The sequence below is a fragment of the Amaranthus tricolor genome, chromosome 6 (genome assembly GCF_026212465.1).
Source record: "Amaranthus tricolor cultivar Red isolate AtriRed21 chromosome 6, ASM2621246v1, whole genome shotgun sequence".
In the NCBI taxonomy this organism is placed as follows: domain Eukaryota; kingdom Viridiplantae; phylum Streptophyta; class Magnoliopsida; order Caryophyllales; family Amaranthaceae; genus Amaranthus; species Amaranthus tricolor.
This window is the reverse complement of record NC_080052.1, coordinates 29,642,101-29,702,825: the sequence shown is the minus strand read 5'-3', so window position 1 is coordinate 29,702,825 and position 60,725 is coordinate 29,642,101. Positions and strand designations below refer to the sequence as shown.

Sequence of the window (60,725 nt, the reverse complement as noted above, 5' to 3'; positions counted from 1 at the left end):
GTGGGAAGGGGGGGTGGCGATAAAATGAAAAGGGTGGCGAAATTTAGTAACTCCCTTTCTTAATTAATGTGTGATGCTTTCTTCATAAACATATGTTACTAGATCTTCTGCTAAGACAACTTTTTTTAAACTGTTAGATCTTAACCAATCAACGGTAGCTACTTCTTCCTATCCTTCCTATTTTCACACCCCTTCTTATTGGATCTCTACCATATATATATGTGTGTGTGTGTATATGTGTGTGTGTGGATATATATATATATATATATATATATATATATATATATATATATATATATATATATATATATATATATATATATATATATATATATATATATATATATATATATATATATATATATATATATATATGTGTGTGTGTGTACTCCCTCCGAACCAATTTAGTTATCCCATTTCCTTATTTTGCAAAGTCTTTTTTGTTGTCTCATTTCTATTTTTGTCAATCTTTTTTTACCTAAATATCCTTAGTTCACACAAGTAATTACGAATATACCCCCATGTACCTTACTTACCCAACTACCCTTCACTACTTACCCTTCACTACTTACCATTTACTACTTACCCTTTTTAATGGACCTCACACCATCCTTAATAACCGTGCCCAAGCAAATGGGACATCTAAATTGGTTCGGAGAGAGTATTATTTATCATGAATATTATCCTAGTTAAAATTTATGAAATAAATATTTGGTGATTTTTTTTTTGACGGGAAAAAATAACTATAGATGCGACACGTTGTCAATGATAATAACGCGTTTACTATAATATAGTACAAATTCTAACAATTATAATTCAATTTTTATCGATAATATAAAAAACAGTTATTTAATTTGTTTGTATATAGACTAATCATAATCATAATATATGCTAACTAGTAAATTTGCATGTGCAATGCACAAATGTGCATGTAAGTGTGGAAATATATATAATTTTGATTTTTATAAATAAATTAGATTAATTTGATTATTATGATTAATATTCTTCGTAAACATATGATTCAATATTAACCTGAATATATATTTATGTTGAAGAATATTTTTATATACGTCATAAGATATTTTGTTTATTATCAATAATGAAAACGAATATTTGTCTGTTTTACAATTATGACTTTTGGTGAAAAAACTACTCTCTCTATTTCTTTTTATTTGTTTATTTTACGTTTTGCAATAGATTTTAAAACAAATTTTGAGTTTTAATGCATTTAACTACGCATCATAAAAAATTATAAAATCATGTATTAAAAAATTTTACATCAAGACAAATCAAACAAAAATTTATATAAATATATTTTATCTTTAATATATACTTTAAAAATTCAATTTAAATTTCTCTCGTAAAACCGGTCTAATGGTGCACGAATTGTTCATTGTTTGTTACAACTGCACCGATCACCAAAGGAATCTACCTTAAAACATATTGTATTTGGGCCTGTTTCTACTAATCTTCTAAGTCGGTCCAGCTCATCAATTCAAATGAAGCCTACTGACTCACTATCTCTTTGTTTTTAATTTTATTTATATATTATCTTTATAAGTTTTTTTAAGGGTAGGCTACGGGAAGAAAAAAGAAAGCAAGAATCGAACTTAGATTCTTCTTGGAGATAGTAATACATGTTTCAACAGTAATCGAGACAATACTCAATTTGTAATATTTTTATAAGTTAGGTTTTGTTAATTTTTTTTTGTTTCCTAACAATTTGATGTGAATTGAATTTCTTAGCCCAAAACTTGATGAATATATTAATTTCGAAGAAAACATAAAAAACTAAAGGAGCATATTGACAAAGTATATAATATATTATGAGGCTTCACAACAAATAGCCTTAATTACAATTAAGCAATCACGATGGTTCAGTATACATATAGAAATGACCCATCCTATACTAATATTCTGAATTCGCCATTAAACACGTAAAAATATCTACCCATAAAGTAATGGTAACCCTTATTTGGACACTAGCATGAAACATTATTGATGCATTGTTGAGCCAAAGGTGATTTGTATACTAAAAATCAACTATAAATGAACTAAAACTGAAAATAAGCAGAAGAGGAGAACAAATTTAACAAGTTTTTTATTTTAGTACATACAGAATAGGCTGAGGGGAGGGGAGAGCGAATAGGCTGAGGGGAGGGGAGAGCGAGGAGTGGGGCAATGAAAACCCATGGGCCATGGCCTAATCTAGAAAAGGTGGTAGATGCTCCAACCAAAGACATTAGACACTACTAATCCTCTATGATTCTCCATTATCATGTCTTTGACAACCATTTTTCTTCCAAGGCCACCACATAAGTGTTGCTAAGACAATGGATGCTACACCAGCTAATGAAACCCCCATAGACATAACTGCAAGTCCAGCAACCATTTGTATGCTAGAAATAACAAAGACTCCTAACACTAACACTATAATCAACCCTCTCATATTTATTTGCTGTCTAATTGGTTCAATTACTATAGCTTGTACTGCTGGTTCAATACTTTCCATCACCTCATTGGCCATCACTTGGACTGCTGCATCTACTGGCCATAAGGGCGATTGGGTTGCACCATTTTGAGTTCCACAACAAGCTTGGTGCCACTTCCACCACCACCACCACTCGATTCCTATGAACTCGTCTTGATTGTTGCATTCTTTACCTTCATCGCCTCCTCCACCTTCGAAACTTGCTTTGTTGCCTTTGTCATTTCCGTTTCCATTTCCATTTCCATTGCCATTTCCATGACTACATTCGACATTTGTGTCATTTGTCCTGTATATATAAACAACATCAGCATCAAACAATACTAATTTGCTTTGTTATCCTGACTCTCCATTTTACCTTAACTAAATGACACTTTACATGAGTTATTAAGGATAGGGTAATACCTAATTTGTTATTTGTACAAAGTTTTTAACTAGCATATAAATTGGACTATATTAAAATGGCCCATTAAATTATATGCAGTTATTATTTATGTGAAGTTGCAGATGATATTTGCGACTATGTGTCAATTAGAAAGATCCTCTATGTTATCAATAACGAGAGTTTGTTTGCATATATCCAACTCACAAAAATCTCCGTAGATGTGAGCTATTTAATGGCATTAGAGTATAATGTAAAGTAATGTATATAAGGCTAATACATCATTTCAAAATAATAAGGGTAATACATCATTTCATCACCCTACTGCTATTTAGTGGCTCAGAATACGGAGATCATATATACGCAACCATACCCTTATGATAACAAAAAAGTTGCTTTCAAATAGACTCAACTACGAGTTGAAGTAATACCATGAGTTTCGAGTTTTATGCTCTTCGTCACTGGCCTCATCAACATCATTTTCAGCAGATTGTTCACTAAAGTGAAAGTGAAACCCATTTCCCTGTTTAACTGAAAAGAACCTCCTTACCATTCCCTTACAGGGACTTGGCTTCCAATTTATGGCCTGCAACCTGAAAACTTGTTTACAAGAGACCTTCATGTTTGTTCTTAGTACATTCCCTAAAGAAATATGTAGTGATGGAAGATGCAAAAAAAACCGAGTGTGATGAAGTGAAGAAGACATTTCTAGCTAGTGTGACAAATACCAGTATAGAGAAACCAGAAAACGCGAGATTATATGCTACGATGAGTAATACTTCTCCATCACTTTAAATTTTCTATGTAACGATAATCAAAATGTGAGTTTTTTGGATGTTTTGTAGTGAATTCAATAGGACGGATAAGTATTATGCAGTGATACCATTCAGTAATGTATCAGAAGAGATTCTTTGATTGAGGTTTAAGTATTGATGTTAATCATGCCTATCCCTTTTTTATTCAGGCATTTTGGTTTAAAATTGGTCCCCTCTTCCCTCTCCCTTAGATCAGTTTGAATAAAATTTACCATATATATCACCAGATTTATCCCTTTTTCTCTTTTGCTTCACTCAGTTTACTTTCCCTTTTCATTTAGTAATTTGAGATTTAATATGTTTGCTTCTTTTCATGCATCCATTATTATTTTTCTAGCTTATTAGTTCCTTTGATGTACAAATTAAGAAATGGCATATTGATTATCAGATATTGTGCACAGAACACACCAGCACTAAAGCTAATTGTTATAAGATGGTTTTAATTAGGTATACTTATCAACATAGCAAGCTGAAAGTAAAAGGCAAGCTTTCTTGAAATCGGAAATAGTCGGGTACGTGTCTAAGTATCAGACTTGATGACCAATAATTTAACTCCGAGTTTTGAGGCTCCAATATGGTTACTTAAGGTAATATTAATTATTATATGTTACAGTTTAATATATCATCCTCAACTCCTATGACACTTGTCTAATGTAATGGGGCAACCATAGACTGGCTGGATCCTACTCTTACCATTTCAACAGCTACATGCTCACCATGATCATGACCTTTGTGTATGACATGATAATATAACAATTTGTATTAAATTTATTAATATAAAGAAGGGTTTATGTATTGGATTTAAGGAACATTCTTCTAAACTTCTTTAGTCCCTTTCAATGCTTGTTGGTAATAATTAGACTTCAAATTCATCTATAATTAAATATCAGTTACTCTTATGAGAGACCGTCTCTTAGTGAGACAACTTTAAAATAAGGATTTTATTTTCTCATAATTTATATTAGTTTATTTAAACCATATATAAAGCGTGTCTCACGATGAAACCACCTCATATGATAATTTGTGATTAAATTTTTTTTTTTTCATTTTAATTACTCTATTTTCTAACCATTAAATTAAAGTCCAATTTAGGCCCAAACTTTTGAGTTTTATTTTTAAAATTTTGTTTTTGACATAGATTTTTTAATTCACTTATTCTTAAATGAGACGGTCTCAAAGTGAGACCATTTCTATTGGGCTGGCCCAATATATATTTTTTATCTTAAAATGATCACTTATAACGTTAAAATAATCACTTATAATTTTAATATAATCACTATTTATAGAGTAGTTACTCATAACCTAAAAACGATTACTTATGATCTTAAAGTAATCAATTGAAGAAATGGGCTATAATATGAATCCGTCTTATGGTGAGACGGTCTCATACAAGATAAGCTGTTTTAATTTAAATAATTTTTGTTTCTATGTGATTTCTACATAATATTATGTCAATTCAAAGCCGCAATTTTCTCACTTTTATCTTCATATCATGTACCCTCCTTGGCTCTATTCATTTGAATTTTTAGGCAACATCAAAATATATTCTCATACAATTTGACGATTATTCTTGTTGCAACTTAAAAAATTTTTTTTTGAGAAGTTTCGTTTTCTTTAAAAAAATAATTAAAATTATAAATTATGGTTTAGCCTGATAATTAAAGATTTTTCTTTCACACTTATAACAGGAGGATTCGATTCTCAACACCTACGAATAATAAAAGGCTTTTTCCTCTACACCCGAATCAAAATGATTCATATCTTCAAATTATCAAATCCAATGAGATATGAACTATTTCACATAAATCTTGAAACATTTTAGTTTAAGAAATCATGCTGACTATGAAACACAAAAGTTTGGATTTTGGAAGAATCTAGAGATCACCACAACAAAATCATATTTGAAATTTGAATCCACGATATATGAAAAAATTCAAATAAAAACAATTCCTGTTGTAGCAATCATAATTAAAATTGACTGAGCACAATATCAACCATCTCATCCTAAACCATTGTATTAGATTGTGATGATTAAAGTTTTCAATTAACCTAAGAAAAAAAACAGTACATAAAAGAAAACAGTAAAAGCTAGAAGGTAGTAACCAAATTAGCTTTATTATTATGCATATTAATGATTACCTTGAAAGGAGGATATATAATTTATGTCTCTTTATTTTACTTTGAATATCCATGTCGGGTTTTGAATTTAAAAATATAAACTTTTTATAATTAGTCGAATTCGACACTTGTATACATACCCATCTCACATATATGTTCTCGAGTACGAGAAATTCAACTTATTTTTAAGCTTCCCTTATCATTGAGTTATGTACCAACACTTGGAGAAAATGGCAAATATGAAGACTTAACCTCAAAGGTTTAGACTAAAGTGCAAAATGATCACAGATTTTCACTATAGTTGATTAGCCTCAAAGCTTTGATGGATTGTGCAATTGAATATCCAAGTATAAATTTCTCATATAACTTCACTAAAAAATAGTTAATTGCCAAAAAATAAAAATTACCTTTATATTCATAATATCAATACAAACCCACAACATATTTGTAGAATTTCAACAAAGAATATTAAACTCCCCGAAATCAATGAAACAACTTTATACTCGCAACTTAAATACGTACAGTTAAATAATATTTAAGTTATCTGTATATAAGTAATTTAGTTCATGTTGACATAATATATTTTTCAAGAAAATATTATCCAAAAATTAAACTTTGTATATGATTAAACAAATCAGAAACTTTAGGGGTTAATATGCTATAATGATAACAATTGGAGTCGAGAATATGTGGTTAAAAAAAGCTTTCCGTTCACCATTGTGTAGGGATTTAATTCTCTCACCTACGCAAAAATATTTATAAGGCTAATTTGCCATCTTTACATTTCTAAAAATAACATTTTCTTGTGAAAATAAAATACTTAAAAGTTAAAACCCAATGAAAAAAAAAAAACACAAGCACTATATTTCACAGTGTTTGCCCAGTTAGCTGGCATAAATTATAAAAGAATTCATTCATAGAGACATTGCAATGGGAAAATACTTCAAAACTTACAATAATAAACAGAAAAGCACGAACTAAACTTGTAAATTTCCAGATAATTTTCAAACTGTCTTTGGTTAAAAGAAAACCTTTCCTTTAGGCTCTCTTTTGTGGAGAGCCACCCCCACCCCCTTTTTTTTCCTTGCAAATATCTTGATCAATTATTTTCCTATTTTTGAATTTTCAAATTTTTATCTGCTAATCTTTTTCTAGAAATTAATAAATAAAAAAACATAACTGGGTCATTTAACAGGTCTTACCAGGGAATGTGTCATATGATTTCCTCACCAAGATCAGCATCAGCATCAAAATATTACTTTAATGGAGAATTCAATATAAAAGATTAAGTCTGTCTGACTTTCTTCTTATATGGCTGGCGCCTCTTCTTGTATTCCTGCATTGTTTCGTCGAAGGGCGGTCAAATTGCAGGTATTTCAAGGCTTTTCTTCCTAGAACATCTCTTCATTCTTCTGCTATTTTGGTCAGAAATTTGGAGATAAGAAAATAATACAGTTTTTCAATCTGCACATTCAAAACAAGCACAGAATTATGTATATCAGATAGTTGTGTCAATCTTGTATTTGATTGCATCAGTATCTGTTCATGGTAATCTTTCTAAACTTTCCCATTTTTTGTCCAGGAAAACACATAATCTTTTAAACCCATAATGTTTATTGCTTGGTTTATTTTATACAACTTTTATTCAAGAGAACATATCATAAACCCAGAATCATACCAAAAGTAATAGGAAAAGGGTTCATTAAATCATGTTTGCTACCAAGGGTCATTCAAAAGCAACCTCTTTGCTAAAACAAACAATAGTAAGGTTGCATACATCTGATCCTCCGATCCCCACCTAGGTGGGAGCCATTAATTCTGTTGGGGTAATGAAATGTAATTGTATGCAAGAATATTGAAGCCAGATTGAAATGTTTGTATCATGCCTGAAAATTGATGTGTCTGATGAAATAAGAACTGTTTTTGTGTTTCAGGCTTCAAAACAAGCTGCGGCTACAAAACAATCTGAATATGCACAAGTCAAGGAACAAAAGGAAATGCAAAGCTTGACTGTTAGTAAGTCAGGCGGAGGAAGTCCGAGTAGAAACTTTCTCTTGCTCATGGAGCTGAGGAAGAAGGTTTTGATTTTTAGAGACATCTTTGATATTCCTCCCCTAAATGGCTCTGTTCCAATACAAGAGGTACACCTATAAATTTTCTTATATTCTCTTAAAAAGGGCTTATACCGCTAAAAAAAGGAAGTTATTGCAAACAATCTCTTTGTTATCACAAGGGTAAGGTTGCGCAAATGTTCCCATACTCCTCCTATGTGAGCCATTTAATGATATTGCGGTATTGAAATGCTATTATAGATGGTTGAAACTTGAAACCTACTTCATATAATTGTTGTTCCCTGCAGCTGCTGATATTAACAGGAGAGGACCTTCATAGAATGTACCCTGAATTTGTACACACTATTCCAACAGCAAAACTGAAGGAGAGAAGCACACATGAGGTTTGGAAATTCTTCCTTATAAACTTAAGGCCCTATTTACTTTACATTTTTTCAAGGGCCTATAAACAAGTAACTAAAATAAGCAAAAGCGATGTAACCTAATATTAACAAATATTTGAGGCATTAATTTCAGGGAGCTTTGTGCAGTCTGATACAATGCACATGCTCAAACAGACATGTAAAAGAAATTGTTTTTTAAACTTGACGCATACTATCTTATAATTTGGCATATTAGACTTCATAAAATTACAGACAATCAAATAAGACATAATGTGCATGAACTTGTTGCTAATTAAAGAGGAATCTTATTGTAATTAGGGATTGATATGCTTTTATGAAGTCCTAAAATGTGTGGGAGACTCAGCATGGATAGAGGATCCTAAGGTCAAGGATATGTTCCAGTATACCAATGTCAAAAAAATCCCATTGGATGATCTCGGTATGTTACGACTCTTTCAAGCATGTTGTAGAATTTTGGCTGGTTTGGTTATGATGTCAGAACTAACATAGAAACTTGACCATTCCTTCCAGCCAAGATGGTGGTGACAATATTGGATTGCATTAACAGGACAGCAAGAGAGAGGTTTGACTCAATGGAGGAGGATGAACCAAGGAAGAGTTACTCGAGGTCCATCTCAATTGACTGGAAATCAACGGAGCACAGCTCCGAATGGAAATACTCATCGTGTGCTTCACCTCACACTCCAACTTCCGTCTTACCTGAGTCCCCACCAAGATATGCAGATCAGTATTCTTCTCCACGTCACTCTCCCCCACGTCTTTGGGACCTCAGGCTTCAAGCTGTGGATAAGTTAACTCCTATGGACTGGAAGCGACTGTCTTTCCATATGGCACTTCAGAATCAAATGCAGAATCCCAAGACTAATCAGAATTCACGAGCAAAAATGAACCTTCCAGCTGTTTCGGAAGATCGAAAAGATGAGGTAAAGAGTGAAGATGATACAGGGCCAACTCCTATGATCATAGAAATAGATGATAAAGAAGCACTTCAAATAGCATCATCGATGACCAAGTTGGAGTCTAATGATCAAGACAAGCTAGGACAATCAGTAACACCACTTACACCTAAAACACCAACAACACCTACTGTTATGTCATCATTCCCACCAATCAAGCAACTCCACTCGCCTCCACCGCAACCACCACCACCACCACAATCCATTGTGTCTGTTCCACCACCTACTAATTCAACACCTCCTCCACCACCTCCACCGCCACCCTTTAAATTAAGCCCTCCAACATCAGTTCGTAATGATCCACCTCCTCCACCTCCACCATTCAACACAAAACCTTCAACTCTACCACCTACTATTTTAACACCTCCTCCACCACCTCCACCACAACTCCTAAAATCAAGCCCGCCAATTTCACTTCCCAATAACCCACCTCCACCTCCGCCAGTCAATCCAGGGCATCCATCACCACCACCACCTCCTTCTGCAATCCCACCTTCACCATTCAACACAGGGCCTCCATCTCCACCACCACTTCCTTGTCCAGCCCCACCGCAACCTCCACTAACTACTGGAGCAAGAGCTCCACCGCCACCTCCACTTCTTAGTGTTCAGGCTCCTCCTCCACCACCACCACCTCCTGGAGGAGCTCCACCACCGCCACCTCCACCTCCAGGCGCAAAGGCGCCTCCTCCTCCACCGTCTCCAGGAGGAGCTGCACTACCACCACCAATGCCTGGAAAAGGAGGGGGACCACCACCTCCTCCCCCAGGAAAGTCCCTACGTGCAAAAAACACCACAAAATTGAAGAGGTCATCTCACATGGGAAACTTATATCGCTTACTCAAGAAGAAGCTTGAAGGAGCTTCTTTAACAGTGAAATCCTCTCAGGGGAAAAAGGGTGGTGGAAATAATGGTAGTAGTGCTGGTGGAGGACAGAGCATGGCTGATGCACTTGCAGAGATGACTAAAAGGTATGCTAAAATAAGCTTACTGTTTGTATTTTCAACATTTAAATTGTGAAACAATGTGCAGAGTAATGTATAAGTATTGTTTGCAGGTCATCATACTTCCAGCAAATTGAAGAAGATGTGGAAAAGCATGGAAAAACAATTAAGGAAATGCAAGGTGCCTTAAGCTCTTTTCAGACAAAAGACATGAATGAACTGTTCAAATTCTACCAGGAAGTAGAATCCAAGCTTGAAGTCCTAACAGATGAGAGTCAGGTATTTGCAAGGTTTGAAGGCTTTCCAGTGAAAAAGTTGGAAGCCTTAAGGATGGCAGCAGCGCTGTATAAGAAACTTGATGCAATATTATCTGAATTACAGAACTGGAAAATTGAGTCTCCTGTGGTCCAGCTTCTAGATAAAGTAGAGAAATACTTCAACAAGGTAAATGATCCGAAACTTAGACTGAAAAATGAGGTTAAAATTACGAACTACCAAATAAAAACCATCAGCTAGATTTGGACATAACAGACTTCAAATTTATACAGATTAAAGGGGAACTGGAAAATTTAGAAAGAACGAAAGATGAAGAAACAAAGAAGTTTCAAAGCCACAACATCCACTTCGACTTTCAAGTTCTGGTCAAGATTAAGGAAGCATTGGTGGATGTCTCATCAGGCTGCATGGAATTGGCACTAAAGGTACTGATGATAAACTACCATCCTTTTGGGCCTTTTCAGTAAACGTAGTTGTTTAACCGTTGACTGTTGTACTCCACAACAACATTCCAATGTCCCAATTAAGGGCACCCATCTAGATGAATTTGAGGTCAAATGTGCACAACTTTACCTTTGTTAGTAATAACAAAGAGGTTATTTTCGATTAACCCTTGGTGTAAAACATCATTTGTGACTTTATATTGATAAAAAGTGAACATGATTTAATGCATCATTTTTATAGTCCAAACCAAATAACTATAATCTTTTGGTCCCATCAAAAAAGCAATGTACTAGATGTTCAGAATAACTTCTAAACATTTTTATTGTTGGATTCTAGGAGAGGAGAGAAGCTAAGGCAGAAACAAATGATTCAAACTGGTCCAAAGCAGGCGGGCAGAAAAATGTATGTGCAAAAACGCTCTGGAGGGCATTCCAATTTGCCTTCAAAGTCTATTCCTTTGCAGGTGGGCAAGATGAACGCGCGGAATTCCTAACAAGGCAACTCGCTCAAGAAATTGAGACAGATCCTATGCAAAATTAATCCACTATTGCATATATAAAATGCATTGAAGTTATATATATTCTATAGTACATACACTAGAATTCAAACTTAAGTCTATCATTATTTTCATTTATAACCTAGCATTCTTTGGCAATGCAAGGGTCATGATCTATTGCGGTGATGCCTAGTTTCTTTGAATGGCAAATTAGTAGCTGTTAGTAACCATTGAGAACACACATCACTTGTGAGACTTGAGGATTAGTTTTCTGCAGCACAGCTAATCTCTGGCAATTATATGCTGCATTATATGTATATATGTTTTCACGGCACCATTTCTTTATTGGTTTTGGGACTTCTACATAATAACAAAAACATTTTTGGCTTGGTGTGTAATTAAGTGAAGTATACCTTGGTGTTTCTCATTCTTTTCATACTAAGAAATGGCTCCTTAAAAAGAATCATGAGTGGCCTAGTGATTGAGGTTTTCTCATCCTCCGTTATGATAGATATTCAATCATCACTGCTTCCATGAACGATTAATTCTTCCAAACCTTTTTTTATTGCCCAAAATAAGATTTTTAATAAAAAAAATGGCTTGTAAAAATTTTTTACAATGCCAAGTTGGTTTAATGTTATATTATTTAGAATTAATTAAAAATAATTTTTTATAAAGATTAATTTGTTACATGTAGAATCGTTGTGTGTTAGGTACATCCTACCCTCCTAAGCCCTATTTAAGTAGGAGCCTAGCTAAGTATAATACTTATGCCTCAAAATATGTAATCTTATGAAATTTGATTAGATATATTAGTAAAGCAGTTGTATACTTCCGTAATTGAAATATGAATTGCACATCTTATTTTGGTTAATTCTGCAATGGTGAAATACAAATTGCACTTCTTTTATAATAGTAGCAATGCCGAACTCAATAAAGCCATTTGGAAAAGCATTAAATGGGTTGGGTCAGAACGGCCAAATGGGTTGTTCCCGTCTGACTTGATGATAATTTTATGTGACCCAATTGTTATAAAAATGGCTTGTCCGGGTGTTAGTTTTAAAAATTGTACTTCGCTCTGCACTTTGTGCTCCTTAAGCTCAGGCTCGGCTGAAAACGCCTCGGTTAGGTGAGGCAACACCCACTACAAGAGGTGTGTACGTTAGACACCTCAATGTGCCAAATGCCCTGTGTGTCCGGTGCGCCTCCTCGTTGGTTTGGGTAATGAACTTAAGTTTGTTTGTTAGAAAAATATACAAAACTCAAAACCCAAATTTACCAATATGATGTTCAAAAACTGTTGTTTCTTTTAAAAAAAATAAAAGCATGTGAAGAAAATAATTGTGAGAATTATTCATTTTCTCATTATAATAGTTTTTTGCCAAAATGGTATTTACGCAAGAATAATGAATGTTTCAAACTTGTTGATACTAAAATATAAATATCATGTTGTTTGAAGTATTATATGTTTTACAATTAATTTTTAAGCTTTAGAAAAAAGTATATCTCGCCTATAAAAAGCTCACACCCTTCACCCTGCACTTTGAGCATAGGCTCTAAATATTTTTTACGCCTCGATGCACCTTGCGCTTTTTAAAACTAAGGTCTCAATCTAATAAACACCTTTAGACTCTAGGTAAGACTTCCCTAACGCTCTAAAATCCTATTTAAGTGAGAGCCATAGATCAAGTTACATAGCGTCATATGGATAACGTCTTTATGTACAAAATTAAGTGTCACATATCAATAATTGTTTTCTTGACTATGTTTGCAATGAAATAGAAATTATGTGAAATTTATTATACACAAACAATTTTTCCCAAAGGAAAATTGGGGTTATCTGCTGGGTAGTTTATTAATTAACATAATAAAGAATTGTTAAGGAATAAGGACTCAAATTAGATGAAGCATTACATCGAACAGGTTCTGGGCAAGAAGTTGATCACAATTAAACAAAATCAAGTAAGCATTGATAGATCAAAATTCACAATTAAACAAAATTAAGCAAGTATTAAAACAGCTGCATTAAGAACTAAGTGATCAATTTGTCTGAAATAATTACGCAAAGTTGATGATCAAACTTACGACTTGTAATTGAGGGCAGGGCGCTGAATTTTATTTTTTTCCTGTGTACTTGATTATGTTCCGAACTTTTGATGAGTAGCTTCAATCTGGAGTTCTGGACTATTTTAGATGGAGCAATCGTAAAAGTAAATTCATATTCCAATATAAGTGAAATCTTAATTGTTGCAAAGGGAGGGAGTATCAATTATCATTTATTTACTCCTTAATAAGTAGGAGGTTACAAATTACAATTTCAATATTTTCAATACGCGGTTATAATAATCCTAATAAATAATAGAGAAAATTATAAAAAACTATCTAATCTATGCCTCTTTTTATAAAAAACTACCTTATGTAAAATTTTTTGCAAAAAACTACTTTATATAGTACATTTCTTTACAAAACACCACCTTATAACGATTTTTACCCTTTGACCGTTTAATTTAACCGTTGACTGTCACTTCACGTGATTGTATAAACCCATTCTTCTTCATTTCAGCGTTTCATTCCTTGGTTGCTGCTTGTTGAAAATTTGTAATTAAATCAAAAAAATGGCTGAAGAACATGAATTTCAAGCCCAAGATCAAGGTCACAGATCATGTGCAAATAATTGTGGATTTTTTGGAAGCCCAGCAACTTTAAATTTATGCTCAAAATGTTTCAGAGATTTACGTTTCAAAGAAGAACAAGGAGCTCTTGCGAAAGCCGCTTTAGATGACACCAAAATCCCCGTTTACCCGAACCCAAATTCGAACCCGAGCCCGGGTTCATCTACCCAGTTAAAGATACCCGTATCGGTGGAAGTGGGTTTGATCTCAACCGTTGAGATGAAGCAGCAACAAAGGAATGAAAAATGGTGAAATGAAGAAGAAGAATGGGTTTATACAATCACGAGACTGTCACGTGACAATCAACGGTTAAATTAAACGGTCAAAGGATAAAAACCGTTATAAGTTAGTGTTTTGCAAAGAAATGTATTATATAAGATAGTTTTTTACAAAAAATTTTAGGTAGTTTCTTATAATTTTCTCTTAAATAATAACTGTAATACACCCCATCAATTAAACAGTAGTGTTTTGCATCATAGTATGGATTGGTATCATACTTGACATTTTTAAATTAAAAGTGGTATTTGAAAATTTTATACATATTTTTTTTAATAAATTATATTACTTTATAACAGTTATGTTTGACGGTTACATCTTACATATTTATTTTACTTTGCTATATTTTGTAAACTTATATTTATTACTTTCTTTTATTTTCATTCACATATTTATATTTATTTTAATATAATGGATTAATTATCAATTACAGCCTTGAAGTTTAATCATTTTTAAATAAACAGCAGTAAATTTTTTTTTACAAACAATAACCTTCAAGTTACCAAATACAACAGCGATACAGCCACTTTCACCGGATGACCTGCTAAATAACTGTTGACCAAAGTAAATAACTTTTAACTTTCAATTAAATTCATTAATCTAACCTAATTACCCAATTAAACCCTTCTTCCCCAGCCTCTCCCTACCCCTCCTCAATCACCACCATTCTCCCACCTCAACACCACCTCCACCACCACCACCATTAAGACCTCTCTTTTCTTTCTCTTTATCATATGTTCTTAATGTTCCCTCTACTTTCCTCTCTTCTAGTAATTTACTACTATCATCATCATCTGACTTTGTTTCTCAAATTTCAGGAGCTGGGTCATTAGATAATCTAACCATAGTTAACTGTATTTAAATAGATCTCTTCAAAGAAAAAAAAAACTGTACTTAAATTGTTTCTTGAATTTGGGATTTTTATTTTTTTATGAGAGAGAAGGCATTAAAAATTTATTTTTTTTATTTGATTCTTTGGAATTTTAATTGTCTTCAAATTGTAATATTTTATTTGTTTTATTTTGATGTGCTTTTGAATTAGGGTTCCGATTTAAGAGTTAGTGTTCGAATTTCGACCTCGAATAAGTTTTGGTGGAGGATTTTTACAATTTAGGGTTTTTCAAGGGATGATTTAATTGAGGTTTTTTGTGTAAAAAAAACCGTACAAAACCCATGCTTGAAAATAGCAATGAAGAGAGAAAGACTAAAGTTGGAAGAAAATAACGTTATTGTTGAAACCCAAACAAAAAACCGACCTTCATTTTCGACTTGAATACCATAAAACAAAAAAAAAACAGAAATAAAAAACACAACTTTCTCCAAAATCAACCTTTTTCACTCAAAAACATAACATTTCTTTTTCGGGTTTTGTTCTATAGAGGAAGAATATCAAGACCCACAAAAAGAGCATTTCTTTGGAGGAAAACAATATTTCTAACAATCATTTTGTTAATGGTGTCACTACCTTTGCCAGGATACAACACTGACACAACAATATTTCATTAAAGGTGGAGTTTTAGAACAACCCATCGAAGAGAAAGAAAAGAGGGGTTTTAATGGTGGTGGTGATTGGGAAGGGGTAGAGAGAGGTTGGAGAAGAAGGGTTTAATTGGGGGTAATTGGGTAATTAAGTTAGATTAATAAATTTAATTGAAAGTCAAAGGTCATTTACGTTGATCAACGGTTATTTAGCAGATCATCTGATAAAGTGGTTGTATCGATGTTGTGTTTGGTAATTAAGGTTGTTGTTTGTAAAAAAAAATTCAAGGCTGTTTATTCTAAAATGACTAAACTTTAAGGCTATAGTTGGTAATTGATCTTATTATAATTAATATCATTTATGTATAATACTTTTCAAAAAAAAATATTATTATATAATAATAATAATATTTTCACCATATTCTCGGTTTCATATCAACTTCTCAGAATCGTAGGTCAACTAGTTTAGTAGTTAAGAACTTTTTTTCACCATTATGATTGGGGTTTAATTAGCATCAATTTATACATCTAGAGAAAGGATGAATTCCTTTTGGAAAAATTGTTGAGAATAATCTAAATTTTTGACGTTTTGCAGTGAATATTTTCATTATTTATAAATAATCCGAACTTTTCACCTATGCTGTTTACAGCACCCCCAACGAAAATATAACCGGGTACTGCAAGTGATATAATCGTTTATAACATGTTCTCTTCCTTCTTATTGCTGTCATCAATATCATCTTCTTCCTTCTTACTCCATATCCCCATTTTTAACCCCAACTTTAGGTTAAATAAAATTTTTTCCATCCTATAATTTTTTTATTTATTTATTTTTTTGTAAAAATGAATTCTCATTGTTCTTCAACATACAGTAGAGGTTCAAATTAGTTATTACAAACTAATTTGAACCTTTACTGAATGTTGAAGAACAATGAGAACTCATTTTTGCAAAAATAAATAAATAAATAAATTTAAGGATGAAATAAAACTCTCCTAAAGTTGGGATTAAAAATGGGGATATGAAGTAAAAAGGAAGAAGATGATGGCCACAATAAGAAGGAAGAGAACAGGTTGCAAACGGCTATATCACCTGTTGTAGCCGGTTGTATTTTCATTGGGAGTGCTATGAGCGGCATAGGTGAAAAGTTCGGATTATTTATGAATAACGTAAAGTAGGGGTTATTCACAGCAAAATGTCAAAAATTGAAATTATTCTCAATAATTTTTCCTTTTAAATTACCCAAATAAAAAGAAACAACAGTAGGCGAGATTGCTTCAATGACTTTGCATATAAAAAAACGATATAATATACTCTAATTTTGATAAAATTCGACTCAATTGTTGCAATTTTAAAGAAATACATATACTATACTAGTAGTATCTAGTAGTACTATTTTATCAAAGCTTTGTAGGTCGGGTCGTGAGTTCCGACTTCTGACACAAACACATAGGAACACGTAGCCACTTATTTTATAAGCTAATCTGTACTAGAAGCAATAATCAACATTAATCTATAATTAATTTAACGAACTCCGATAATCAAAAGACTAACAATTTATGAGTAAAAGATCATATTAATTCATTCCAAAATCTAAAACAATAAACTCCATCATGTCTAAATGCAATAAAATTAAATCCACTACAATTTGACCAAAAAAATGCAAGTTAATTATTGAAAATCAAACATTTAATTCTAAATTAAGAAGCAAATTCAATCTTAACACTCTTAATAATAACATTATCCTTCCCAGCTCTAGGAACCAAACTCACCATAACACCATCATCATCATCAGCTCCCAAATCGTCAATCAAATCAGTCAACCCAACTCTAAAACTTGTTTTATGACTACCATCTTCCCCATGTTTATGTTTATGAGGAACATTCACGAAACTTCCAGCATATTCTGCTTTCACTTGAACTTTCTTCGACGGAACATCATCTTCATCATTAATATAAACATCGAACTTTACATACTTATCATGTTCTTTAACATCTACGTCGATTACAAGAATCTCTTCCTTTTGTTTTTTCTCTTTTTTGGTTCTTGATTTCTTGGGTCTTGCTACATTTGTTCGTATAGTTTTCTTTAATGGCTTCGGGAAATTAATGGTGGATTGGGATTCCATGGCGGTTGCAGTTTGAGGTGTTGAAGTTACGGATCTTACTTTGGATCTGGATCTTGGATCGGGTCTGGCGTTGAGCCATGGTAAATCCGCGTTTTGGTATGTGAATCCAAGTCGGGCTGTGTCTAAGCAATCTTGGACTCTTACTCTTACTGCTTGAGAATTTTCGTCATAAAATATAAACGACGCGTTTAACCAATCTGGGTCGGTAAAATCTCGATTGTTTGTCGATAATGTTTTCCAAAGGAACCACATACGATCCACATTAGCATGGTGGGCGTAGAAAAGTGGGTCCCGACCCGCGGAGTAGAAGTTACCCATGTCTTCAAAGTTGGGTTGGTTTGGGTCACCGGTCCAGACATGAACCGTACCATGAGGTGAGTTCTCGATGGAGCCTCCTCCAGGGCTGAATCTTGCTCCAGCCCTGTAAGGTTGTCCCAAGAACAATCTAGGAGTCCGTGCATTGGTCACCATTTGGCGATACATAAGTGTGAGATTGTTCGAGATCATTCGTTGATCTGACACATCATTTGAATCGTCAAGATCATAGTTTAGATCCAATATTTTTGGAGAAAGGTGAGCCTGGTCTCGAACTTTATTGTATAAGGGAGAGTTTGGATCTGTATACATGGCGGGCATTTGCATGCCCCCTGCTGCATCCCAGTTCCAAAATGGGATAGCAAAAGTCGGATCCTCAATTAAACTTCCGAGTATTCTCTCAAAAAAGTAGAGATACCACCTATGGAAAGGGAAGAACAACCAAGATCCATGGACTTGGAGATCCAAATTAGGAAACCCGACTTGAGAATAGGATCCGTTACAATATGCACAATGCACATTGGCTTGTTGGGTAAAACTACGTGGATCATCATCAGGTAAAGCTTTCATTAAGGAGATTGCCCTAGCAAACTTTTGCAAATATTCGTCGTCAACCAAATGGGCTGGTAGGCGTACTCGTAAAGTACTAGGTGCAGGTGGAAGCACAAAATCAACTATATTGGTGGCAATAGGTGGGCAACAATTCAAATCTCCTGCATTAGAAGGTACATCAGCTTGCTCACAAGTACTTGGGATTGGGGTTTGGATTGGAGCCGCTAAGACGGAAGGTCCACCACTTAATGTGGCGGTGGCTCCATACATACCCCCAAGTCCAATAAGCATATTTCTTCTATCCAATTTACCCGTGGTTTTTTCATATTTAAGGTTTTGATAGTCATCATCATTTGTGGCTACATTGCATGAGATTTTTGACGTAGTGTGACGATCTACAGCTCTTGAGAGGTAGAGTTGGGATGTTTTAGGGAATATGCGATGGTGAGGTGCGATGGTAGATATGTTTGTGGTGGGCGAGATGGTAGGAAAATTTAAAGAAGCCATTGTTAATGTAATTGTATGATAAGAGCTTGTGAGTTGTGACTTAGCTTGCTATATTGCTAGGTATTTATAACACAATGGATGAGGTGTCCAATACTAGTGGCAAGGGTAAATTCAGAATTCAAACTTAGTAATAGCACAATTAATAAAAAAAATCCAAAAAAATTTAGTTTAAAAATTATAAATATATATAAACTTTTTATTTTAGTATTGAATATTAATATTAATTATTAATTACACTTATGTTTAAAGAAGTTTAATAACATAGTTAATTCAGTGAGAACACAAAATATTTTTGTTAGTTTTAGGTTCGATTCCTAGCACCTCTTTCTAAACTTATAATTATTCTTATCGTACTGCTCTTATTTGCAGGCATGGAAAGACACGTGATCTGCCGATTGAGTTTCTAATGGTTAGTTTACCGATTAAATTAATCATTATTAGACTATTTTAAAAAGCTTAGTTCAAAGCACAATGCCACAAGCACGTGATTAGAATTAGTTTAAATAAACTCAAATGGACAATTTATGGGTGAAACAATTCAATAGGATTCCTTTTTTTACGCAAGATCTTGTCAATGTAATGTGTCTAAATGTAATCTATGTTAGTCAGCATAGTAGTGAGGGAAAATAATCATACTTTAATCATTTTCTCATAATTATAATATCTTTTTGTAATTAAAAAAATACGAAGAAAATATGAGCTTATTTGGTAAATAATGATGAGTTGGAGTTGTTGACTGAAATTAATAGCTATTTGACCAGATAAAAATATTAACTGATTAATCAACTATTAAGCTAATTTTTTAAATTAATTATTAAGAATATTAATTATTTATCGGTTATTGGCTGCTTAAGAAGAAATATTATAACTAAAAAAACACAAAGAAGATATGAAGTTTGTATTACAAATTTAAAAATTGGAAAATCGTTTAATACAAAATGGTCCAAACAAGTTGGCAAAAACCACTCTAAGATAGTATATAATTAAATGATTACGAAAAGTTAAGATATAGTTAATCAAAATAAAGATAGGAAATAAAGTGGATTAAATAAGATCATAGTTAACAGTAGAAAATTATTTTAATGAAAGAAATAAAGAAGATAAAGCAAAGAATAAAAATCAATAGAGATAGTAGTTGTTACATGTTACCTGTTACATGTTGACATACACAACGTATCATACTATCTTGGTTTTAAAAGTTTTTTTTGACATACTACTTATTTAAAATTTAACACTGATACTTTCTAAGTCTTATTAAATTTAAAATATTTTTCATTTTAATTTGTTTTTCTTTATTTACATCATTTTTATTTTTGGATAATAATTTATCACTTTTTTTTTAATTTTATCCATACATTTTAACTCTTTTTAATTTTATCCATACAATTCATCATCTCTCTTTTTATTTAATATCACTTTCTTAAAAATCCTCCTCTTCCTCTTTAATTCAATTCTAACAGGACAGATGAATATAAATTATTCATTCAAATAATCAGGTCTAGTCAAACCACATATTATAATCAATATTGTCCATTGCTCTATTTACTACTTTCTCTGTTTTTTTTTTTCTTTTCATATACTTTTTGCACAGTTTTTAATGCAAATTTTAAGCTTCAATATCTCGAAATACATATAATAAAAAATTATAAAAAATATATAATAAAAAAATATACATTAAGATGAATCTAATGAGATCTAACATGAATATCTTTTATTTTCTAAATATGTGTCAAAAATATTAATTAGATTTTTCTTTCCTTAATATGAAATATTTCAATGAAAAGAATATTAGAGAACATATCAATTATCTTAATAGACAAATGAAACAACTCGTTAGTACTCAGTATTGCAATTTCCTAGAGTATATCTAGAACTAGAAGTATATGTTAAAAGATCAAAGTAGCAAGATCTATAATTGGTTTTAGAAATTAGAAATTAAATGCTTGATTACCGAATTTCTGTAGCACATGATAAACTAACTTGATTTACGGTAAATGGTCGGCGTCTTTTGCCCATTAGGACGGGCGAATAAACTAGATTTCTAATTCATTATAGACATTCGTGCAATACTTTATCTCTTTTATTCTAGTGAAAAAAATATTCTGTATAATCTAATTTTTTACTGATTTTAATTCTAATTGTTATTTAAATATGAATTATATCAATTATTAAGAATATTTGCTAACTATTAAGAATATATTAAGGAAATCTCTTACTTGTATATAATAAGTAATTTTGCATACAAAAATAAATAAGTAAATTCAAAGTTAAATTATAAAAAAATCAAAATAATATAAAAGAGAAATCAAGTGAGTGTATTTTTTTAATTTTAACTTTTAATTAAATTAACCTTCAAAAACTGGTCATCATTTTGGGCAACAATATTCCTTGATAAGTAACCTTAAAATTGAAATTATTCATGGTTAATCAAAAGTTATGATTATTATAGGAAAATCAATGCAATGTTGGATTATTCTAGGTAATTTTTTATTGTATTTAAATATTTTATTTATTTTTTTTAGTAAATATTAAATATATTTATTTGTGATGTTGTTAGATTCCTCTCACTATAGAATTTTGATATGTAATTTTTTTTAGTGTTTTTATAGATGTCAGTTTTGAACTTGTGTTAATGCATTGTATTGTTAATAACAAATCTAAACTAACTTCAAATATTTAACGTGTATAATACAATTATTTTAAAAATTCAAACAAATAATAATAATAATAATAATAATAATAATAATAATAATAGTAATTTTGGGAATGTTATTGTTGGCACCACCGTGTTATCCGTTACGACATCTTTTTTAATATGTAAATACATTCTTAAGTAGATGTATTTTGAAATGCAAGAGTTTTGTAGGTTTGATGAAGAAATAAGTGGTTAGAGAAATACAAAAAACAGATCACAATAACGATGGACAATAACATAGGGATTAAAGAGGTATCTAAGAACATCTCCCCTCAAAACAAGATTTTACTTTTATTAAATTAACATACATTAATGAGAAGCCTCACACAACATTTAAAAACACTCTCGAAGTAAAGATTGAAGCTTTGATATCAATTTCCCTCGAGTGCACTAATACAAGTAGAATGAATTCTCTTGGTTGAAACATTAGTTGAGTCTAAGTATTAGACTCTCTATTATGTTTTAGTGATGTTCTAAGACCCTTTTATATAATCCTACAACATATTAAAAGCCATAGGACAAAGTCTTGCTCCCCTATTATGTATATCTCACAACAAACAACAATTCTCCCATGAAACGGTCTCATGTGTGAGACTTCTTGTTATATTGGGCTTAGTAGCCCATTTAGCAAAACAAAAGAAAACAATTAATTACTTTTATAATTCTTCCTCACAGTCATCACACCAATCCTCATTTCTTCTCAATAGTCTACTTCGATCGTCTTCTTTGATCGTCTATGTGTATTTCCATTTGCTTGATTATACAAGATAAAATTATTTTTATAATATTAAAATTTTTAATTTGTGGATGTGCATGGGATAGTTATGGTTTGGTACCACACAAAAACTTGGGTGAGACCGTCTCACAAGTGAGACGCATCTTATTGGGCCGGCCTAATTGTATATTTTTTTTTACCAATTTCATAAATTAAAATGTCAATTTCAGGAGTTAAAAGACCAATTTTAAGGATTTAAAATTGACATTTGAAGTCATAAAATTTGACAGTTTTAAGACTTAAAAAGTCAATTTTAATACTTAAAAAACCAATTTTAAGATTTAAAAGACCAATAGCAAGACATTAAATTCTCATTTCAACTTTAAAATAGGATGACTCAAACATTAATTAAAGTTGATATTAAAAACTTTGAAATTGATCTTTTAAGTCTTAAAATTGGATTTTTAAGTCTTGGAATTATCCTTTTGTCTTGAAATTAGTATGTCAAAATATTTTTAAAAAATTATTGGGTATGAGCCAGTTGCATGGCTAAGGCCGTCTCACAGGAGAGTAACTGTTGGTACTAAAGACAATGAAGATAATGATGAAAACAAGTATGGTGATGGAGATGATGAAATGTCTCCAACTGAAGTATCTACTATCTATGTTTGCTTCCATCTCCATGTAGCACTACGACTTCTAACTTGTGACATCTGCAACTATATTATTTTAACTGGATATACATTTTAATTATCTAAATGTAGCAGTTATCAAGTATTAGATTAGGCAATTTAAGCTTTAAAATTGACATTTTAAGGCTTCGAATTGGCTATTTAAAGCTTGGAGTTGACATTTTACAGCTTGAAGTAGGATATTAAACTTAAGAATTGAATTAGGCAATTTAAGCTTTGTAATTTACATTTTAAGGATTAAATTGACAACTTAAGACTTGGTGTTGGCATTTTAAGCTTTAGAGTAGGCAATGTAATTTTTAGAATAGACATTTTAAGACTTAAAAAGACCTCTAAAACTTTATAGTAGAAGGTTATTCTTAATCCTTTTGGAAAATGAAGGATTAAGGCTTGAAATTGTCATTTGAAGCCTTGAAATTGACATTTTATTTCTTAAAATGGGCGTTAAAAACATTAAAGTAGAATGTTAAATTTCAATCTTTATAAAAAAGAAACGTTAAGGCTTTGAATAAAGGTTTTAATCATTAGAATAGACATTTTAAGCCTTATAATAGAGATTTTAATTTTGAAGTAGGATATTAAACTTAATCCTTTTGAAAAAACATTGTTAGGCTTTTTAATCCTTGGAATGAATATTTTAAGCTTTTGGATATACTCACTCTCTCCATAACAGAATGCACCTAATACTTTTCGAATGAAATTTAATGAAGTGGAAAATTTGGCTGGAAAATAAGACAAAAAAATAAGTGATGACAAAAATGAATGGTTAAGAAGGAGAGAAATAATAAATATGTGAATGAGATTTAAAAAAGAGTGTAGGATTATTGCCAAAAATGGGTGCACTATGAGTGAAATAAACTAATATGAAAAGTGGTGCAAATTAAATGGCGTATAGGGAGTACATTTTAAGACTTGAAATAGATATTTAAATCTTTATAGTAGGATGTTGAACTCAATCCTTGAATTGTTCATTTTAATACTTAGAATGGCTCATTTTAATTATTGAAATAGGCATCTTAAGCCTTGAAATAGGCATTGAAAACTTTAAATGTCGATATTAATAACATTGAAAATTGTTGGGTTGAAATTTTGGGTTGGCCGCTTACGTACAGCGGTCGCATTAGAGATTTACTCCGCAACAAATAGAAGTCGTTGATTTGGGCTACAATAGCTCACTCGGACGAGCCACGTAACTGCTCAGGTCGAGTGGTACCTTCACAATGCTACTGACTTGCATTCTTCGATTGCCTTGAACAAGCTACTCTATGCCTCGTTCAAGTGTCTTGCCTCGTTCAAGGCACATGCTAAGTCCCATTTTTAAGTCCCATGTTTAGTATTCTCTTGCTTTGATCAAGCTACTCTATGCCTTGCCCAAAGCTCTTCATATCATCATTATTGATCACTTCATCAAGTGATCCAAAAAATTAGTATCTCATTCCCCATGGCTCACTCACACTATTCTAAGTGCGCAAGACATTGCATGAGCTACAAGCTAAGATGCTCAAAGTCATCTTCAATATTAGAGAATTAACTCTTGCTTCAACAACTTTTAATAAATTTAGTACTTTTCAGCTATAAAAATATTTTGGAATAATTAACCGAATATGTATTTTATTCCGTTAGTTCATTGTCAAAATTAAAACATAATAATTAAGATAATCAATGATTATATTTCGTTTTTTAGAAAGAAAAAATTATGTCCATTCAACCTTATCAAACTTGGCTAATTAAGAACGTAGACAGAAGCTATAGGGAGATAGATATCTCTATTTTAATGTATTGTTGTTAACTAATCAACAATTTAATTAATTATTATATTATTATTTGGAGTAGGATGTATTGTTGTTAACTAATCAAGAAAGAGGAGTTTAGAGAGAAGCTCTTGCCTTATTATCTGCTAAAATGCGTGAAAATGAGTTAGATGGTTTGGACATGTGCAAAAAAAAACGTTCGACTCTCCCGTTAAAATGATAGAAAACATCATGGTGGAGGGTATGAGAAATTGAGGAAGACTTACGAAAACGTGGATTGAGCAATTAAAAAACGACATGAGTGAGTTTCACCTCTTCGCAGACCTGACTAATAGTTCTAGACGTCTTGCCTTGGTGTCTAGATGCTTTTTACCTGCCTCATCTTGTGTTCTTTGTGTACTCATTGTGATTTTTATTTATTTATTTTATTTTTTATTACCTGTTATTCCTATTTTACTTAGACCTTGTTTTTGCCTGTATTGTTTCTTTTCTGCAAGTAGATGTACTCTGTTACTCATAGCCTCTTTACGCAAAGCTCTTTTGGGGGTAAAATCGACTGTAATCTTCTAGTCCTTCATGTGAAGGAGTACAAGTATGAACTGTCCGTCATTATGGGTGGTTTTGGAGCCGTGCAAGGTGCCCAACCGCACAGGGCCCTCGAACCTAAAGCGCCTCATATTAAAAAATAATAGTAAAATAGAATACTATTGTAATAGAGTAGTTGGTAGGAGTCTTGCCTAATATATCAATGATCATATGTTCAATACCTATTGATTACATTTTTTTTTCTTTTTTATCTCTTTCCAAAACAACTCTTTACCTTCCAAATATTTCTCTTACCCCATTTAATGTTTACACATTCATCTAACATCAATTATCACTAACTTAATTTATAAAAATAATCAATAATTTATTTTTAAAATTTTCAACCCTTCAAACTTTTACTCTTTTTATTATTAGTCATTAATGTATTACTATTTTCTTTCTCTTTCATTTTAACATTAGCGAAGAAAGTTTAATTTTTAACTATACTTAATTTAAAGTTTAAGAAATTAAAATTGTATGGAATTTTTATTTTATTTAACAAATTTATTTTTTTTAGTTATAAAGGACCCCAAATTTAAAAACTTATGAAAAATAAACGGAGCCTCAAAATTGTTTGTTCCACTCCTGTTCGTCACCTTTCCTCACTCAGATCCTACTTTCAAGCGGAATAATGAGTATAACGATCATGATGTACTGTGACTATCAATATTTTGTTAACTAATAGCCGTTGAATGTAGCCAAAACTGTCCTAGTTGGGTATGGTGTGCATATTTGTCCTCCTCACCATTAAATAATACTAGTTATAATATAATATGAATAATAATAATAATAATAATAATAATAATAATAATAATAATAATAATAATGTACAAATTTTACATAATTAAAAAAAATAATGAGTAGTTGTGATTACTTTTTTTTCCTTGAATGATCTGTGATTACTTTTTTTTCATTAAATGATATGTGATTACTTCTAAACATCAAATTAATTTAAATTTGTTATCCTATTCACTTTCCCCGCTTTTATTATTACTTCATCCAGGTCCCTCCATAACCTAAACTATTACTTTGATATCACGCGCGCGTGGATATCTTAATCACAATTTGGTAATTGGTACCTAGCAAAATTGGCCTTTGAAGTTTGTACATGAGCATGACACGAGTCCACGACAACATATAATAATTCCACCTATTGATTATAGTAGCAATTTCAATGAATAATTTAATTATTTTTATTATGAATTTGATTATAAGACACAGTTATTAAGATTTTTCTATAATAATTCCACCTATTGATTAATCATGAATAAGCCCAATTTTATGGGGTATTGGCCTAGAGCAAACTCTGATAATCGGATGACCTGCTATAGCAAGTTTTATTATTTAAAATAAAGATAAATTAAAATAAATGTCGAAAAAAAGTTAAAAAATGTTAAAATTCTTTTAGAATTTTTTATGTAAATTTTCAAAATTTTTCTCTAACTTTATAATAATTTCAGTTTATTTTTTCGTAAATTACCTACTATAGCAGGTCATTCGGGTACTTAAGTTTACTATAGACAAATTACCCCATAAATTTGGGATTATTAATGGTTAATCAAATGTTGAGATTAATGTAGGAAAATCATGAAAATACTAGATTATTCTAGGTAATTTTTTCATAAATTTAAATTAGTTTGTATATTATAATACACTACTTTAATGCCAAATCGATTTAATTAATGTCATGTTAAAGAGCAGGTCAAGTCAAAATAATTCGAGTTTATGTCAATATCTCTACCTTTATTCTTTGATTAATTGAAAAGATGACAACAATGGCTTGCCTTGTATTGATGATGAGAAGGCATATATATTGTTTACATAATCTTGCTAAATAAGGAAATCACCCAAATTACTCCTAATTGCCTATTTAGTGAATATACACCAAATATTATATTCTAAACAAAGATATTTCCTAAATATATGTTCCCAATCAACCAATATTCCCGTAATACCCCCCCTCAAGTTGGAGCATGAGGATCACAAATGCCCAACTTGGAGAGTAAGTTGTGAAACTGCATTTTTCCAAGCGCCTTAGTAAAAATATCTGCCAATTGAGAGGAGGTAGAAACATAAGATGGAGATATTAGACCCTCATTGATTGCATCGCGAACAAAATGACAGTCAACTTCTATGTGTTTCGTCCGTTCATGAAAAACTAGATTCTTTGCAATGTGTAAGGCGGATTGACTATCACAAAACAATTTAATTGCTTTAGGATGATGCACTCCTAAACTTAACAACAAACCCTTCAACCATTTTAACTCACAAGTGAGGGCAGCCATAGATCGGTATTCGGCCTCAGCCGATGACCTTGAAACGGTATGCTGCTTCTTTGTCTTCCAAGACACAGGAGATTGACCGAGAAACACGAGTCAACCTGTAAGAGAACATCGAGTAAGTGGGCATGCAGCCCAATCGGAATCACACCATCCTTGGAGAGTCAAGTCACAATCCGCACTCAAAAGAATACCTTGTCCCGGTGTCCCTTTCAAATATCGAACGACCCTCAAGGCCGCCTCCCAATGCTCAGTTCTGGGTTCCTGCATGAACTGAGACAAGATGTGAACAGAATATGCCAGATCCGGACGAGAAACAGAAAGATAAATCAATCGACCAACAAGTCTCCGATACGACTCTGGATCATTAAGTAATTCGCCAGTGGCCAATCCAAGCTTATGGTGCTGTTCGATGGGAAAGCCAACTGGCTTAGTGCCTAACATCCCTGCTTCAGAAATAATGTCTAGAGTATATTTTCTTTGACATAAAAACAAACCAGCAGAACTCCCGGCTTCCGTTTCTGATCATCCTTCAGGTACTCCGTATCCTCTTGCACATTATATACATTGTGATAATTTTTCTGTAAATTACCATGAAAAGATTATATTGTTTACATATTGTTGATGACAACAATGGCTTGCCTTGTATTGATGATGAGAAGGCATATATATTGTTTACATAATCTTGCTAAATAAGGAAATCACCCCAATTACTCCTAATTGCCTATTTAGTGAATATACACCAAAAATTATATTCTAAACAAAGATATTTCCTAAATATATGTTCCCAATCAACCAATATTCCCGTAATATTAATTGAAAGATCGACTATTTTGAGGCAAGTTAATTACAATAGGGTTGATGTTAGGTCGAGTTGATTGCAAGTTGATGCATGAATTCGTTAATTAAGGTTAATGTCGTTACAATGCTGGCCACATTACATATCAATTTACTTTAAGTCGAACTTAGTCTTATAAGAAGATTTATAAAGTCAGATTTTGATCTATCATAAGAAGGAATGCATGTACATACACTTTCAGGTTGATAAAAATTGCATTTCATTTTTCTTGCATTTATTTATAATTGGTGATTAGCATGTTGTCACGAGGCAATTAATTTTCATGCTAGAAAACACAATAAGCAAAAATTATTTATAATCTCCCATAAAAAAAAAATAATTCTCAACTCAATTAAAAAGATTGCATTTTCTCCATGCATCCAATGTAAATTAACATTATGCATAAGAAGTTTAGTTATGAGTCCAATCAGATTTAAAAATGACCTAATTTACTAATACTATGCATCAATCTTATTAATTAGATTTAAAAAACATGGGTTAAAAGGAGTGAAGAGTGTAGTGTTTGAACTTTGAATACTAAAGACTAAAAAAACAATTATCGAGTGATACACAATAACACAATAATAAATGTATACTAAAGTCTACATCAAACTTATTTACAACCAATATGCTGAGCTAGTGTATAATATATCAATCACCTCCTCTTGTAGAAACCTACCGTTATGGGGATAAATTAAATGCGCGTATTTTTTCGTGTCCTTCTCTTGAAAAAAGTTGTGCGGGATATGATATTCTCATTTTCCGGATTCTATCTCGTACGAGATGCCGGTTAATTTGTTGAATTGACTATGCTAAGCGCGTGATAACCAAATTTTCAAAACCGCGAGTAAGATGTACAGTATCTGAATTCTGAAGCGTACAACACAAATCACCTTCCCTTTCCTCTCTCCTCCATTTCCATTTCCAGTTTTTCAAAAATTTTCTCTCTCTTACCGCATTTCCTCACTCACTCTTCCACAATTCCTTCTCAGAAAATCTAGGTCATAAAATTTGAAAATTATTTTGTTCGTCTCACATTTTGGCATGCTCCATTACTCAAATTCAAATTAACCGATCGAAATTCTTCTAAATTTTTGCGGAAACTAATTCAATTTTTTTTCCTGTAAATAGCAAGAATGTCGACGGAAGATGAGAAGTTATTAAAAGAAGCGAAGAAACTTCCATGGGAAGATCGGTTGTTTCATAAGAATTGGAAAGTTCGTAATGATGCGAATATTGATTTAGTTTCATTATTTGATTCTATTACTGATCCAAAGGATGCACGTCTTCGTGAATTCGGTACAATTTCTAGGTTTTTTTAATTTAATTTTGGGTTGTTTAGATCTGATTAAAATGACTGATTTTTGGTACTGCATTTTGAGTTTTTGATTTGCATCTTTGTTGTTTGTATTCTCAGGTCATTATTTCAAAAAGTCAGTGTCGGATTCTAATGCACCTGTACAAGAGAAAGCACTTGATGCTTTAATTGCTTATTTAAAAGCTGCTGATGCTGATGTTGGAAGGTTGGTGTCTTTGGGGAGCGAAAGTTTTTGATTGGTTATTTAATTTAATTATGTTGTTTAATTTCTGTTTGTAATCTAGGTATGGAAAAGAAGTATGTGATGCAATTGTTGCAAAATGTCTTACTGGGAGGCCGAAGACGGTGGAAAAGGCACAGATAGTGTTTATGCTTTGGGTGGAGCTGGAGGCAGCTGAAGCTTTTCTGGTATGAAGAAGCTTTCCTTTTTGCTCAAAGTACTTAATTTAATTGTATTGTAATACCCTAGTTGAGCTTATAATAAAAGATAAAACAGAGCTAAAGGATTGAAAAGTTTCCATATCATTAAGGTGCACCTTATTTTATTTTCAAGGAAAGCCCATTTTCTAATCATTCTACGGTTAAGTGTGGAGCAGAGTAGATTTAGAATGGATGCCTCTTGGAAACTTCCTAGGTTGAGGACAAAGTGCCTGGAAAAGGTGTGTAGCCATGGATAGTGTCGCGGACTCGGACTTTGTGAGGTATACAATATTGGATTTTGTGGAGTGAGTTACACTTTGAGTGGGAGGCGTGGGAGTGTGAGGGTTGAGTTTTGAAGCTGGCTCATAGGATCATGTTTTCAATTTTTAAAAATGTGGTTGTTTCTAATAGAGATTGTTTGGGTGCCACGCTTCTGCTATGTTCCTTTCCAAAGCCACATTGAGGTTTCTATTCTATTATATGGTTTCTATGATTATTAGGTTTAGCGCTTTGTTCATTTTTGCCCATGATTACTCTAAATAAGGTTTCAATTTTTCATTTATCTATTTGTATGAGGTGTGCTTTAGAGATTTGAAAGACTCTTTTTGGCAGAGTTGGTTTACTTTCTGGGTGTAAACGAGGTTCAGGTGTTGTTTTGCCCTTGTATAATTGAGTATTATCTACTACTTGAGTGTTGAGATATTGCAAAATTCTCTCATTAATACTTGAAGTAATTCTGCTACTTGTTCATGGATGGGTTTCTACTAAATTTCATTGTTTATTCTTTAAGCTTCTATCTGCTTTTTTGGAAGCTATTGTAAAATCTAGGGTGTGATATGTCTAGAAGATATGGGTGGATGTTCTTGCACCACCAATCTATGATCATCACAAGCACATGTTCAACATTTTTTTTTTTCAAACTATTGTACTTGGACTCATGCACTCTTTTTAGAATGCTTGTAAGCCACTTTATGAAAGCTTCCATGTTATTTGTGCAAAAATGTGATGCGATGCGACTTTGTTTTCGCGCTATGATTTATTCTAAGGACATGTCTTAGATAATAAAGTATGAATTCAATTTCTTGCTTTCGATGATTTACCAATGGGATTTCTCTATTTGTTGCATATTTTTGTAACACCTTAATGCTTGGTTTTGAAAAATGACACATGGAAACGCCAAGAACTCAAAACCTATTACAACCTTAGTGAAATATTCCATTAACAATGAAGCAAGGACACGTTTACATCCATGACATGCAATGGCTAGTACTTTCATGTGAGGAGTACGTTGTAAGCTGCTATAAGGGCCATTTTTGAAATTAAGATTGTCATTTGACTTAAGTATGTATTTCTTCCACAAAATCTTAACCAATAGTTCATGCGTTTTATGTTCTTGAACTTAGCTATGCATTTAAGTAATTCCATTTTATTACCCTATTTTCATTATTGGCTCAGCCTTAATAGGGTTTGTTAGTGATAACAAAAAATAGTTTTGATTGATCCTTAGTAGCAAACTTTATTTGCAATAAAATCTTTTTGTTAACATCATGAACCACTTTGCATAAATAGTAAATGCCCATGCTTTAATGAGCTAATCTAATAAGCCCTTAATTATAGTACATTTGATGTTACAAAAGTTTAAAGACAAGAACTGCTAAGACTTACGTATGATTTCTATAAATTTTCTTGTCTGATGTGTAAGAACGCTAATTAGTTTTACTATTGGGGAATTTAACTCCACACTGAAAGCTGTTGATTGTTTTAGTATAGGGGAATTGAGAATTAAGCTCATGTGCGCATTATGAATAATTTACATAGTGTTTGTTGATTCGGAGAAGGCGTATTGCAAAGTACTAATTCAAGTACTTTGGTGGATTATGATAAAATAACGTCATACCGCATGAGTATGTTATTATAGTGAAGATATATATGAGAAATAAAAAATCATTTTTAGGACATGAAGGAGCAATTGAGTATGTCCTACTTGTAAATAATAATGCTTTACGTGAGATAACAAGATTCTACCATGGAGAATCATGATGATGCATGCTGTTTGCTGAGCTGATGCTTAGTTAGGAATGTGGATGTTGGTGTTAGATATAAAAGGGTAGACAACAAATATTGAATATTATTTGGGCATGAATTAGTAGATAACTATAGCGTATAAGTGTTTTAAATATTTTGGATGCGAAGTATATAAATTTGTTGGAAAGTTAGATATGAAGGAACTTTTTCTAAGTTAGTGATTTAAATACCTTGGATAAATGGACATATGTGATTATAGTATTTTGCGATGGAGGTGTGCTACTAACCATTATGGGTCAAAGTTTGGTGCTTTAGAAGAGATCATTGTATGATTATGGTGTATGTGAGACACATATGCTAAAATGGATGAATGAGATACATTAGAAAGCACTTGGAGCCCTTTATAGTGACCATACATACTGAGAAAAAATCTTCAATGACGGTTGGTCAAAGTTTTGTTTTCTACCGATCTTATATCAATTTCTTTTAATCTTTTTCATGCTAGGACTCCATGGAGAAGGCTATAAAAAATAAAGTGGCTAAAGCGGTTGTACCAGCCATTGATGTCATGTTTCAAGCATTAAGGTTTGTTGGCTACCATGTTTCTATTAAAAATGGCTTTTATGTTTGTATAGTCTTTCTTTCGTCTCTTAATAGTTGCTATCATTATTGCTCGGACTCTTCATTTTTCCTCAAGTAAACTTGTCAACCCTTGACTCTTGGAGATAGGTTGAACACTTGGACGCTTCGATTTGTTTCAAAATTTCATAAATAGCCAAGTCAAAAGTCAAAATCTTATGTGTCTGAGTAACATAGGTTGTCACTTTAGATTGTTTATGTGAATGATTGATTTGTAAAATGCAGCAACTATAAAGACATGGCGTAAGTACACAACCATTGTGTATTTTCTTTGTTGCTCATTATTTTTTTGTTGATTTCTTGTTTTTGGTTTTGTTTAGTGAATTTGGGGCCAAGGTTGTACCTCCTAAGAGGCTTCTCAAGATGTTACCCGAGCTTTTTGATCATCAAGACCAAAATGTTCGTGCTTCCTCTAAAGGATTAACTCTAGAATTGTGTCGTTGGATAGGAAAGGACCCAGTCAAAGCCATCTTGTTTGAGAAGATGAGGGACACAATGGTACAATTTTTTACATCTCTTTTTGTTTGTGTTTGATACTTTGAAATACAAATGTCATTTTGTTTTTGTAGAAAAAAGAGCTAGAGGCAGAGCTTGTCAATGTTTCAGGGATAGCAAAGCCCACTCGAAAAATAAGGTAATGCCAGTTTGCTGTGATTTGTTATATGGCGTATAGGGTAAAACGTGAAACATTCTTGCAAGGAAACTCTTTATTAGAGTTTTTTTAGCTCTAGTAACTGAGTATTAGTATCCGTACGACAATTCACCAAATTAAGAAACTTGCTTGCATGTGGAGCCATGTGTGAGAGGCTTGAGATGCAATTATGCAGTAATGTTTTTATACATGTTTGTATTTCTTTTTCTTAAAGTATTACTGTGGTGTCCAATTTTTGTATTATTCTTTCCAAGTTTCACGATTTCAAGCTGGTTCATTGAAATACTCCCCCGTATATTGATTTATGTGTTTTTGCTTTGTGTATCTTGGATATCAAATTTTTTCGTCTAGTAGGCCAAAGACCTATGAGAGTGTTGACTGTTGTACAATATTTGTCTTCCGTACACTGCATCTTCTTTGTTTTTTTTTGAAGATGAAGCCCAAGAGAGTCTATGATTATTTTACTGTGTTTTGTTTCCATGTGATGTTACTAGAATTGTAGGAGTCTAGGGACGATCGGAGTGACTTGGCTTACTATCCTAATGATATATTCAACAAGATTTGGAGGACAAATAAGATGTCCAATGACCGGAGAAGAAGTAAACAAGGGCCTATTTGAAAGAACAAAGGAGATGTCCAAGATTGTTCTAACTATCAAGGAATATAACTCATGAATCATACTATAAATTTACGAAAGAGAGTGATAGACATATGTTTGAGAAGTACTTAATATCAGAAAATCAATTTCGATTTACGCGAGGGAGATTTACAATGGAAGCAATCCATCTTATGAGGCAAATGGTGGAGTACTATAAGGCTATAGAAAAAAGACTTGCACATGGTTTTTCTTGATTGGAAAAAAACGTACGACAAGATACTAAGAGAAATACTTTGGTGGGCAATGACAAAGATGGACGTGTGGAGGGGCAACATGTAACTTTCCAATCATAATTGGCCTTCATCAAGGCTCGGCTATAAACCCCATTCTTTTCGCAACGGTCCTAGATGAGATAACACATTCAATACAAATAGACGTGTCTTGATGCATGTTGTTTGCCGATGACATGGTTTTAGTAGATGAGACTATGGAGGGGGGATTGGATCCTAGTGTAAGGTACAAGAAGGCCAGCACCTTGGTGTCGTTTCTTTCAAAGTGTAGATCACTTTTACCTAAATCCATCTAGATACAAAGTATAGGGACAAGATGAGATCGAATCCATATGGAGAAAAGCTTGTTCTCAAACTAGAACTAGAGGCAAAATGGGTTGTTTTAAGATTTTGTTTGTGTTGATATCCTTAAAAGACTGTTATTGGATTATAACATTTAAGATAAAGTTAAGACAAGGGGAATTCACTCATCATTTAAATCATCATGTAAGGGGTCATACATACAACAAGATTTGCTGATTGAAATGAGCATAAAAATGAATAAAACTAGCTCTAATGTGTCACCTCAACTTCTTGGCTTTGGTGGTCTAAAGACTCAAGATTAGATAGGAGTGTGGGCTTCTTGACCTTGAACTCACTGTAAGTCTCATGAATGCGCAACTAACAAGATGAACATGCAAAGCTACTAAAAACACTATTAAATACACACTCTCTTGGATTAGTAAGTGTCTAATGATGGTTTCAAGCCTTTTGGTTTCTCAACCATTGACATGAGAATGATAACTAAGTACATCATCAAGTTAAATTGCTGAATCAACTAAGATTAGTGAAGTGTAGAGCACTTGCACGCCTTCTTGGGTTAACTCATGAACCAAACTTCACTAATCTAGTAAACATTTAAGCTCTATAATCGAAAATTAAGCACGTTAACCCCCTACATATTGATGACCTACGTTACTCCATGCACAAGAAATTAAACTACTCGCAAATGAGGGTTAAAAGCATGAAAATAGAAATAAAACATAAACTAAGCATTATGACATACTAAGAAGTATTTGAAGCTCTAAATAACTAAGAACTAGCATGCAAGTACTAAAATAAGATTAAGAATCTATAACAAAGGAGTTTTAACAAGGATGAACAATTATCTAACAGTTAGAAGCAAATATCAACCGAGAAAAACATGTAAGATGAAACGAAGAAATGGAGATGAAATCTGAGAATAGCATTAACTAAGAGAAATATTATAAAAAATCTTACTTCCTTGAAGTAGAACTGGAAATGATTACAATAAGGAACAAAAGAATGTTTATCCTTGAATCTCCACTTCAATTTAGCAAAAGAAGCATATAAACACCATAAATGAACTTGAAAATTAAAAAGGAGTAAATGAACTAAGCTAGAAATTTAACTATAGACTCGGCCTCCCTACTCTTAAGTCGTGGAGAGACCTATATATACAAAGTAAATCATAAGGGCAAATATGTAAAACATCTCAAAAACAAGAGTCCTTCAACTGTTGAAGTGCTCGAACGAGCACCATGTTTAAGTAGCTAGTGCTTGTTGATTCATCTTGAAGAAGCACACTATAGTCTACATATATGGCACTAGGAAGCTCTTAAGGTAGACATGGGTTTCACACTCCACAAAAAGATGATTTGGGCCGCTTACGTCATCGGGTCATACTAAGGAGGCGAGTAACCTACCAAAAATGAGCAAAGTAAGGGAGGGGGAATTGAGGTATACAAAGAAATGGGGGAAGTGCAACAAAATGCACCTAAAATGAACTACAATATGTAAGTCATAACATGAACTATTTGACAAAATAAGAGTAGAAATGCAAGTAAAGATACTAGAAAATGGATTTAATGACTTTCAAACGAGTGACTTAAAACTCACTCGTCAGGGGTAAATGTTAAGTTAGAACGATGAAGACAAGAGTTGGAATCCATGGTTTCAAATAAAGTCGGAGCAAGATAGGGTACATGGAGTGTAATTTTAGCACAAACAGGATGACGAGAGGCACTTAAAGCTTGAAGAGAAGGAAATTGCTTCAAGTGGATGCTTTAAATATCTTAACTTCATATTCTAGAGTAGTATGGACATCCAACAAAATGTAACTCATAGAATTAAATGTGGGAGGCAAAAATAGAGAGCAACTACTGGAATAATGTGATTGAGGTGTGCTATTTAAGTTAATGGGTAAATTTTATCGAACGATCATTAAATCGGCGTTACACTATGGATCAAAGTTTTTGGCTTTTAGAAAGGATTATAATAGAAAGATGAGAGTAACGGAAATGCGAATGATTCGATGAATCAGTGAACATAACTTGAGTTGCAAATATTGAGGAAACGATTAAAGAGAATCGTTTAAGATGTTTTGGTCATGTGCAAGGACGAAGCATTCACAAATCGGTAAAGATGGTAGAAAGCTGGAGCTCAAGAGATTTAAAAAAAGGGCGAGGAAGTTCAAAGATGATTTGGAGGACAAGATTGGAAAATGATACGAATGACCTAGTCTACAAACTGAGATGTTAGAAAACCAGAATGAATGGAGAACAAGAATTCATGTAGCCGACCCTAATCTTTTAGGATTAAGGCTCTGGCATTGTTTTGTTATTATTCTCTATTAATTTTTTCTTTCTACATCTACCTGTGCATTCCAACCTGGATGACCAACCCATTGCAGTATGAGTTTTAAATTAAGCATAGAAATACATTCGCCAAACAAAAATTTGCAGTTACATGTTAGCAAAATTGTGAAATGAATTTGCATGACATTGCGTTTGCTGGCGCTGACTTGTGTTTCAATGTTTTACAGGTCAGAACAAGACAAAGAGCCCGAACCAGAAGTTGTTGCTGAAGTGACAGGCGCTGGACCGTCAGAAGATTCAACTTCTGATGGTATATAGTTTTCCTTTGTAAAATCTTACTGTCCTTTTGTAATATCTCTTTAAGTAGTAAGGTGCCAGTTTTGTGAGCAAATTGATGCATTTAGATAGCTGGTGCCCAGATGGTTTTTGTCCTGTAATTTTGTTTTGGTTTTTTCTTTGAATTTATTAGTATTAGCAACTTGGTAAATTTCTGGAACGAGAGTAGAATTATATGCTTTTTTTTTTTTTTTTTTGTAAAGATTCTATGTTGGTATTGATTGCAGCAATTTTGTTTCAGCTCCTCAGGAAATAGATGAATACGAGCTAATTGATCCAGTCGACATATTAACACCATTAGAAAAGTCAGGATTTTGGGATGGAGTGGTCAGTTCTCTTCTTCTACTTTAGTAGCTGTGATAATGTTCCTTTGATTTTCTAGAACTCTGGGTTATATAAGATTTGAAAGGTTGTTTGGTATTCACGGGTAGTTAATGCCTACAGAAAGTTCTAATTCACGGGAAGTTAAATCTGTCATAAACTTCTTCGTATATTTTAAAATATGTTTGGTTGGGATGTAAGCATCTGAACTTCGAGGAATTTGGTTTCTATGTATTGTATGGTTCACTTTGTGGACTTCATATCTATTGGAACAACTATAACTGCTTTTAGATGATAAATATTTTTGTTTTATTTTTAACTTTTTGAGATAAATTAGGAAATTTTAGTGCAGGTATTTGCAATAGCAAGGGGATGGTAGGATGAGTCACTTTCCTCATTTTTGGCAATTGGGAATTCTCATGTATTTGCAATACCCATGTATCTATTTAATTGTTGTCTACAAAACAACACACATGTTTTGCAATTCATGTATCATAAATACCCATATAAATGGCTGCATACCTAACAACCTCCGATTCAATGATAATTTTATGCTAGGAAATATGACATTATGCTGACAGATGTTTTGTTGAGATGACATCCCGTTTTGTTAGACTTGGACGGAAGACTCATTGTTGTTACTTCTGATTGTTTTGGGATTAGAAAGCTACAAAGTGGTCAGAGCGGAAAGAGGCTGTAGCTGAATTGACAAAACTTGCTTCCACAAGGAGAATAGCACCGGGCGATTTCACTGAAGTCTGCAGAACGCTTAAAAAGGTTTTTTGGACACTGTTTGATATCATCATTTTTCTCGTCTACTTTTTCCTGAATTTCTTTTCCATGATTTCCATTTCTTGCTGTTTTATTATGCTTTACATTAAAATGCTGCTGCAGCTAGTCACAGATGTGAACTTGGCCGTCTCAGTTGAAGCCATACAAGCCATAGGAAACCTTGCAAGAGGGTTACGAGCACACTTTTCAGGAAGTTCACGTTTTCTGCTTCCTGTTTTACTTGTAAGATTTCACAAATAAATATTCTTTGTAGAGTTTTGGCTGCTTTCGTCATAATATTTTTTGTGCTTTTTTTAACCCTGTCAGAGTTTGTATTGTTATTGTGGGCTCTACATTCTTTTATTGTATTGACTTTGTGTGCTTGTTTTTCCCCTTTCTGTACTTCCTTTTCTTGATGGTGTATATGATATTCTGTTGCTTGAAGCCTCATATGTGGTTGGCTTGAGATATAACCTGTTTTTGCTAAACAGGAAAAGCTGAAGGAGAAAAAGCCTACTATTACCGATGCTTTAACTCAAACATTACAAGCCATGTACAAGTCTGGATGTCTAAGTCTTGTTGATGTGCTTGAAGGTAAATTTACAGTTCATTTTAAATTGTGTCTACTATTGCATTGCTGGATGTAGATGCCGAGAGTTTATTGGCTCAGATATTGATATGCCTTCTGTTGGTTTGGTTTCCTGGAAATTAATGTGTTTTATCTTCAATGCCTGTATAAGAAAATGATTTTTCCCCATTTTACAAATCCATTACGAGTCGTGCAGAAGAATTACATGATGTTTAAGCTGTACTGTAGTTTTCATTATTGTCCAGTTGTTCTTGTGAAGAATTCAGTGTATGTGTTTCAATGAGTCGATGCCTTTCATTCATTAGATAGTTGAAGGGGTGTATTTGATGGTGCATATCTGGGTAGGCAGTTTTTAGGTCATGGAGCCTTGATGATGGAAGTAAAGTTAGCAGATTAGATTTTGAGAGTGAAAGGGCGTTGTGGTAATGCGGTAGTGGTGAAAGGGATAGCCATTTATAGGTGATGTGATCTTGATGTTGGGTATATTTTATTGCTAGATTGTGTTAGATTGGTGTGTCCTCACTACCCAATGTGGGCCCTGAGAACTTAAGTGCCTGTAATGAATAACGATTAGTGGTTTGTGGGTATTTCTAAAAGGAAATTTGGGGGAAACATAACAATAAAGAAACAAGCACTTATGTGGGATTTTTTTTTAGTCTTGGTATAAAGATATTATATTCCATTCCCGTGTGCACTTTAAATGGCCTCTATGCGCTTGCTTTTCTCATGGTTTTAAGGATGAGCTAGCACATTTTCCATGTCTATTTGTAAGTCTTTTACTCATGTACTTATGCATTTGACTTTATATATATATATATATATATATATATATATATATATATATATATATATGGTCAAGTTCCAGTGAGTACCAAGCTTATATGAGAACCGTGAAAACCAATCTACCTGATAAAAAAGTGTTACTTTTTTAAAAGAAAATGTGTTACTTATGGGCAAAAAAGTGTTACTTTTTTTTTTTAAAAAAGCTACTACTTTTTAGCAAAAAAGTGTTACTTTAAAGAAAAAATTCAAAAAAATAATAATACAAAGTAACACGTTTTTATTGAAAAGTAACGCTTTGTTGTGTAAAAAGTAACACCTTTTTGATGAGTTTTGTTCAGAATTTTTTTCTAAAAGTAACACTTTTTTTGAGGAAAAGTATCATCTTTTTTTAACACTTTGTTGCCTAAAAGTAACATCTTTTTAATGGAAAATTAACTCCTTTTTGTCAGATTGATTGGTTCTCAAGGTTCTCATATAAGAACGGTTCTTACTTGAACTTCTTCATATATATATATATATATATATATATATATATATATATAATGAAAGTTGAGTCTAATTTGACACGCGCTGGTTGATTTGCGACTTGTACGTACCATAGTGCAAAAGCAAGGCCGCATTGCATCACATCGGTTGCACTGTAAAGATTTCTAAAAAATGGAACCATATTTCCAGCATTGTAAAGGTGTGAAAATAACCGCGTTTTGAGCCATATCAAGGGATATCTCATACTTTCGACCGATATTTAGGCGTTATGAAGACCACATCACTACCATTATTGCATCACCATTCTATTACAACGATTGCCACCATTACCGCTTTTTTGCACTAGGGTATGTACAATTGAACTGTCGAACATGATAACTTGATCCTAATTCAACCAATACGGCCTGTTAGTTTTGGATTTATATGCCCAATTTCATTTCCTGCAAGTACAACTTGCCATAGGCTTATTCCCGAAAGATTGGGTCGGCTACGAATTTCATCACAATATTATTTCACTTACTACCATTACTTTATTTTCCTTTGCTCATTGACAACATTTACGAAATACATCTCTCCCTCTGTCTGCACTTCTTTCTTTTTCTGGGATGAAGATGTCCTTCAGAAAATGATCGTAGGCTGTCAAATTTGAAGTTAACAAGAACAAATGTTACTCCTTTTGTTTTTCAAACAGGTCTCCATACATTTTTCTTTTCTTCCTCAAATTATTTCTGTTGGGCTTGGGCACTGTTATTAAAGTGTAATAGTAAGGATGCATGTGGTTTTGTAGATAGTGTGTTGGGTTGAATTTTAATCAGGTGGGCTTTAATGTGGGACACCCTGAGAGAGAGAGAGAGAGAGAGAGAGAGGGTCTCTCATATCCTGGTTAGGTGGAGTAAAAATTTTCATTAAATATTAACAGGATGATGACTTGTGAACCCAAATTGGAATATGAGGACAACATTATTATGGATGATGTGCGGGAAATTTTTTTAAAGGCTGTAAATCCGATAGTGACTGGATGAAAGTAAACCTTGTGGTGAGTGGTTATTGCGCTGTAATGCTGTTTCTCTATTTACTCCCATTGAATGTGTTGCAGCTTAATTCCCTTTGTGATTTTTCTTTAGGTAAATCTTTTTACCTTTCTGTTCAGTTTATCTGATTCCTGGTTTTTCTTTGCAGATGTTAAGGCAGCAGTGAAAAATAAAGTGCCTCTTGTGAGATCAATGACTCTAAATTGGCTAAATTTTTGCATTGAAACAAGTAACAAGTCTGTCATTCAAAAAGCTCACAAGGATTATGTTCCAGTCTGCATGGAAGTGAGTGAATAGTACTTGGACACTGAATTACTCCTAATTGATTAGTTGCTTAATAGTTTCTTCATCGTAGCACATGCTGTAACTTTGAGCTGCTGTAACATTTGATAAGTCTAATCCTGTAATGATTTAAGTGAACAGTGCCTTAATGATGGGACTCCTGAAGTTAGAGATGCAGCCTTCTCTGCTTTGACAGCCATAGCCAAGGTGCGCCTCCCTTTAAATAATCTATCATTAATGCTCCACTGGTTTAATATTGCAACATAGGAATGGGGATGCTAATCTACTTTTAATGTTTTAGTCCGTGGGAATGAGACCTTTGGAAAGGTCATTGGAGAAACTCGATGATGTTCGAAGGAAAAAGCTCAATGATATGATTGGTGGTCCAGGTAGTGGCCCATCTGCTAGTGCAAGTGCAGGTTTGGTCTTTTATGCTTTCATCTATGTAAATATTTGAAATTGAATATCCTTGCTTATTTTAACATTTTGAACGTCTCATGTCAGTTAATGTGCAAATCTCAAATGGAGCTGCTTCAGAGGTGTGTTTTTATTGTTCTCTAATGTTTGTGTTGGGTGAACTTCAATTGATTCCATGATTGTATGATACCATTAATGGTTTTTAGTCTGCAGATATTTTGAACCTGATAGATTGTACGAAGCTGAAGCAGAAAATTGGACCCTAGCTGAAAAATGGCCCAACTAAACCGTTTAGAAAACTATGTGACCAAACTATTTTATTTTATAAGTAAATTAACTTGCAAATGCAATAGATATCAAAATGGACTAGCCCATAGGAATTAGGAATGTACAATCCAAATCAGTTTAATTGATCCAAAACTTCTTTGAACAACGTAAGGGCCAGTCGTAAAAAATTTCTTGAGCATACTTTCCGTAAATATTTGAACTATTGAAAGCATGAAGTGTCCTATGTGCCAGATGCGAATAGAGGATCCTTTTGTATTCTTGTGTTATTTTTTCTGGAAACTTTGTCCATACTAGCTGTAAGAAATTATGTGGGACCTGATTGTTCATTAGTTAGCAATGGTGGAAAAAGAGGGATTAAGTTATGTTTTTTTTAATTAATAGATAGATACAAAATATATGCTTTTTGGATTATAGGGCTTATTGAGACATGTTTTCTGTTCCAAATATGCATATTGGCTGTTTTTTTCAGCAGGAAGTGGAGGATTGCTTTATAGTTTTTCTAATCAATAGATACAAAATAAAAGCTTTTGGGATTATAGGGCTTGTTGAAACATGTTTTCTGTTCGAAATATGCATATTGGCTGTTCTTTTCAGCAGGAAGCCAAGTGAAAGATATGGTTTTAGTTTATAGGGGAGTTGGTGATTCAGAGATTCATTATAAATGGTACTTTCATATTGTCGTTTGATGTTGACCTTTTGGTTGAGGGAGAGCTCATGTGTATTGATGTTGATTGAGAAAAAAAAAACCCCTATTGTTGGGATTAAGGCTTTGGCATTGTGTTGTGTTGCGGTACTTTCACGATGTATGGAAGAGTGAAGACCTAGCCAAACACTCGTTCTTCCATCATATAATTTTTCCAAACTACTTATGTGCTTGCTGTGGTGATTTGTAACTAGTAACTTAATCTTATATATTTGTTACTTTCTGAGTTGAATTTAGTTTGACTGGATTAGTCTTAATTCAAGTCTGCACTTTATTTGGTATTGATAGGTTTCAGGGAACTCATTTGTAAAGAGATCAGCAGCAAGTATGCTAAGTGGTAAAAGGCCTGTCCAGGCAGCTGTGAGTAATTCTATTCTTGATCAATACAAGAATTTAGCTTCTAGTTTGTTTGATCTATCCTCATTATGTCTATTTTATTTTGTTAGCCTGCTGCGAAGAAAGGTACTTCAGCAAAACCTGCTGCCAACAAAAAGGCTGATGGAAGTGGGCAGCAAAAAACATTGAAAACTGTTGAACCTGAAGATGTTGAGGTAATTTTAAGTCACATATTGCCTTTTCTCTTGATCGCGTTTTCCTGCTTTCTTTCTTGATAATCTGGATACCTGTGCGTGTCTTGATGAACAGCCATCAGAGATGAGTCTTGAGGAAATTGAAAGCAGAGTAGGTTCTCTAGTACAAGCCGAGACTATATCTCAATTGAAAAGTGCTGCATGGAAAGAAAGACTAGAAGGTCCAAACTTTTCTCCTCTTCTGAGCTGACATGTGTCAGCACAGGCATCATTCTCTGATTTTTTTATCTTCTCTTCCTTCTGAATCTGTTCTAGGATTTAGATATACTTAGCGCTACTTTGTCTTCATCCTAGATTATACCCTAGTTATTCTTGAATTTTTTAACAAACCTATATGAAAATATTGTCTAATAAGTAACCAAGGTCTAAGTATTATTATACAATTATCATTTTTCACAGAGTTACTTAAATAACACACAATCAAAGTCCTTGGTGCTAATATAATGCATTCAATTCCTTACTCATATTATAGATTTGGAGGGAATTTCAGGTGGTAACACTATCTTAATGTCTTTTTCTTGGGTATAAATAATTATATATTTCTGCGATTACTTTATAAAGTATTGTCATCAGCCTTGATGAATGGACTTTTCTCATTTTTGTATACATATTTGTGCAGCAATTTCCTCACTGAAAGAGCAAGTTGAGGGTATTCAGGGACTCGATCCGTCAGTAGAGATTTTGATACGTTTGCTGTGTGCTATTCCTGGATGGAGTGAGAAAAATGTTCAGGTGCATAGTCAGTTTTGTCTTTAACTGCTTCTATGTAACTTGTGTTGATCTTAAAATACCTTTCTATTGCGATGATGTCATTGTTCAGTTTCCTCCCTTAATTTTTACCATCACCCCAATGCCAATAAAATAGCTCAAGTCAAATGTGTACAATTTCACCATTTTAAAAACAATGAGGTTGTTCCGATAACCCGTTATAACAAACTTCATCTGGAACTTCTTATAATTAAGAAGTGCACAATATTTAACAAGTCATTTTGCTATAGTCTATCATAATTAAAAATCAAAAAGTTATAAAATTTGGCTTTATTGAAAATGGATATTTTTTCCTAGATTTGACATGTGGTCCTCCCATCATGTACCATCCGTTTTTAATGAATTTTGCGCTTGCCGATCTGCAACAATCTGCAAAATTTTACAAATATCCATTGTCTATTGCGTATGAAGTTAGAAAAAAAGTTTTCCTATTTTTCCTATACACATTACTTCCAAATGATTACAAAAAAATTACAATTACAACGGGTACAAAAGTAAACAATAAAGAAACAAACAGAAGAGAATAAAGTAAGTGCAGTTTGGATTTACAGATACAACCTTCGCGAAAATGTTATTTGCCAGAATTTCTGTTCGATTGAAATTTGGTCAGCTTGTTGGGGACATGTAGGGCGATTGGAAGGTCATTTGGAGCTATGTTTTGTCTGGTTGGAGCTAGATCCAAATTGAAACTTCAGCATGTGTTTTTTTTCTTGGTATCGGGTGTTATTAACTAGATTCACCCATCAACATGAAAGGTTCCCATTGCATGTAGTAGCGTGAATGATTATTAAAATTTTTCACTTTGAAGTTCATTCAAAATGAAGTCTGCTCTGTCATAATCATTAATGCTTTGCAATCTGATGTAATTTGCACCTTTACGGTGTCGATTGTCTATTCCTTTGGATATTACAGGTCCAGCAGCAAACAGTTGAAGTTATTTCCTATATTGCATCTACTGCGACAAAGTTTCCCAAGAAGTGTGTTGTTCTCTGTCTTCTTGGTGGGTATCTTGTTTTGATTGCTTATCTCTCACTTTTAGCTACCGGGCTTTGATCTAGTTGGACAAAAACTGATTTAAAGTTTGTATAAAATGGGCTATTGGATTTAATGAATGTATATTTCATAGGATTAAGTGAAAGGGTGGCTGATATTAAGACCAGAGCTCAGGCAATGAAATGCCTGACTACATTTTCAGAAGCAGTGGGTCCAGGATTCATTTTTGAAAGAGTAAGTTCATCATCTTGTGCTTTCTTGTCCCACTCTAGACGAATTTGCTGATACACTTGGTTTTGATGGTTAAGCACTTTTCATTGAATTGAGTGATGTATTTTCCACTTTTGTGGGAATGTATGTGGCTCTCAGTGTTCTATAGTTCCACCCTCTCAATGTCGTTTGCTTTAAATTCAACTATTTTCATTTGCTGCAGCTATATAAAATTATGAAAGAGCACAAGAATCCTAAGGTCCTTAGTGAAGGCCTTTTATGGATGGTTTCGGCTATTGAGGACTTTGGTGTTTCTCATTTAAAGTTAAAGGTGTTTTTCTTTCCTCTATAACATCATTATTGCAGATTGGGTTTGTTATTGTTATGTAGATGATGTCTAAGACTTGAGATCTGCTTTCAGTTGACTTATGATATTTATTTTTATCCTAAAACTACTCTGTAATCTTTGAAGGATTTGATTGATTTCTGCAAGGAGACAGGACTACAGTCAAGTGCTGCTGCAACTAGAAATGCCACGATTAAGTTGATTGGGGTCTTGCATAAATTTGTTGGTCCAGGTGATTTTACTTCTTCCCACAAGTATGCGTTTCATTCCTGTGAAAGTTTATAGGGAGCTAATCCATTTTCTTGCAGATATAAAGGGGTTCCTTGCAGATGTTAAGCCTGCACTTCTTAGTGCGCTTGATGCTGAGTATGAGAAAAATCCATACGAGGTATGGGCATTTCTCTGTGCTCATCTTTCCTTGTTTGGCCGTTAATTATTTAGATTTTAGACAAGTGTCTTTTGTGAAGCAGGGGCCTTCTGTAGCTCCAAAAAAAACAGTAAAAGCATCTGATTCATCATCTGTTGCGGTTGGGGGCTCAGATGGATTGCCACGTGAAGATATCAGTGCCAAGATAACTCCTACCTTGCTAAAAAATTTTGAAAGTCCTGATTGGAAGGTATTTTCTCAAGTTACACATTCCAATTTTTCTTGAATGTTTTGGCTTGAGCTTGTTAGGGTTATGTACTAGAATTTCCATCTTGAAATTTTGCTCCATTACATCTGATTATGTTTTATCTTTGTTATTTCAATTTATTCAGACACGCTTGGAGTCCATTGAAGCTGTTACTAAAATTTTGGAGGAGGCAAATAACCGTATTCAACCCATTGGAACAGGTATGGATTTTTTGTGCTCAAAGGCTTCAAAGAAATATTAAACTGTTGGCTTAATTTAATCTGGTGGTATTACTTGTTGGTTTGTTACTTCTTTCCACTAATTGATTTCAATATTTTTGACAATCAGGAGAACTGTTTGGCGCTCTTAGAGGGCGTCTGTATGATAGCAATAAAAGGCTGGTGATGGAAGCCTTATCTACCGTTGGTGCTGTTGCATCTGCCATGGGTGTAGCTGTTGAGAAGGCGAGCAAGGTGCTTTGTGACAGTCCTCAACTTGCTTAAACTTTGTCTTTAGCTGTCTTTTCTGAGCGTTCTGTCTTTTGTTTATCCTCTACAAAAAATTTACTTGGAGGTTTGTCTTTCAGGGTATTCTTTCTGATGTCTTGAGGTGCCTCAGTGACAATAAAAAGCAAATGCGAGAATGTGTTTTGACAACTTTGGACTTGTGGCTTGGTGCTGTCCACCTTGATAAAATGGTTGGTCTTCCACGATTCTTTTTGTAATTCTCCTTGAAAGAATTTGATAAAGTGAGGCACAGAATTGAAATTGTTCTTGTTCCATTCATGCAGATTCCCTATGTCACAGCTGCGTTTTTGGAATCAAAACTTGGTGCAGAGGGGCGTAAGGATCTTTTTGAATGGTTATCTAGACAACTTTCTCAGCTAAGTGACTTCCCTGATGCAGTACAGCTACTAAAGCCAGCAGTTGTTGCAATGACGGTATTCCTTTTATTTTTTTTACTTTTTTTTTAATTATTTCCTGATCAATTCTAATGTCTTAAAGACTCTTCTGGGTCTTTGGCATTCTTTTGGATCGAATTTCAGGATAAATCAGCTGATGTTCGTAAAGCAGCGGATGCATGTCTCTCAGAGATTGTAAAAGGATGTGGTCCAGAACTGGTGCAATGCTGAACTGTACCCTAAATATTTTTAGCCTATTATGGTTTAAATTTTACTTGGCAATTGGCATTGTTACTGATTAAATATCACATTATGGTTGCCTAGGTGATGAAGAATTTGAAAGATATTCAAGGATCAGCTGTTGCTCTTGTTGTTGAGAAGCTGAAACCTTATGGGGCAGTTCCAGGTGTACCATTGTTAATTTTCCCTCATCTCCAAAACTGTCTGCATAGAAAATACCTACACTTAAACTTTTTTGCTGCTTTCAGAACTCCATGATTCTTCTCATATAAGCTCTACTGCATCACTCCCCAAGAGCGGTGCTAGAGGTGGTAAAGTTAACTCAAATGCCACCGGGGATCGTGCTTCCAAGCACGGAATTAAATCTGTATCATCGGTGTGTTTCCTGTTCTATTTAATCTTTTCCTTCGCAAATTACATGTCGTTTTTTTTGGGAACTTTAAGGTTTGATCTTTGAACAGAGGTCAGCTCCAATGAAGAACTCGAGAACAGAGTTGATCACGTCTGTTTACGATATTAATATCCAGTCTCAGCCACTACTAAATATAAAGGATTCTAACAAGGTTTTGAATTTGGAGGTCGATGTTTTTTCTCTTATGGCCTCTGTGATGGTAGAAAAATGATGATAAATGTGGTTATGTGTACTTTTGCAGGAAGATAGGGAGAGGATTGTTGTCCGCCGTTACAAATTTGAAGAACCTCGTTTGGAGCAAATTCAGGATCTTGAGGTTTGTTGGCATATATTGCATGAAGTTATATGATTGTCAAGTTATGTTGAAGTATCTTAAAAACAATATTTATGCAGAGTGGAATAATGAGATTTTTTCGAGATGATTTGAGTAAAAGACTTCTGAGTACAGATTTTAAGAAGCATGTGGATGGCATTGAAATGCTACATAGGGTGAATTTCTTTCTTTCTAACATTTTGATGTGTTTTTTGTGGAATTGTTGTTCTTATGTGTGGTATTTTTAACAGGCACTTCCGTCTATTGTAAAGGATCTAATAGAAGTTATGGATATAGTGTTAAGGTGGTTTGTTTTGCGATTTTGTGAGTCCAACACGACTTGCTTATTGAAGGTACGGTTCTTGCCACAGCTGTCTTCAGTTCTCTAATTTTCACCGTATTTTTTCACAAACGTTTGACAGAAATTGTTATGTGAAATTTTGTTTACATTGTTTCACAGTTCATTTCACTTTGATTTTGGCCTTGCTTTCTTTTGATCTAAATGATATCTGTCTTTTGGAATGTGCATAAATGTTCATTATATACAGGTTTTAGAGTTTCTTCCTGAACTTTTTGAGGCATTGAGGAATGAGGGTTATGCATTGACTGAAGCCGAAGCAACTATATTCCTACCTTGCTTGGTAGAAAAGGTGCGAGTGCTACTATGGTTTAGTAGAGATGTTTTTACAGTCTTTGATATTTCTTGCTTCTTGCCTTTGCATTTCTTTTATCAGTATCATCATCTTCTTTTCGTCGAATAATTATGTGACTTCATATCGTTAGGTAAATGCAGCAGCAATGGGATATTACTTTTTTTTCTTAATTGGAGTTGCCACTATTTTCATCTTTGTGATTATTGTGTTGTATTTGGAAGTGTGTTGTTAATAGAGTCGGTCTAATTTAATTATTATTTCTGCAGTCTGGACATAACATCGAAAAACTACGAGAAAAAATCCATCAGCTGACTAAACAAATTGTCAGCGTATATTCAGCAGCAAAGCTTTTTCCTTACGTTGTGGATGGCTTACGTTCAAAAAATAACCGAACACGAATAGAGTGTTCTGATCTTGTTGGTTTTCTTCTTGAAAACCATGTAACTGAGGCAAGTTTAGGAATGGTTTAAAATTTTCAAGGATCAGCAATTAAATTGGTGACAATATTGATCTTCTGATGATATTTTCACAGATAAGTGGACAGTTGAAAAGCTTGCAGATTGTTGCAAGTTTAACAGCTGAACGAGATGGTGAAACGAGGAAAGCCGCTTTGAATGCCCTGGCCACCGGTTACAAAATATTAGGTATATAATGAATGACTAGTAATGTTCTGTTTGGTTCACCTTTTTCAGCAAGATTTAGTCGCTTTTTATATCGTACAATATTTTCCTTGCTTGAATGGTACATAAAGAGGTCAATGTGGATCTCTGTTGTAAAGTTTCTAATAGCTTAAACTGCAAATTGTGTTCACCATCCATAGTCTTGTTTTAACTTTGAATATTAAAGTTCAAAATTTTGACCATTGGCACGTCAAAGAAGTACATTTGTAGTGTGCCAATGGCATCATTAGATTTCTTTTAAAAAATACTTTTGTATTATTCCAATCTTGGGGTACTTGATATGATAAGGAAAGCTAATGTTTGAATATGATCTGGAATATTAGGGAAACAAAATGCCTTTCCGAAATAATGGGACTAAAGTATCTTTTGTTCCTAATATCAATGGTTGTTCTGCAACAATCAATGTTAACTGCTCTTTTTTCTTTGCACTGAATGTGCACTAATTATGTTAATCTGTTTTGCCTCTATATGAATCATGAACACCATAAGAAATACCAACAATGAATTAAAAATTGCACAATGTTGTGATATGCTACCCGGCGATTTGTGTTCATTTTCTAATTATTTTGTATTGTCGATTTTTAGAGACTTCGTTTTTAAGTGACCCTTTTTATATTTTGTTTTACGACATGTTTTCTCTTTTGTATAGGTGAGGACGTATGGAGATATGTTGGGAAACTCACTGAGGCTCAAAGAAGTATGATCGATGAAAAGTTCAAGACAAAGGTATTATGTCTTGCCACTTTTTCGTCGGTGTCTTTTTTGTTTTAACACTGACCACATATTTTCTTTCTTTAGGCTCGTGAGATGGACAAAAAGAGGGAAGGGCGGCCTGGAGACGCAAGGGCTGCTCTAAGACGTTCAGTCAGGGATAATGGGTGAAGATCTGTTTATTTTTTAACTGAGCTGCTTTCTTTCTGTATTTTCCGTGATTTACCTATTTTTTATAGTGTGCTGTCTCTATGGCTCCCCGTTTTCATTTCAATTTGATCCCTTATCTTTATTTGAACTATGGGGGTAGAAGCTTTGAGGCTAGAAGTGCGTTTTAAGAATTCCTTTACCATGCCTTTTTATTTGTTAATTTTTTTTCTAGGCTTTTGCAGCCGACCTTTTGCCTAGTTATTGATAGTCATCTTTAGATGTGTGTCTGTCATTTTATTTCAACTTTCTATTCCTTTTTTGCGATTTCCTTTGTTTGTGCACTGTGGCTATTTGCTGGTTGTGTTTTGTGCTTTAGCTTAGTTTACGTCCACTCTCAAACCTGTATGATTCTATAACTCCTCTAGGATTATTTATTCATGTTATTGGTCACAATATCTGGGATTCTGTAACGTGAAATGGGTATGTTATGTTTGATAATATATAGGTCTGATATAGCGGAACAAAGTGGGGAGGTTTTGAGATCAATTGCAGTCCCAGTTTTTGCCCGGTAACCCCTGCTTTTCTCCCCAAGATCTCCTTCATGACTTCTGGTGTCTTTCTTGCAATATTTCAGTTTTAAAGTAGTAATTGCCTATCTCAGGGAGCAGTATGTTCATCCTGAAATGCACATGGAAAGGAATTTATTGCCTCGAGTACATGCTGGAGTTAGTGGTCCAACGGACTGGAATGAAGCACTGGATATCATAGTGTATGGTGCACCAGAGCAGGTACTTATTCTGTATTAGAATTAGTTTGTACCCTTCTGAAGACACCCTTCTTTTCACTGTTCTTGAACTGATGCATAGTGAATAACTCCCTCGGTATTTAGGTAAACATTAGTTTTGATTTGAAGTGTCATTTGATTATGCTTATAAATATATCCTGAATATTGTACATCCTACCCCTTCTCAAGCTTAATGTTTCCTTTTCCTTTTACAGTCTGTGGAAGGAATGAAGGTGGTTTGCCATGAGTTGGCACAGGCGACAAATGATCCTGAAGGAAGCACAATGGATGACATTGTCAAAGATGCAGATCGACTTGTCTCAATCTTAGCAAATAAGGTGATGCCTTTGCATTGCTGTTTGTTCTTGACAATTTAGTTTTATGCAATAACCGTCTAAATTGTTGGATAATTCAAACAGGTTGCCAAGACATTTGACTTTAGTTTAACTGGAGCTTCTTCAAGGTCTTGCAAATATGTTTTGAACACTCTTATGCAGGTGGCTTTTAAAATTGATATTTTCACGTACCAACTCATTTTAAAATTTATGTTATTGCTGCTCTTCTGATGGTTTATAGTGTGCTACAGACGTTTCAGAATAGGACTCTTGCTCATGCTGTCAAGGAGAGCTCTCTCAATAATCTGATTACTGAACTTCTGCTTTGGCTTTTGGATGAACGGGTTCCCCGCATGGATGATGGAGGCCAACTTCTAAAAGCTTTGAATGTTTTGATGCTTAAGATCTTGGTAAATTTGATTTTTTTTCCTATAGTTACTATTGTTTTTGACCTTTGTAGTGAACTTTCTAAATGTAATGACAATGTATGCAGGATAATGCTGACCGAACGTCATCATTTGTTGTGCTCATTAATCTATTACGTCCATTGGACCCTTCTAGATGGCCAGCACCAGCATCAAATGAAGCCTTTGCTGTCAGAAATCAAAAGTTCTCTGATTTAGTTGTTAAATGTTTGATTAAACTGACAAAGGTAACTTTATTTCTTTATCCCGTCCATTTTGCACACATATGTGGTTTTGCACTTTGTTAAAATTTTGGTTATAGTAAGTTCAAGAAAGAGACAAAAAACAAGAGGGGAATGGAGTATGTGGATGTTACGTAGAGAGATAATGAGTTTGTGGATGAGATGATTAGCGAGGTTGAGGTCCCATTTGCTTTATACAGTAATGTAGTTAAAAAGATGAAACATCCAAAAATGGAAAATATAGCCAAATGAGTGGAACAAAGGGATTACATTAGATTATTAGTAAAGGTGATGGCTTTTTATTTCAATGTATAGTTTGAGCAAAAATTGACATTTTATTTAATAATGTTTGCTTTCGAATGTCCATTCTTGATGGAGCCAAAGATATATAATTCTTTGGTTATATGGATTATAATGGACTATAGTAAAATGGTTGACATCTTTCTTCATCTAGACCATGCATTTAGCATTCTACTGGCTGGATGTTTTTCAAGTGTGAATCTCTGATATCTTTCACCTTTTCCCTGCGGTGATATTTGGAAGGTTGTGATGCTCATGATTGAGGCATGAGAATTCATATATTGTTTAGATTGTTGCTTGAGCCAAGGGTCTCAATTGCTGTTATCTCCTTTGACAAGGGTATGGTATGCAATCTTTCATCCCTACCTGATCATAAATTCCATGAGTGGGATATACCGGATATGCTGATGATGATATTGTTTAGACTGCCTGAGATGTTTTTTATGAAAACACAAAGGAATATGTGGTGGTTTTGAGGGAGGAAGGTAATGAGCATGTTCCAAATTTCAGACTTTTGTGATTTTGTTTTAGGTTCTTCAAAGCACTATTTATGATGTAGATCTAGATCGAATTCTTCAGAGTATCCATGTCTATCTTCAAGAGCTTGGCATGGAAGAGATCAGGAGAAGGTAAATGTAAATTTGGCACTAAAATGCAGAATTTTTCTCTCTCCGATTATGCATTTTATATTCTGTTTTCTCTTGTTTTGAGATTTTCCTGACTCCACCCTTTTTGTTATCCTCTTAACATAATTATGTCAACTTGAAGAGCGGGAGCGGATGACAAACCGTTGCGTATGGTTAAAACTGTTTTGCATGAATTGGTAAAACTTCGGGGTACAGCTATTAAAGGTCATCTTTCCATGGTCCCCATAGATATGGAACCTCAACCCATTATACTTGCCTACATCGACCTAAATCTGCAGGTAGTGAAAATTAACTGTGGTCTTTGGGTATCTAATTATGTCTGTACTTCATTATATATGCTCTTCTACTTGTTTTCTCTTATGCTCCATCAGTCCCTTAAATCTTTGTCCTTTCCTTTAGACTTTGGCAGCAGCAAGAATGCTTACCCCAACTGGACCTGTGGGACAAACTCATTGGGGTGACTCAACTGCAAACAATCCACCTTCTACTACTCACTCTGCAGATGCCCAGTTGAAGGTAATGCTGGATTGTCTATGACATCTTTCGGTGTACTTTTGCCTGTCACATTCGTTTGTGCTTGGTTACGACCTGTCTTTTACTGTAATTTTGTATGCCTTTTTCAGCAAGAACTGGCTGCAATTTTTAAGAAAATTGGAGATAAGCAGACCTGCAGCATTGGTCTATATGAACTGTACCGTATCACACAACTGTACCCCAAGGTAAGTTCGTGTTTGTGCTATAGTTCATTTAGGAAGTGGGGATGCCCTGTGAAACAATTGGTTTTGATGTTCTGTTTGCGTTTTCAGGCTTCTTTAGTTCACTCTTCTAATGGTATTTTTCAGGTTGATATCTTTGCTCAGCTGCAAAATGCCAGTGAAGCATTCAGGACTTATATAAGAGATGGATTAGCGCAGGTATGCTGTCGTATCTATTTTAAGATTTTAGAATGTGCGTTGTCATACTTATCAGTTCTCTGCTGCAGATGGAGAAGAATGCAGCTGCTGGAAGGACGCCTTCTAGTGTATCATTATCAACTCCTCCTCCAGCCTCATTAACTCTTTCTTCACCAAAATTGGCTCCTTTATCCCCCGTACATACAAATTCACTGAATGATTCAAAATCACCAAATACTGGAGTAGAGCCAACCAATTTTACTTTGCCACCGTCACTCAGCGAGGACGAGAGGACAGGCAATCCTACCTTTGGAGGTTCAATGTTTGATTCTAATATGGGGGACCAAAGAAGTGACAGACTGCCTACTGGAGGTAACTTTCTATTTACCTTTTCTTTCTCTACTTCAGTTTCCCTTGTTAATGTGATTTTGACTTTTGTTAGCTGCTTGTGCAGTAGCTACTGGGACACTCGATGCTATAAGAGAAAGAATGAAAAGCATCCAGTTAGCTGCAGCTGGTGTGAATCCAGATCCTGCAACGCCGTTAATGCCAATGAACGGTAATGTTGCTCACAATCAAGCTCAGTATGGGTCAGATGATGGCTCTGCTGAGAACCCAGTTCACAGTGGAGTTCTTCCTATGGATGAAAAAGCATTATCTGGGTTGCAAGCCCGGATGCAACGGCTAAAGAGTGGATCCTTTGATCATGTATAGGATAGGAAAAAGGTTAATCTTTTTCTTGGTAGCCCTTCTGTATGCTCGGAGTTTGCAAATACTGATGTGGCCAATTTTTGTTGGAAGCTCGGCTCTAATACTGTAAAAGGAGCAAAGGATAATCTAGATTGGCTACCCTGAAAAGCTTGTTTCGAAATGCTCATGGTTTGTACGGTTTGTACGTTTAACCGTAATGTATTCTGCAGAGGCCCAAGGTTTGTACTTGGGTGATTCGTGAGACTCATTATAGCCGATTTTTTTTCTTACACCTAACCATTCTGTGTGCCAATTCTTGTATAAACCCTACATATTGTCATGTACAATTGAAGCATATGCATAAGTCTGACAAATGTATCTTTTTGATGTAACGTTAACAATAACAATGAAATTTTTTGTTTTGATATAACCTAATTTCAGTTTGAGCACCTTTATTATTAGATTTTCGTTAGTTTCCGTTATTTGGTATAATGTTTTGGAATGTGTGTTCGTGAGATGTAGATATATCCCCTGTGAGACTCTCTTCACTAAACTGGTTTTCAATAGGTCGAGCTTTGAACGGACATTTTGTAGTAATGGTTATGGAGTAAAGACCAATGAAAATGAAATGAAAAGCAATCATTAAATGAGCTCAAAAAGCTTATATTTTGTGTTTTCATTAAAAAAGGACAAATCTGACTTGTACCAAATTGAAAATCTTAAGCAAATTTTATTCTCGTTCTTCTTTACAGTAGTAAAGATTCTTACTTTAGTAGATGATTAGTTCAACCAATGGAAAGAAAAACCAAAAATTGTTAAAAGTTGAGTCTATTCCCAATCTATGGCCAAATTAAAAAGAAATTCCCACTTTCCTTAAAATGGGAAAGTATTTCCAAGTTTACCGTCCACGTAGGATTGCTTTGAGAAATTTTTTTTTTTTTTTTTAATGAAACCGCTACATGAAATGGCGGTTTTATTCAGGCATTTGGAGTAAAACGCCATCTGAGATAGCGGTTTGGTTAAGGTAAATTTTTTTTTAAAAAAAAAAAAAAATAATAAAATGGAGTAAACCGCCACTTGATTTGGCGGTTTGGTATTAGTACAAATCTCCAGAATGTCGTGAGATGTTGTTCACTGCATTCCATTTTGCTCTTCATTCAACTTGCTGCCGGTTTTGCTAAAAAAAAAAAAAAATCTTCACTCTCATTTACTTCAAATTTACAATTCCTGTCATTCAACTAAGCTAATCAACTACATTCCCATCTTCTCCTTGTGTACTAGTTCATTTCCATCCTCATTTAAGGTATGAATAAAACCCTAATTTTTGTTCAATATGCAAATTGTTTTTTTGTTCATTATTGTTTGAATTGAAGTTATAAAAACGTTAATTGTTTGTTACATTCTATTGTTTTCATGATTTAAGCTTACGTTTTACACATATGTAGTTGAATTTTAGGATTTGTTTTGTATGCATATAAAGTGTTTGATGAAATGCTTCAATGAAAGTTTATTACTTTGTAGGGTTAGTTTAATGGTTTTTGTATATATTCATGGTATTTTTAGCTTTTATATTTGAAATGAACCTTATAATAAGTGTTCTAATATCTTAGTATCACAAATTCTTGTATTCAAATTTACACTTCCCGTTATAGTGTATTGGGGTGAGGAAGTCATGATATTGGTTGCAAATTGGTAGCAAATTGGTGGAGATATCACATGAAAAATCATTATCCCATTGAAAAACATGTTGAATTGGCTGCAAATTTGGATAATGCGAGAGAAGTCATGATATTTTTATGATTTTTATAACACTTATGGCGATGAAAAACACGTAACAGCGATCATGGCGATGCCGGGCCCAGTTGATCCATCAGTGCTTACGCTTCAGGCGACACACAGGAGCGTAGCTGCGTGGGAGGGCTCCACTGCCCAATTGGTTACTCGTCAGCACTACCAGGCGAGTACGTTACGGTAGGAGGTGGATGACAGGGTATTAGACGTAGTCGAGCTAGCTGGTTTCAGATACATTCACCGATTGTTGGGCGGGGGCTTAGAGCTCGATCGAGCTCTTATCACTGCATTGGTGGAGAGGTGGAGGCCGGAGACACATACCTTCCACCTCACAGTTGGCGAGGCAACGATCACGTTGCAAGATGTGGCAGTTATCATGGGACTGCCGGTTGAAGGACAAGCAGTCATTGGCCATGGGGAGGGAAATTGGCCAGCATTAGTACATGAGCTGCTAGGGGTTTGGCCGGAAAACCCTCAAGACCCCACCCAGCCGAAGATCATCGTTGGATCGTCATTGAAGCTGACTTGGCTTCGACAGCATTTTAGCGCGCTTGAGGATGATGCAGATGATGTGACGGTTGACAGACATGCCCGAGCTTACATTTTGTACCTGTTTGGATGCATCTTGTTTCCGGACAAGAGCGGCGACTCGGTACAGTTGATCTATCGTCGAGCTACATCTCCCGGATCGTGTCATGCGTCAATTCGGTTTGGAGCAGGTAATTCCGCAAGCCTGTGACACCCAACGTCAACTACATGCGATCGATCGGAGGACTGGGGACAAGAACTACCTCGTACGACATAGATCGCATGTAGATGCGTGGAACGACCGAGCATCTACATTGGTTGGAGGAGATAACTTCACAGGTCATTGCTCTGCTATGTACATGAGTTGGTACAGGCGCATCTCCGTATTACGCCTAACGAACACCGCATTTGCGCAGCCAGGATCACATTACCATCCGACATCTACGTTACTGGTACGTTTTCTTTCAACACTCATAACAAATAGTAATAGTTTTAAGTAACTGTTTTAACAATATAATGATAACAAACAGGCTGAGCGCATCCGATCGGTGTTGATACAATGTAATGACACGATTCAAGGGGCCGCTACATCGCCAGTTGACGTGGGCTATCGGCTATGTTCTCAGACCTTAGGCTCCATTAATGCGTCGTTGACCGATGCATTGAGTTAAGCGGGTTATGAGTACCTCATACCGACTCCACCCGTCATTGGCGACGTAGATGACACATTCCACACTCCTTCTCCAAGGAGTTCAGCCCATCGAGGTAGCTCTTCCGGAGGATCCAGTTCTCGGTCCACAAGAGGCCGCCAGCGTTCATCTACTCAGGGTCGGTCTTCCAGATCGCTATCGACATCCGCTACTATGTCGCCGTTCGTTCCCCCGTCTTCCATCAACACTCCTCCGCCATATCCATCGCCTCCGCAAAGGATTATCACATATCAGCGTGCTAGTCAACGACGAGCTCCTACTCTTAATGTCATTGCGGAGGTTGACGAGTTCACACCATCATCATCCACCGGTGCGCAAAACAAAAGGGGCCGGGGGTTGTTGTTTAACAAACTTTGTATATTCTTATATTATTTTAACTTCTTGTATATTCTTGTATGATTTTAACTTTGTATGTTCATGATTGTAATATATCTTCGCATTATTTTCATAATTAATTTTTTCAACTCAAGCTGGTTCGTAATTGATTAATATGGAATAGATGGTATTGAACTAGTTTAATGCAGGTTACGTTCACTATTTAGGGGAAATGAAAGAAAAAAAAAATTGTTGCAGGCCACCAGCAAACCGCCACATGAAGTGGCGGTTTACCAGGGATCAAACCGCCACATGAGATGGCGGTTTGCCTTGACCAAACCGCCACTTCATGTGGCGTTTTTGTGCTTTATGTAAACCGCCATTTCAAGTGGCGGTTTGGTCTGAAAAAAAAAAAAAAAGACTTTTCCACGTGGACGGTATTCTAGAAAATTCTTTCCCAAATTAGGTAAAGTGGGAAATTTTTTTTTTAAACATTATTCTGGGAAATGACTCAAGTTGGATGCCATTTGGAATACCAAGAATATATACACTTGTTTAGATACTAAATACTAATGGGATATCAATTAAAAAAACTATGAGTAGATTTAAAAAATACCAACAGTATTATGATATTCCAAAACTTAAAATTATATGAAAATAAGTTATAAAAATATTTTTTAAATGCAAAATTATTGTATTTGATTTGTTTCCCCAATAATTTTAAGAAATAATTTTGTTAGATTACAAGATTAAAATTATTTCGAATTCTAATGATAATCCCTCCGTTTTTTTTTATCTTCCACTTTGGGTTTTTCACACATATTAAGAAAGATAAAATCTTTGGGTTGTAGTGGGTATTATTTTAATTAAATAGTAGTATGAAGTAATGATTGTATTGGAAGTATGAGGTTGTGGTGGGTATTATTTTAATTAAATAGTAGTGTGAATCAATATTGTATTGAAAGTATGAGAGAGAAAATAATTATAAATAAAAGAAAAAAGGGTACATTAAAAGAAAAGGGGGGTTTTAAGGGGTAAAAGTGGTATAAAAACTTTCTAAAAATAGAAAGTATTCTAAAGTGAAAGAACTTTTGAAACTACCCGTTATAGTATTGTGGAAGATAAAAAAACGGAGGGAGTACAAAACTTGAAAATATAAGTGAACTCTTATGTAATACTTCGTATAATATCTTTCATGTAGTTGTACGAGTGTATCTTATATGCAATGTTATTACTTAGGAATCAAGGTAAAACTGCTTATAATAACATTGACAAATGACTATAACTTCAGTTTTAGTTGCGATCATTTTTAACTATAACTTAAATGTTTTTTATCAATTCGAGAATTACTAATATCAGAGTTTTAATAGTAGTTTTCTATGTAAACTGATATTAATATTAAAAATTTTAGCCTAATTTACCTTATAATTTAAAAAAAAAAATTCTAATCTTCAGATTAATATTTTCGTAAAACAAAAGGCATAAACTTGTAAAAAAGAATCACTATCACTATATACATTAAAACAAATAGTAATTTAATATGATCAATCACTAAAAAGAACCTAAAACCTTGTTCGTATGTGATATTTTTTTTAAAAAAAGAAAATTTAGGATATAAGCTTTATCCTAAATTTGAATTATCCGATTCATTTTTATATTTTTAGAATTTTAAAAAAAATTAATAAATTAATCATAGAAAGCATGTGAAATATTGACAATCTTCACATGGTCTTCTTTTATCTTTTTTTTTTTCTGTAATCGCTTTTTATTTTCTAGTATTGAATTATTGATTGATTTTACTGTTTATTATTAGTAATATTATTCACTATTATCACGCAAAATCAAACAATTATATATGGTTCAATCATAATTTTAAATAAAAAATTATCATAAACTAATACTCTTAATCAGATAATCCTCTACCCTTCTTACATTTATCAATTATTCAATTATTATTCATTCTTTCTTTCCGACAAGAACCCTTCTTTCCCTTCTCTTTCTTTTCATAAGCACACTGCATACACCCTAATCCCTAACTAATTATAAAGATTCATACTTTAAACAACACAAGTAAAGGGGAA

At 33.8% G+C, this 60,725-nt stretch overlaps 6 protein-coding genes across 12 annotated transcripts in view; 4 read left to right on the top strand and 2 right to left on the bottom strand.

Moving 5' to 3' along the window:
• Positions 1-1,635: 1,635 nt before the first annotated feature.
• Positions 1,636-14,242, bottom strand: LOC130815142 (uncharacterized). Of its 5 annotated transcripts, none has more exons than XR_009042541.1 (3): positions 13,481-14,242; positions 7,006-7,267; positions 1,636-2,777 (listed from the first exon to the last, which is right to left on the bottom strand). XR_009042541.1 is itself a non-coding variant. In XM_057681505.1 (3 exons), the coding sequence occupies exons 1-3, from the start codon at positions 7,049-7,051 to the stop codon at positions 2,261-2,263; spliced, it is 732 nt and encodes a 243-aa protein (XP_057537488.1). In that variant the 5' UTR covers positions 7,052-7,142; the 3' UTR covers positions 1,702-2,260. The 5 variants fall into 5 exon arrangements, 4 of the variants coding, with proteins under 4 accessions (XP_057537488.1, XP_057537490.1, XP_057537489.1 ...); XM_057681505.1 differs by lacking the exon at positions 13,481-14,242 and adding an exon at positions 3,302-3,470 and having other exon boundaries at positions 1,702-2,777; positions 7,006-7,142; XM_057681507.1 differs by lacking the exon at positions 13,481-14,242 and adding an exon at positions 3,302-3,456 and having other exon boundaries at positions 1,705-2,777; positions 7,006-7,137.
• Positions 7,038-12,107, top strand: LOC130815141 (uncharacterized protein At4g04980). Its single transcript, XM_057681504.1, has 8 exons — positions 7,038-7,174; positions 7,738-7,944; positions 8,163-8,258; positions 8,577-8,697; positions 8,790-10,206; positions 10,293-10,623; positions 10,728-10,880; positions 11,236-12,107. Exons 1-8 carry the CDS (start codon positions 7,115-7,117, stop codon positions 11,437-11,439), a joined length of 2,589 nt encoding a protein of 862 aa, XP_057537487.1. The 5' UTR covers positions 7,038-7,114; the 3' UTR covers positions 11,440-12,107.
• A 3,192-nt stretch (positions 14,243-17,434) lies between the features above and the next one.
• Positions 17,435-19,344, bottom strand: LOC130815198 (polyphenol oxidase I, chloroplastic-like). Its single transcript, XM_057681579.1, has one exon. It carries the CDS (start codon positions 19,321-19,323, stop codon positions 17,521-17,523), a length of 1,803 nt encoding a protein of 600 aa, XP_057537562.1. The 5' UTR covers positions 19,324-19,344; the 3' UTR covers positions 17,435-17,520.
• Positions 19,345-29,804: 10,460 nt separating this feature from the next.
• On the top strand, positions 29,805-55,746 carry LOC130816163 (protein MOR1-like). Of its 3 annotated transcripts, XM_057682821.1 has the most exons (55): positions 29,807-29,879; positions 30,010-30,177; positions 30,296-30,401; positions 30,481-30,604; positions 33,147-33,226; positions 33,601-33,778; positions 33,850-33,914; positions 37,645-37,727; positions 37,995-38,080; positions 38,738-38,851; positions 38,969-39,088; positions 39,337-39,439; positions 41,883-42,019; positions 42,158-42,223; positions 42,318-42,435; positions 42,521-42,555; positions 43,713-43,784; positions 43,871-43,975; positions 44,070-44,175; positions 44,634-44,746; positions 45,695-45,782; positions 45,909-46,009; positions 46,209-46,316; positions 46,458-46,563; positions 46,640-46,719; positions 46,802-46,948; positions 47,091-47,166; positions 47,294-47,418; positions 47,532-47,642; positions 47,736-47,885; positions 47,991-48,065; positions 48,171-48,252; positions 48,335-48,462; positions 48,548-48,649; positions 48,740-48,814; positions 48,892-48,987; positions 49,063-49,164; positions 49,360-49,461; positions 49,731-49,913; positions 49,997-50,108; positions 50,794-50,870; positions 50,943-51,022; positions 51,511-51,573; positions 51,667-51,793; positions 52,005-52,127; positions 52,209-52,286; positions 52,376-52,534; positions 52,618-52,776; positions 53,602-53,699; positions 53,839-53,995; positions 54,117-54,233; positions 54,341-54,436; positions 54,560-54,631; positions 54,700-54,982; positions 55,065-55,746. In XM_057682821.1, exons 2-55 carry the CDS (start codon positions 30,015-30,017, stop codon positions 55,322-55,324), a joined length of 6,072 nt encoding a protein of 2,023 aa, XP_057538804.1. In that variant the 5' UTR covers positions 29,807-29,879; positions 30,010-30,014; the 3' UTR covers positions 55,325-55,746. The 3 variants fall into 3 exon arrangements, 2 of the variants coding, with proteins under 2 accessions (XP_057538805.1, XP_057538804.1); XM_057682822.1 differs by having other exon boundaries at positions 29,805-30,177; positions 55,068-55,746; XR_009042719.1 differs by lacking the exons at positions 54,117-54,233; positions 54,341-54,436; positions 54,560-54,631; positions 54,700-54,982; positions 55,065-55,746 and having other exon boundaries at positions 29,805-30,177; positions 53,630-53,699; positions 53,839-53,906.
• A 750-nt stretch (positions 55,747-56,496) lies between these two features.
• LOC130815205 (serine/threonine-protein phosphatase 7 long form homolog) lies at positions 56,497-58,290 on the top strand. The gene is made up of 2 exons (XM_057681588.1): positions 56,497-58,071; positions 58,150-58,290. The coding sequence occupies exons 1-2, from the start codon at positions 57,787-57,789 to the stop codon at positions 58,288-58,290; spliced, it is 426 nt and encodes a 141-aa protein (XP_057537571.1). The 5' UTR covers positions 56,497-57,786.
• Positions 58,291-60,546: 2,256 nt separating this feature from the next.
• The window catches only part of LOC130815376 (uncharacterized), a 4,067-nt gene continuing 3,888 nt past the window's right edge, over positions 60,547-60,725 (top strand). Inside the window, exon 1 of the mRNA XM_057681827.1 lies at positions 60,547-60,725. This exon is cut by the window's right edge and continues 119 nt beyond it. The gene's annotated coding sequence lies outside the window, so the exon portion shown is untranslated.

What these genes read in the sequence shown, in the direction of transcription:
- LOC130815142 (XM_057681506.1), bottom strand. Translation starts at nt 3,576, where the DNA reads ATGTCTTCTTCACTTCATCACACTCGGTTTTTTTTGCATCTTCCATCA. An exon ending in CATAAAACTCGAAACTCATG is followed by an intron (nt 2,778 to 3,301) that starts GTATTACTTCAA and finishes TTATATATACAG; the next exon opens with GACAAATGACACAAATGTCG.
- LOC130815141 (XM_057681504.1), top strand. Translation starts at nt 7,115, where the DNA reads ATGGCTGGCGCCTCTTCTTGTATTCCTGCATTGTTTCGTCGAAGGGCG. An exon ending in GCTCTGTTCCAATACAAGAG is followed by an intron (nt 7,945 to 8,162) that starts GTACACCTATAA and finishes TGTTCCCTGCAG; the next exon opens with CTGCTGATATTAACAGGAGA. An exon ending in TAGAGAAATACTTCAACAAG is followed by an intron (nt 10,624 to 10,727) that starts GTAAATGATCCG and finishes AAATTTATACAG; the next exon opens with ATTAAAGGGGAACTGGAAAA.
- LOC130815198 (XM_057681579.1), bottom strand. Translation starts at nt 19,323, where the DNA reads ATGGCTTCTTTAAATTTTCCTACCATCTCGCCCACCACAAACATATCT.
- LOC130816163 (XM_057682821.1), top strand. Translation starts at nt 30,015, where the DNA reads ATGTCGACGGAAGATGAGAAGTTATTAAAAGAAGCGAAGAAACTTCCA. An exon ending in CTTTGACAGCCATAGCCAAG is followed by an intron (nt 42,224 to 42,317) that starts GTGCGCCTCCCT and finishes TTAATGTTTTAG; the next exon opens with TCCGTGGGAATGAGACCTTT. An exon ending in ATGAAAAGTTCAAGACAAAG is followed by an intron (nt 50,871 to 50,942) that starts GTATTATGTCTT and finishes TTCTTTCTTTAG; the next exon opens with GCTCGTGAGATGGACAAAAA.
- LOC130815205 (XM_057681588.1), top strand. Translation starts at nt 57,787, where the DNA reads ATGCGTCAATTCGGTTTGGAGCAGGTAATTCCGCAAGCCTGTGACACC. An exon ending in ATCCGACATCTACGTTACTG is followed by an intron (nt 58,072 to 58,149) that starts GTACGTTTTCTT and finishes GATAACAAACAG; the next exon opens with GCTGAGCGCATCCGATCGGT.